Raw genomic sequence first — 72,089 nt, forward strand, 5'->3', positions numbered from 1 at the left:
ATCGTTAAAAGATGGTAAAACCATTCTTTACTCTCTCCTGCTCAATACTTAGGGATGTCAATATTAAGTGGATATCCACTAATCCGCTCCACCCGTAATAAATAAATGGACGAAAACTCGAATTAAATGGATGAGAAGCAGGTGACGGATGAAGCTGATGGTGGATCGGATTGGAAATGGATGATATTTTTTTCATTCGCTAACAATCCACCCACCCGTTTAACATATATTAATTTTTAGTCTAAGAATTTTAATAATAAAATATGAAATGTACAAGAAAATTATATGTAATTTTTGTTGCAAATTAACTTTATATTGTTATTGTTTCCTTTTTAATTAATAAAATTAAAAAAACTATTGTACAAATAACCGAAAGTAAAGTTTATGTGAGTTTTTTTTCAACTTTAATACTCATCCATTAGTCATCCGCTCCACCCGTTTCATCCGCGGATGATAGATGGATGTGGATGGAGCGATTAGAGTAATGGATGGATGCACGTGAAGCTCCACCCGATCCGAATCCGATCCATTGCCATCTCTATCAATAGTTGATGAACTTGAAAATTCTCGATTCTACAACAACTATGATTGAAGGAAATCAACAAAGAAGCGAAAGCTCACTAATATAAAACAAACATCTATCATTTGGGATTAACCACACCCTTAATTTCTATATTTTCCCCTATAGCAATGACCTACCCTAACCTCCCAACCTTGATGACTAATAAGAGCTTTGCATTTGCGGATTATGTGAATAAAAAGGGGAGTTGGTCGATGTAGGCTCAGTCAACATACGAAGCACCACTTCAGAATCTGCTTGAAACAATACATGTCTATGTCTACCATTCCAAGTAATGGCCAGTCCACGCATGATACCCAGAATTTCTACCTTTGTCTTCGAACGAATCCCACAGTTGATGTCAAAAATTTCATGAATTTCTCCTCAATGTCCTCGGATAATGCCACTAGCTCCACAACTTCTGTCTAGATCTGATCAATGGGCGGGTCGGGCTGGGTTCGGGCATAAAAATTTTGCCCATTTCTCGGGTCGGGCCTAGCTTCGGGCCAAATTTTTCATGCTCAAACCCGCCCAAAATGGCCGGGCCGTACGGGTTTTTCGGGCCATTTTCAGGTCGGGCAAAAAAAAAGAACTAAAATAGCATAAAAATGCATTCCCAAGCCCGCCCAACAAAATAAAAAATTCGGACCAGGCCCGACCCGGTTCGGGCCAAAAAACCCGCCCAAAATCGGGTCGGGTCAGGCCAGGCCAGCGGCCCGGGCTTGTTTTGATCAACTCTAGTTCTGTCATCTCATCACATGCTATTTCTCACACAATCAGCGAAGGGGCCCACTACATATTTGCAAAAATATCATTTGAGAAACAAACCCAATATCTCAATTGAGAAATTGTGGCTTACTCTTTTTTTAGTACTCCCACCATTTTTCCATTATTTATAGGCACAATTTTAACCTAAGACCATCTTCAATGGTGAGGCTTATTAGGTTGGATATCATCATTGGATGTAAAAAAAACAACTCATTTTGTATTTCAATACCCAAATTTGAGACTCGTTCTTGGAGATGATCTTGGGTATATGGGAATAGGAGTTTGCGAATTAGAGAGTGTGATTGGGAATTGGTGATTGGGAATCTATTTAAAAAAAAAATTGTTAATCTTTTGTTTAGTTAAAGTATGGAAATAAATTGGGAATAGATAACAAATTTTCCAAAGTAGCCTAATCACCAGTTTTACCACATTTTATTCTTTCTTATCATTAAGGGCAATCTTGTCTTTTTAGTATATTATGAATTCCCAATCCTCTAATACCACCCTTGGTCCCCTACCCAAATAATAAAATCTTGAGAATTTGGGGGTTCGATCCATTTCCAATCTCATACCCCATATTTAATCCCATTTACGCAAAACAAACATGGGATTTCAGATTTTGGTTATATAATTCCCATTCTTACCTATACATTCCCATAATCCCACATCCCAAACACCTCCTAAAAGGTGATCATAGTGCGAGTTAGGCCGGGTTAAGGTTTGGTTCAAAATGCTTATCCAAAACCTATAAAAAAATTGGATTGGGCCGAGTGGGTCTTTTCAACTTAGGTTGGCCAAAAAAAAAATAACTGCAGAGTTAGAAGCTTAGAAGTGCATGTCCAATGCCAGTGAAAAAATAAAAATATACGGGCCAAGCCGATCCCAATCTGATTTTTTACGACAGGTGGTAAAATATAATTTTTTTTTATTTTTTTGGTGGTAAAATAAATCTTTTAAAAGTTTTGGTGGTCAAAAACAATTTCTTTATTTTTATTTTTATTTGTGGTAAAAGTCAAAAATTCTAAAAATAATCTAAAAATGACTATAATGCATGTCTATGTTGATTTTAGGGGTAAAGAATAAACATGCATTATAGTCATTTTTAGATTGTTTTTAGAATTTTTGACTTTTACCACAAAAAAAAATAAATAAATAAATAAATAAAAATAAAGAAATTGTTTTTGACCACCAAAACTTTTAAAAGTTTTATTTTACCACCAAAAAAATAAAAAAAAATATTTTTTACCACCTGTCGTAAAAAATCTAACGGAATTTTTTAAATTCTTTGATTGTTGTGCGCAAAATATGTTCTTCATAGGTTTAGGGGGGCACTTTGGCCCTTTAAGTCCAATTTGAGGTCAGAATTGACAAAAATTGATCGGAAATTCCAAGTTTTGCGAGTTTAAAAATACCTCGAATTGCGTGAAACACATCAAACGAGACATTTTCGATCATTGTTTGTCAATTTTGAACTCAAATTGGATCCAAAGAACCAAAATGCCCCCTAAACGTTAAAAGAACATGTTTTGCACACGAAAATCGAAGAATTTTTTTAACACCGTTAGATTTAACGGTTTTCTAACGATAGGTGGTAAAATACAATATTAAGAATTTTATTTGGCGGTAAAATAAAACTTTTAAAAGTTTTGGTGGTAAAAAACAATTTTTTGATTTTTTGTGTGGTAAAATCCTTAATTTTATTACATAATAATAAAATAGTAACAACGTAATAACTATTGCGTCCTCCATCCCAATTGACACTGCACTTTGAGACTTTTTTCTCACTATTCATATACTAACTTTTTTAGTAACAAATTAAAAACAAATGTATAATTATATTTAAAGTCAAACTAGTTTAGTGTAATGGCATTTCTGCCAAGTAATTCTTCTAAATCGCTAAGTATTAATACATACCCGTGCATTATGAACCAATACACATTATGGCAATTTTGTAAATAATATGAACTTCTTATGAGATACTCCGTATAGTAGTAAAGATACATTAAGTGAATAAATAATACCATTAGATAGTGTAATGGTATGCTTTCAAATAAAAATAAATAAATAAAATATAGTGTAATGGTATTATAATATGATGGTATAAATATGTCATTATATAGCAAATAGATCGAGTTTTGTATGGACTAGGTTAATATCAATGATACTAATGGTATACAAAATATACCAGTAAGACTCCAATGATACTATATATGTTTCCAATGGTACATCAAATATACCATTGAAATTTAAATTTTCACACTTATAAAATGACCAAATTACAACGTGTTGTATAATGCTCATACACCCAGACAATGCGAATCTTCTAAAATAGAGGAAGTTCTAAAACAAATCATTGCTGACATCATTAATAGACACGTGTCAATTCTTAGGATGAATCTTTCACACCTAAGTTGTATGTGACATCATCTTTTTAACCCTTTTTTTAGGTCAGAAGTTCGAAGACTACAAGAATATAACATTTCTTTTTTTTAAGATGAATGAGATCTACAACTACACATTTTACAAATTATGAATTTCTCCATCTATTTTGTTTGTACTATTCATTAGACCTACTTTGACTAATATTTGTGGTTTATACATAAGAATTAATACAACCTCGTTGGTACTTGTTGGCGTGGTAGGGGTATGTAGAATTGACCTGAACTGGAACCCAAACAGAAACACTAGGCCGTACTAGTGGATTTTGATTCGTTCCTCGATCATTAGAAATAAGGGATTGCGGGTTTTTATCCGGTCTAGGTAAAAATCAAAATTTTTCGGTCCGGACTAAAAACCCAGTTCACATATTTTATTTTTTACATATAAAATTAAAGTAATCTTCCAGTGTTTTTTTTTTTTATTTTTTTAGCCCTAGCCACCCCTTCATTTCATACTCTCAAGTCTCTGTAGGGTTTTATAGGTACTACGCAGCGGAAATAACATGAATCATATTCATACAGTACCTAATCCAAGGATCTAATGCATAACACATAAAGCACAAATAATTGTACCTTTGAAGCGTGATTCCACGTGCGATCGAGCAAGAACAAAGGGAGATAAAGAACCCCAAGCGTGATTCCTCTACTTGGTCCACGGGCACAGATTAAGACCTCCACTAATGCTAGTTAGTCGTGACTGAACGCTTCAATCAACCTTCAACGGAGAGGAGAGACATACTAACCAAGAACCACCACACGAGCCACCAAGGGGTGGCCGACCGTACGGACGTGAGGGGAGGAGAGAGATAGCCGTGAGTTAGAGAGAGGATTAGGGTTTTGGGATTGGTTGCCTTGATGTCAAAATTCACTGTGTGTGAATTATGACTGCTTCATACAAACCCTAGGCATGGATCTTATTTATAGATCTCATCTCTAAATAAGAGCCCATGTCAAAAGCCCAAAACCTAATTCCAATCTAACCATGCTAGCCCAATCCAATTCATGATTAGTTAATTGCTCATGAAGCCCATTAATGGGCCTCTTACTTGCTTAACCCAATACCCTTGTTGTGTGACCTCATAGGATCCATTCTATAAGGCTTTGGGCTATTTAACTAACCCAAAGATCAATTATCATATCTAGCACCAGATATTGACGACCCTATAGAATGAACTTATTATCTCCATAATAGTGATCCTTGATATATCTAATAATTGCACTTATCGAAGACATAACTCCTTCAATCTCCCACTTGTCTGAGACAAGTGCGCAATATTCAAATTCCTTAAGTCAATGTGTGTCGATTTGATAATATGATTGCATCTTATGTCGTGATCATATTAATCTACAAATCTTTTCTTGAAATCTGAGTTAGAATTACAAAACAAATGGTTACAATGTAATCCATTTGAGCACGGCCATGCATTTTCTGAATTCTCCCTCTTCAAGGGGCCAAGACACATTCCTAATTAAATAGGTAGACTCAATCCAATCTTATGGCAACCAAAGCTCCCACTCAACTCATGAAGTAACCGGGAAACATCCTTTATAATCTCCAGTTACGGCCAGACGTTTGAATGTACCACAGTTAAAACAATCATTGAATGAGATCAATGTTCCACTCATGTCAAAGGAATCCACTAATATATCCGGAAGCTCTATACTTGAACTTCAAAGTAGGTCTATAGTTCGATCATGCATCATTCATGCATATCCATGTGATTGACCGAGCATCACTACGCTCCTATAGCCCATGAAACTGCGCTATCCAATTAATCTTAACATGCTAGTCCATTATTGGAAATCATTTATGTCCAGTTTAATGATTCCGAACTAGGAACTTAAATAATATATGAATTTAGTTCACCTGTGGGGTTTCATTCAAAAGGTCATCAACCTAGTGAGCCCATCAATTCATAATTATTTTGGACATTTTATTTAATATTGAAACCACGATTAAATAAGATTGAAACTTTGTTTCAATTGATAAACATAATTCTGCAAGCTAATGTATTACTTTTGTAATATGCTTTCTCAAAACATACACAACTAAAATTACATAACTTGCTTCAATCCAAAAACCTTAGTATGACTCTCATACCTTGGTCATGGAAGGGGTTCGGTAAGTAGAGTTCATGAGACATTCTCATAAACATGAATTTTGCAATTTCTAAATCTTATAATCATTTTCATCTCCATACACTAATAATTTTCCTTCGCCCTTTCGCAAGGAACTTAGGAATTTCTAATTTGTATTCCAACGTTACATTGGATTTCGATTGAAATCTATCATCGCTTGTTCTTAAAACACGTGAATCAAATAGACGAGTATAGTCCATGGTATGCATGATGCATCCTTCGCAAATTGCATAAGGATCATCACTCAAAGTCTTAATTTCATCAATCCTTTCTCAAGGTATTGAATCATTAAGCAACGTGCCATGTCACAAGGGATTGAAACTCTTTTCAATATAATGTTGAACCTTATAAGAATCTTATCAATATAAGCTTCTTAACCAAAACTCAAACATCCTTCGAGACCTATCTATATAGATCTTGAATCCCAAATGTACTCATCTACTTCTTCAAGATTTTCATACAAAATGCATTAACCATTACTTGACTATTCAAGCAACAAATAATCGCTCTTTGTACTAGACCAAGAAGACTTCATAGCTCCCACTAAACATCTTGTACACACAAGACCTTTTCTTCATTTTACAAGAACATCAAACAATTTGATTAACTCGCAAAATTAAGAACATTAACTCCCTGATGCTAACTACAATCCATTATGGATCTTCTATGCATCCCTAGGATTATTGGATCTCCAAACTTTTAATTGTATCATATACAAATCTTATTTCATGAACAATTTCAAGAAAGCGTTTAGATATCCATCTACCAAATCTCATAAGGTAGAAATCACTAAAATATCTTTAATAGATCTTTGCAACATGTAAAGGTTTCATCGTAATCATAGTCATACTATGAATTAGTTTAATCCTTTAACAAGTTTTTGCTTTAGTTAGAAAATATTTTTCTTTCTTGTCTGCTTTGCTTACAATGGGTTTCACCCAATATAAGCAAATTATTCAAGTGTCATACACTTGCTTACAGACTTAGAATCTATTTCAGATTTCATGGTTTTAAACCACTTGGAGTCATAACTTGTCAAATCATCTTTATTACTTGCATAATCATGATGTTCCGAAATAAATATTTTAGAACTCTTAGTCATTATGAAATCATATTTCTTTGGCTAAGTTTTACATATGCTAGTCATCATTGTGGGTTTGATGCAACAATTGAAACTCATACAACAACTTTGTTTAGTTTTCAATGAGAAACGACAATAGAGGATGTGCACTTGGAATGTACTACCTTCGACACATGGTTATTAATCCCATTACACTTAATGAGACCACGCGTTGTCATTTGTAACATGAGGTGAATCATGCTCATATTGTTGCTGTTATTCGATAACTTCTCAAATTTCTTCGAGGTTTTCGAAATCACTTTTCTTGAACTCTTTCAAGGCTCTCGAACTTTTCGAGATTCTTATACTCCCACTTGCCTTTTGAGGAGGCATATTTAGCATAGGGTGAACCAACCATGGTTTTGAACCATGTTTGTTTGTTGCTTTTCTCGAACTCTTTTGAGATTTACACTACTCCCATTTGACCTTTTGGAACAATTTCCATAAGGGCACCTACTTGAGCAACAAACATTTTGTGCTAAGTATGGTTGTGTAGTAGTACCCCGTGCTCTATATAGGAATCGAACGTGCATCAAACGGTTTAATAAATGTTTTATTCCTTGCTTTGTAGAAAGATTTAATAAGAACTTTTCTTATCCATATCTCATATGAAGCCTTTGCTACATTTGATTTGACGTATGTAGTTTGTTTAGTTTTGTAGCTTATTTTAAAAGTATATCCCTTGAACAATGGTTGGAAGATAGGTAATTTACATCCATTATCAAAATATATCTTATATAGATTGATAACTTCCTTCGTAAACACTTCACAAGGTTTTCTTCAGAGTTTGTTGTAAAACGATTTCACAACTCTTGGATGTTTATCAATGTCTTGGCTTAAATTCTCATTATTACGATCATATCTCAATACTTTGAATGTGTTGCCAATACATGTCTCGACTTAAATTTTCACAATTACAATCATATTGTAGTGTAATCATTATCTTGTCAAGTTGATACTGAACTTCATATTGAAAATTTTGAACTTTTCAAAATATTCATTTTTATGCTTCAACTGAGCACAAGTAGTGATCATATCACAAATGAAGTTTCATTGTCTGTCTCTAGCCTTTGAACCTTTGGTTTCTTACATTGATATGTATTCGACCTTGAGTTCTCATCATCATTTCTCTAAATGGTGACTTTGTCAAAGTTTCAAATTAGAATGATAATTACATATATCAATGGATTCATAATTCAATGATATTGAAAGTCCATCCCTTTGGATCTTCCGCATGCAATTTTCATTTTCATTCGAATAAATTGACATATTAGAGACAACTTATATATATAGAAATGGTTTAACTATTTCTATCATATAGAACTTTAAACCTATTTAGCAATTCAATACACATTATGACTCAAAGAAGCATAGAATAACATTTATTCCACGTTTTGAATTTTCGATGTTTAGTCATTACTAACATTGAATGGTGTTTTGATATTGACAAGAATGAATAACATTTATTTAATTCTAACCAATTATTAGTGGTGAAATACTGGTTCTACTTGTAAAGTTGCAACTTTTGCTTCCAAACTTGTAGATTCTACTTGTAAAGTAGCAACATTTGCTTCTAAACTTGTAGATTTATTCCTCCTTTAGCTAATTTCTTCCTTTAGTTCAACCAAATTGTGCAATGAGTGATCTAAACAAGACATCATATGTCCAAGAAGTAGCAATATGCTAAATCAATTTCTATAATATAATTCTTGAATTGGAACATTTCCATTCTTTTACCTTCCAACTATATGAGGTAGTTTCTAATCAATTGGAATTGGTCCATTTAATTTGAAACACTTGTTGTTCATAACAACTTTTAGCATGTAAGTAATTCTAGGTTTGAGAAGTAGCAACTTGTTTGCATTTCTTGGCCTATAACTTCTTAATGCAATCCTCATATATTCCTAAACCTTTCCCGTTTGAGCCACTTAGAACATTTCTCTTAGGTTCAAAATGATACTTTGCTTAACTTGTTTAAGCACTTTTCATGATTCTGCTAAGTCTATTGTATCATTATTTATATTTGAGTTTAATCAAGTATTAAACTCTATATAAAGTAGATGAAGAATACTGTTATTTGATCAACTTTTGATCATAGAGATTTCCAATCATTTTCTTATATTCAATCATATTGAATATAAGAGATTTTATTGGACTTGTACACTTGTCTTTTGAGGGATTGTACCTCTCATCTCATTATGTCCCTTGAAACATTTTTCAAAATGAAGATGTGTTGGTATTTTACTCAAATATTTTGAATAAAACCAACCTTAGACATGTGACATGAATTTCTAAAACTTGCCTTTTAGAACAATCTTAGCAAAATTGGAATATAGGTTTGTGGATTATCTTTTAAACCTTTTTGAGAACGTTTCTCAACTTTATTTTCAATCGAGGAGATTATATATAATTATAAAATTAGAACGACATGTTACTTACAAGTAAACGCAAAATTCAATTATGTTTATTAAATTTAAAGTACCATAAGCGAATTAAATTGGTAACTTTAAAACACTCTATTCAATTTAAGTGATCCCAACTTGAATTAAGTGATTCCAAGATCCTTTATTCGTGCAATAATTAACCGGACTGAGGCCCTGCCATCAACCATTACATTTTCAAGGTGAGTAAACTCTTTACTGATTACAACTCTTGTAATTCTTGGTTGAATAATTAACCATCGCATGTTTAATTATTACTCTTAGCTTCAAGGTTCTAAACGCTTTAGGTAACCTTGTTGAATATAACCAATTAAAAGTGTAGTTATGCGGTCCTACCCCCACTTCCCCAAGATATATTATGATGCTCTGCTGAGGCCGACCCATCACAAACGATCAAGGTTTTCGTCGGGTTTTTAATTGGAAAAGCTGCATCAATATTACTGGGATCTAGATTTATTATGTTGTGATTAAATAGTGAACTCTAGCGCATCATCACAAAACATCAATAAAATCTAACATGCATAAAATACTGAATGCATAAATAAGACATAGCATGGCCCCTAATCCTAAGAAAACTAATAAAGTAAATGCTCCCACTTGAACCAACATGGATCGCATCCACCTTGCTCCTTTGGGCCTTCACTTTATGGGCTTCTTGGATTAACTGCAACCTGTAATTCTACTCTATTCTATCTACTACTTAAATAAAATAAAATAAAATTACAAAATATTTTATCGGTACGTAGACCGTACTAAGATTACAAAAATACATCACGATGCGCAGATCGTATTTAGCAATCTACTGGGCCATACTAGTCATTATATAGCAATAAACAACATCATATATTATAAAATTGCCACATAATAAATCACTCATCATGCTTTCCTAAACTACAACATCGAATGTTCACAATTAAGGAAACATGGCATCTAAATATCTCATATTTTAATTAATGTAATTAGATAATATCATATATTATTCATGATCATCAATAAAATATCATATATTCTAAATTAGTCATGAGATAGAATCAAATCTTATTTTAATCCTAAAAGATAAATCATATTTATCCTCAAAGATTATCCTAACAAAGTTAGGAAATTCTATCCTAATTACTAGCCAATCACAATATTTTAAATCAATTATATCCAAAAATAATTATGGGATAATTACATTATTTAAATCAATTATTATCCTTTTGGAATATGCTCAGAATATCCTAACAAATCTTATCCAAAATTAACCACTTTAATTTAGGATAATTACCAATTTAACAACTTAAATATGGATAATATCAAATATAACAACTTTTGAATATTTGATTTTATCCTAAAATAAAAGATTTTATCCAAATAAAACCAATTTTATCTTTTAAAAATAAAAGATCATATTTTCAAAATATTTTAACTTATCCAAAATAAAATTGATTTTATCCCAAAATAATTCATAATTATCTTGAAATAAATTTTCAAAAACTAATTTTTTTTTTTTGAAAAATCGTGACTGCACGGTTGCTGGCCACCGTGGTTGGCTAGCCGGAGCTAGCCACGGTGGCTGGCCGCTTCACAGCAGCCACTGCCGCAAGGCAGCAGCAACCAGCAACAGAGGCAGCCACGGCAGCAGCGTGCAACGCTTGCACAGCTGCTGCCCCAGCCACCAAGACCGCCGCCCTCCCTTCCCCTCCCTCTTGGACCACCGCCTGGTCGGCAGCCGCCGTGGCTGCGCCACCCAGCCGCGGTTGCCGACCTTAAATAATTTTTTTGTGTTTTTAATTTAATTAAAACAACATTTATCATAATTAAATTAAATTAGTCCATAAGATTAAAATTAAATCACATTCAATTTTAAAAATTAGGGTTCATCATAAAATAAATTCCAATTTAATTATAACTTTTAAAATTAAATCTATGATCATACATAAAACATTTTTATGCATAAATCAACCCAATTAAAAATATGAAACATAAAACAAATCGAATTAAATCAAAATCAAGCACAAAAATCATATTTTAGGGCTATAAATTTTGAAATTATTCGAAAATTAGGGTTAGGGTGTTCGAAAAATTCGAACATATTAGGGCATAAATTCGGTCCTCTTTATGGCTATTTGAGCATAATTAAATCGCATTTAATCTATTCCAAAAGTTTAATCACATTAAATATAATAATCGTACCATAATTAAATATTCTCCCTCCTAATTGAATTAAAATTGTGGATTATCAAAGAATTATTGGCAATATGTGTAAATGCAATAGGCTAACTGATACCACTGTAGGGTTTTATAGGTACTACGCAGCGGAAATAACATGAATCATATTCATACAGTACCTAATCCAAGGATCTAATGCATAACACATAAAGCACAAATAATTGTACCTTTGAAGCGTGATTCCACGTGCGATCGAGCAAGAACAAAGGGAGATAAAGAACCCCAAGCGTGATTCCTCTACTTGGTCCACGGGCACAGATTAAGACCTCCACTAATGCTAGTTAGTCGTGACTGAACGCTTCAATCAACCTTCAACGGAGAGGAGAGACATACTAACCAAGAACCACCACACGAGCCACCAAGGGGTGGCCGACCGTACGGACGTGAGGGGAGGAGAGAGATAGCCGTGAGTTAGAGAGAGGATTAGGGTTTTGGGATTGGTTGCCTTGATGTCAAAATTCACTGTGTGTGAATTATGACTGCTTCATACAAACCCTAGGCATGGATCTTATTTATAGATCTCATCTCTAAATAAGAGCCCATGTCAAAAGCCCAAAACCTAATTCCAATCTAACCATGCTAGCCCAATCCAATTCATGATTAGTTAATTGCTCATGAAGCCCATTAATGGGCCTCTTACTTGCTTAACCCAATACCCTTGTTGTGTGACCTCATAGGATCCATTCTATAAGGCTTTGGGCTATTTAACTAACCCAAAGATCAATTATCATATCTAGCACCAGATATTGACGACCCTATAGAATGAACTTATTATCTCCATAATAGTGATCCTTGATATATCTAATAATTGCACTTATCGAAGACATAACTCCTTCAGTCTCAACAACTTATCTATTCCAATCTTCCTCCCTCACTTTCATCTTCCTCTCAAAATTTCAGCTTCCTTACTCTTTCTCTTTCAATCTCTCTCACACATACAGTCACACACCAAGACACCCTCACATTGACAAACAGCATACCATCGGTCACTCCAAGGCCCCATATAGGTCGTTGAACAAGCAGCGAGCCTCCATCTGAACATCGAGTGAACCACTGCACCGAGCAACTAGACGAGCAAGTCACCGTAGCAAACCACCAACTGAAGCAAATGAGCAAATTATTGCTCGGGGTTACTTATCATGCAATTACTTATCACCTCACTATGTGAAAATTTTCTCATTAAAAAAATTATGACAAAAAGTAACAACCTTAGGCGTTAATACACACTAGCTAGTTAGAACCCTAAAACAGGTATGAGATTTCACTTGACTTAGATTAGGACAAAAGGATTGGATAAAAAAGTTAAACCTAAACACTTAAGACATGACTCCTAAACTAGGCAAATTATTATTATCATTTTGGTAATAAATCTGGGTTGACCTTAACTTGTAATTAAAGGAGGACTCCCAAGATTTGACTTTACTAAGTAGGATGATTTGGAAAGAAAAAATAAAAATATGGACGCGTAAACACATAATCATACAACATGACGGATATGAAGTTCTAACCTAAGACTGGAATATATATTCGAAACTATGGTTAGGCTAAGGGTGGTAAAAAAAAAAAAAAAAGGTCCATGGTTAAGAGGTTAATGCATAGTAAGGCCTCTCATTTTAAGTGCATTCATGTACGAACATCATCGTGCGCCTTGTGCCATGTGCCCATGAGGACAAGTCACTGCCATGGTTGGGTGGGTTTAGTACTAGGACGAACCATTGTTGTTCCTAGAGCATTGAGTTGGTGTATGTAGTCTAAAACCCAAGAGTTAGCTATGAGCGACACAATTAGCTTATTTCAATCATCACAAATTAGGTAAAACACGCCAATTGTGGATGCAAAGATACTTACGTCATAATATCAGTTAAATCGCAAAGTGTATGTCTAAAATCTTTTATTTTTCATCCACTCGTCTTAACTAACCACCATTCACTCAATTGATGGCTAATTAAGAACCCTTCCCAGTGGAGTAGCCAAATGTTATACATCGATGAATTGACCTACTTTAGCATATGTGAATATCCTTAGCAATGCAAAGAAAATTGTGAATTTGACATATTGCGCTAAGGGCAAAACGATAAAGGAAAAGTAGTGAGCCACCAACACGTCTTTAAAAGAGCTTGTAATCCGTCAATGGATTAATATTCAAATGAGACAAGCCAAATGTAACCGCGAATAAGCCATCAAATTACAAGGTATCTAATCCGATCATCTATAATTATCTTATTAAGTGTGAGATTCATCAAATACAGGTCTTATATAGCACCTAATTAATAAGGTGATCAAGATATGTTATTACTTATGCAATAATAAACAACCATCAAAGCAACACTAACAATCAAATCCAAGTAAAAAAAATTTGGGTGAGTCGGACTCACGGTGAGTCCAATACATTTGACATTAATAATCTAACATACTCATCATGTCATATACTACCTCCATTTATTTTTAGTTGACATGTATTCCTTTTTAGGAAGTTTTTTTTAGTTGACACGTTTCCTTTTGGGGTAACTTTTTTACCTTGCATTTATACACTTGCTTTTTCATTCTCTCTCACTTTCTCTCCTCTCCTTAATATATGTGCCTAAATAAAACGCGTCAACTAAATAGAAACGGAGGAAGTATTAGATTACTATTGTCAGATCTTAGATTATTAATGTTAAATATTAGATTATTAATGTCAAATATTAGATTATTGATGTCATAATATTAAATTCTTATGTTACATATTAGATTATTAATGTCACATATTAGATTATTAATGTCAGACATATTGGACTCACGGTGAGTTCGGTCTCACGCAAAACGTTTCCATCAAAGTATACAAAAAGAATATAACTAAATATACAAAATTAAACAAATAACGATTATGTAGTTGTTGTTATTGAAATTATTTTTGTCAGGCCTTACTTCACCTTATTTTTATTGAATTAAAATTATTTTTATTACAATGAATTATTTCTAGTCCTTTTTTTTAAAAAAAAATGAAGAGAACATGACTTTAGCTTAATTTTTTACTCATTTTAATTAGTTAAATCTGTTCAGATCAAATCATATCAGATCTGTTCAGATTAAACCATATCAAATCAATTCAGCCAAAATAAGGTGAACCCCAAAATAAAGTGAACTAAACAAGGTCTTATTCCAAGAGAACCATAATCGTAATTAAGTTACTTGTGTGGATTAATCAAAGACCTAATACTCCCTCCGTCCCAAAAAGAACGACCCATTTGACCAAAACTTTGTCTCAAAAAGAATGACCCATTTGCATTAAAACACCCACCAATTTGCTACAATATTTGTGCAAAATTAGCTTCCCCATATAAAAATTTGATTTTCCATGTTATTTTATTAATTTCTCTATCTATTTTTTTACAAACCCCATGTAAATTTATCTTTCCAATATACTTCTACTTCTTTTTACTTAACTTTCTTAATACCTGCATAATCAACCTAAATGGATCTTTCTTTTTGAGACGAAGGGAGTACCAAACAATTTACCAACTATTCATCTAACCCATACCCATTTCTCCTCAATTTTCTCTCTCTTCTCCTTCTACTTCGACAGAAACAAAGTGTCCCCATTAATAAACCCCCATCAAATTCTGTACTCTATAAGTCTATTTACACTCTCCCATCCAGTTAGTTAGAGAGCACTTCGTTTTCATCGAAACCCATTCTCTTTAATCACCCATTGCTTGTTTTTCTCTCTCCTCATTCCTCCATCCTTCACATTGGCTTCTAGGTAATCGACATTGTTTTATTTCTGTATTTTTTTTTATTTTTTTTTATTGAGATCTTGCTTTCATGTTTGCCTTTTAGGGTAGTGTGATGAAGTAAACGGATAAAGTTAGAATCTTGTTTGTATTTACATTGGATAAATACCATTTTCATGGTTATTTAATAATGCTTGATTGAATATTTATCATTTTGAAGTTCGAAATTTTCTGGGTTTTTCTGGGATTGGTTTAGAAGCTGGTTTATTTTAGTTTCAATTGAAATTGTCTTGAATTGAAGGGTATTGCTTAATTTCAATTACAGTAAAATTTGAATTAACCCTGGTATTGAATTCTAAGAAATTCATTTGTTTGATTGGTAAGCAGATTATTAATTGGTTTTACTAGAGCAAGTAGATTGAAAATGGCAGCTTCAACAGCATTAGGGTTGCAAATGGCTGCAGTAAAGCCATGTGTGTCTTCCCCTCGCCCTATCTTTGGTGCCGGTGCTGCATTTTGCAATGCTGATTTGAGACGAGCATCGTGGGCTAAGCTCACAAGTGCTTGTCATATATCATCTGTACAGCCTTTCCAGCGCAGTTTCTCGTCTTCCGCCTCGAAATCTGGCAAGGGTGTCATCAAGGCGATGGCGGAATCTAGTGACAAGCCTCTAGGAGGATTGCCTATTGACTTAAAAGGTCGAATTTCAGTACATTATGCTTTACATGATATTATTACAGTCTGTGTTTTGTTGATGCTCTTGTCATTGTCAAAGGGAATAATGTCATCCTAGAGCTAGTCTAACCGTCATAGACACAGGCTTCTAGAATTTTTTATATCCATATATGACATTTATGATGCAACATGATATCCATGGAATCGAATTAACAAGAAATCAATAGTCTAGGAAGCTCAATTCTTATCCTTAAGTTGTTTTATTATTGAATTTATAATAGTTTGGTTCAATTAGAAATTTTGAAACATTTATTTTCCAATTCTTTAGCTGCTTAGGTAATTGTATGCTGCATCTCTTGTGGAAGAGAGATACTGAAGTATCGAACATGTATTGACTATGGAGTGTAGGAATGGATGGGTCATCTAGATAAACAAGACAGTGAGATGAATAAACTCCTCTTTAGTTTGAAGTGCATTGGAGTTCCCTCTTTATTTCTAGTGATTTGTTTGTTATGTTTGAGGTCTAGTGAGTTTATTTGTTATGAGATGACTAATCAAATTTCTGCAACGTATGCAGGCTGAATTAAGTATTAAGCATGTTTTTGGGCTGTTAAACATATGCGTGGGCATGGGAGGGCTTTAATTATGAGGCAGAAGCTGCCAAGTACAAAGTTGTAGAGTATACGAAAATTAGCCATCTCAAGTCTTATTTGCTTTTGTTGCTATGTGCTATTGGCCTATTGCCTTGTTTTCTCTTGCACCTTTTTAAATATTTTGTAAATGCAGTGTATGTGATACTGCAGATGAATATAGATATAGTTTGTCTTGTTCATAGCCAAGATTTTGCTTTAGTTTGAAGAGATAATTAACTATAAATACAATGGTTGAATTTAGTAATTAAACAAAGACTAATTTTCAGGTAAGAGGGCATTTATCGCTGGTGTAGCTGATGATAATGGATATGGTTGGGCAATTGCAAAGTCTCTGGCTGCTGCTGGTGCTGAGATTCTTGTTGGAACTTGGGTCCCTGTGAGTAATTACTCATTAGAGTCTTTTACCTGCAGTTGCTCCACCTTATTGAATAAAAGCTTGATGTTTACTTGTATAAATCTCTGACTTAGTTTTCTTTGTTGTTGTGTCTTTTTGGTGTTCTTACAGGCACTGAACATTTTTGAAACAAGTCTAAGACGTGGAAAATTTGATGAATCTCGAGTGTAAGAGTCTCTGTTTGCTTGATCCTTTTTGTAAGACTTACACTTGCATTGGCCTTAGTGTTCATTTGGTGTTTTAGGTTGCCTGATGGTTCATTGATGGAGATCACCAAAGTATATCCTCTAGATGCAGTTTTTGACAGTCCAGAAGATGTCCCTGAAGATGTAATGGACTATCAATTACTATTCTCTTTATTTAAATTGGATTTGTTGTTTATTACACTCTCTGTCAAAGTTAATAGGCCACTTTCTATTATTTTCTTTTTAAATTACAAAATTTGAATTTACCTCTTTTGTTTTTGAGGATATTCTTAACAAAGAATGACTACACTGGTATGGTGAAGATATTAAGTTTTAAATAATGAAGGATACTTGTGAAATTATAACTCAATAGATATATGATGATGGACTAGGGATGTCAGCAGTTTGAGTTTATAACCATGAGGCAATATCTAATTCTCTTAATGATTGGCTCACTGCAGATCAAAGCAAACAAGCGGTATGCAGGGTCTAGCAGTTGGACTGTGAAGGTATAAATATCTTCTGTTAATTTTGGAATGCATGGTTAACATTTGAATTACTGTCTCAAATTACTCCTTTTTCTGATTTTATATTTTAATGGGTGCCACAACTACTGTATTCATTGCTATTATTTTGAATGCGAGAAAGTATGCTATATTGAATTTTTTTCATGGCTTGTAGGAAGTTGTTGAAACAGTAAAGCAAGATTTTGGTAGCATTGACATCCTCGTGCATTCGCTTGCCAATGGACCTGAGGTCATGAGTTGTTGAGTTTTTAAGTTTGATACGAAGTATTAGTGTTGCCAACTATTTTCTAATTGATCTAGTAACAACTTATCTATAGGTCACTAAACCTCTTTTAGAAACATCAAGGTATGGATATCTGGCTGCAATTTCTGCCTCAAGTTACTCCTATGTTTCGCTGCTCAAACATTTCCTTCCTATAATGAACCCAGGTATCTATCTTTGTGGAATTTTGAGTTTTATTTTTTATTTTTTATTTTTTATTTTTTTTAATTTTTAATTTTTTTTTTTTTTTAATTTTTTTTTTCCCCTACTGTATGAGGTAGTTTTAATTTTATTGTATAATCTTTTGCTTGCAGGTGGTTCTTCTCTGTCACTCACATACATTGCTTCTGAGAGGATAATTCCCGGGTAAGTAACCTTCTCAGTGCTATTATTCTAATTGAATTTCTGAATTATATTGCCATTATCCCTTAGAACCTGTTTTCTTATTTCTTGCGCAGCTATGGTGGAGGTATGAGTTCAGCAAAAGCTGCATTAGAGAGTGACACAAAGGTAAGCTTGTATATCTGTTTGTTTTCTAGAGGGGAAGGGACAGTCTATGGTCACTTCGTTGATGTAATTACTAGCCTTTTTCATCCTGGCATTACTGATATCCGTTGGTTGGCTTAGGTAATGGCATTTGAAGCAGGGAGGAAACACAGGATTAGAGTGAACACAATATCAGCTGGTAAGCTTCCCTGAATTTCCATCGAGACTGCTCACTATAGCTACCAGCTATCTATGTACCACTCATGACCAACAAAAACACCAAATTTTCCTGTTCTAATGCTTGTGTTTGACTGAGAGGAAAATCATATTCCAAGAAATCTAGTTTCCTACTTTCCTCGGCTTGATTTGGTAAAGTAGCGAAAATTATTTGTATAGATTGGATATGTTTTCTCAAGGGTGGAAAAGATTTTCCTCAATGACGGAATTTTACATTTCCTCAAATGTTAATTCTCTCTTTGCAACTCCTCTGCTCCCCTGCATTTCCCTTCCTTCTTCTCTCTAATTTATCTAGTTAAAAACCAAACAAAGGGTGTGAATCTGATATCTACTGAGATTTACTTATCCGTTAAAACTAAATTTCTGTAATCAAACGTTGTATATGACAACATATTGTGAGGTAAATGCTTAGCAGCTTTAATGCCTAACTAATCATCTTATGTCTTATCTCTAGGTCCACTTCGGAGTCGTGCTGCAAAGGCTATTGGATTTATCGATATGATGATCGACTATTCTATAGCTAATGCTCCATTGCAAAAAGAACTATCTGCAGGTAAAAATATAATATGAAATGTCTAGGGTTTTAAAATTCTCTTCAATCTATACACCGTTTTATTAACAAGCTTGTAAATAATGTGTGCAGAGGAAGTTGGAAACACTGCTGCTTTCTTGGCATCACCTTTGGCATCTGCTATTACAGGGGCTGTAGTCTATGTAGACAATGGTCTAAATGCGATGGGAGTGGGCGTAGATAGTCCTATTTTCGAGAATCTTGACATTCCAAAAGACCAACTTTGAAATGATTGTTAGCTAACACCCCCATTTTGTGTTATGATTATCGTGATCTTGATTCAGTAGTTTCAAAGTTTGTGTGTTGAGGATTGGTAATCGGAGTAGGATGCTTATTGTATCGTTCTTCATATCCTTGTACTAGGCCTCTTTAGCTCCTAAATTATGACCTCTTGTTGCTTGCTGGGGTAGTTCCTATTATATTATCATCAATTGAGAATTTGATCACATAAATGCCATCACATTGATGTACCCATTGAATCTCTTGAGGCATGAATTACTATCCTGTTCTCCAATTATTTCAATTTTAATACGGAGTAATCAATAGTTCTAAAGCAAATTAACGCGATCAACACAAAATGGTATGCCATGTTGATAATTACCATAGGATCACTCGAAGAGGTTTGCTTAGTTAGTAAGTGCAACCCGTTTTTCTTCGATACTGAAGTAGTATTTGGTAAGTAATTAGCTACTTAGTACTTACCAATGGACTTCTTTATTTGGTGCCCAATTGGATTACTAAGCATATGTTATTGTAAATTTGTAATATAACAATATAAAGGAAAAATGATCTAAAATAATCCCAAATTTTGCTCCGTTCTTCCAAAAAAATATTCCACCTTTGGATTATACAGAAATCAGAATAATCCTACTAACCCCTTCTTCCCATATCAACCCCAACAGGTCACCAAGCCAACCCATTGTCTTGCCTACGTGGCATTTCATTATTGGTAATAGAAAAAAAAATTTAAAGAAACTTTTTTGTCCAGAAAAACCTTTTAAAAATTTCTTGATCACATGAATCCTGTTTATAACTCTCTACCGGTTTCCTCCAAAAAAAAAAAAAAAAAAAATTATGTTTATAACCTCTAATACACTTAATTAACCTCTAATTTCTCTTATTTCTTCTACTTAGTCTCTAACTCTCACTTAACTATTTTATAATCAAATTAATTTATAATTTTTTTTAAAAAAAAACAAAAACCATCATCTATACTATATATTAAAAGGCGTTCCTAAAAACGTTGATGTGTCACGTAGTCCCTTTTTTGTTGCGCCACATCATCTTTTCAATATATTGTGATGCCACATCATCACTCAAACAACAACATATCACCCAAGCAACCAACATTATTGAATTTTAAAACATAAGGATAAAGAGGATCGAACCCTTAACCTCGTATAACGACAATAGCCATTTCACCATCTTAGCCAATTATCAAGTATGTAATTAATATGTAAAAAAAATTATATAAATGCAAACAACAAGGTTCAATTAAGAAAAAATATACTCCCTCCGTCCGTAAATTACATTCCTCCTTTCTATTTTTGGTATTCCAAAATTACATTCATCCTTTCTATTTTTGGTAAGTTTTTTTAGTAAATCAACTCTCTTTTTTTGTTTTATATTTAATGCTTTCTCACTCATCCTTACCTAATCTCACTCATAATCCTTGTGCCAAATTACAATGAATATAATTGGTTAAAAATTTTCAATTAGGAGCATGTGATTGGTCCCTTTTTTTGCAAAGGATTAATGACAATATGTAAAAAAAATTATATAAATGCAAACAACAAGGTTCAATTAAGAAAAAATATACTCCCTCCGTCCGTAAATTACATTCCTCCTTTCTATTTTTGGTATTCCAAAATTACATTCCTCCTTTCTATTTTTGGTAAGTTTTTTTAGTAAATCAACTCTCTTTTTTTGTTTTATATTTAATGCTTTCTCACTCATCCTTACCTAATCTCACTCATAATCCTTGTGCCAAATTACAATGAATATAATTGGTTAAAAATTTTCAATTAGGAGCATGTGATTGGTCCCTTTTTTTGCAAAGGATTAATGACATGTCATGAGTAATTACTAATCTATCTTTGTACTTCCCATAGCATTATCTAATCATTGTTATTTGTCTTACTCATTCCTCCTTAATTCCCGTGTAAATTTCCAAAGAGGAATGTAATTTAGGAACGGAGGGAGTACTAAAAAAAAATACTCCGTACTCAATTTTAGTTTGACCATGAACTACAATTTTAAAAAGATTTAAAAAAAATTATCGATTGCACGTCTACAACAGTAGCAACCCGGGGCAACGCTCGGGCTACTCACTAGTTTAATATATTATAATGATGAATAACCCTCTAACCCTCACTTAACTATTTAATATTTTTTGACGAGATGTAAAATAAAGATGTTAAGTTTAAGTTGTTGTATTTAATTTGGATCCTTTAAAAATAAGAGTAAAAAATTGTTTAAACAAGTTCTTCAGCCATACGTCATTTAATATTATTCTTGTGAGAGGTTCACATATTGAATGATTAACATTGATAAGATATCATGATTAATGTACTAATTTAAAGAAAATAATTGTTACTCTTATATTCAATTAATTTAAGGTTTTATGCAAAATAAAAATGAAGATTATTAGTAAATCGTGTTTCCTATGAGTGCTATACTAATTATTATTAATCAAACAATGCTCCACTGATGAACTAAACAAGTCTTAAGTAACCCCTATAACCTTAACAAAGTAACAGTATAACACTAACCGGATAACCCTATAAAACTAACCGTATTACCGTGTGACTAGCCACGGTTAAGCATTAGTCTAGATTCAATAAACCCTCTTACGTCCAATTTTCCCCCTTCGGAACTTTTTCACCAGTAAGCTGCGTCCGTCGCTGCACCCCTCCCTCTCTCTCACCTCCATTGAAACGTACTCTGAATCATCCGTTGAAGCGGCTTGAGAGCTCTCTCTTCCATTGAAGCACCTTCTGAGGTAATACTTTTTCTTAAATTTTCGAAATGTTCAAATATCAATTCCTAAATCTAAGGGTTTAGTTCCTCACTTTCGTTAATTTAATTCTCAGTTTACTCAATTTAGGGTTCTTTAAAGTGGATTATTGGACTATTGGTTATAATTTATTCTCTGAAAGATCGTTTGTTGCTACAATTTTGCTAATCACATTCTTAAGCTTTGAAGGTGCTAAAATCACTGGTTGCCTCAATTGCTTTCGTTGCTAACTCTATCGCATTCAAAATTTTCTATACTTAACCAGGGTTTCCGCCGACAAATCGAACTCCATTGAGTAGAAGCTGGTGGTATAAATTCAATACAACAACATAACTCAACCCAATGCCTAGGTAATGTATTTGTTGTTCTTCAAATATGGATTGCAATTATTTCGAAAGGTTATTATTTAGGTATTTTTGTTTTAAATTTATCCTAAATTTGTTTTTGAATTTTTGACAGGTATTATTGTGATTACTGCGACACTTACTTGACACATGATTCTGTAAGTATTTGTTTTATCAAATCTATCGCGCTTCAAAGTTTGATTATGTGTTTGTTACTTTATTGTGTTGTTTTGATATAAATAATTAACATCTATAATCCTATGGTTTTTTATTTTTTGTCTTGCTTTTCTTGAATATTGATTTATGCTGATTATTTTTTATTTTTGATTCTACTCCGTTATTATTGGATTTCAATGTGAGTGTGGTAAAAAATGTATAGGAGTTGGCTAGAATAGTTATTTGGCATTTCACTTGTATAATTTGATTTCTGTGTTTGTTCCACATTAAAGATTAGGGGGTGTTTGGTATAAACATCAAATAAAACGGAAAGAATTCAAATAAGTAGGAAAAAGGGTAATGATAAATGTTACCTTTATTATATGTTTGGTATTCTAGTGAAATGGAAATAATTTGAGTAGATTGTAATTGAGTAAGGAAACATATTATTTCTACTAGTTTGTTAAGGGTAACAAATTGGGGGATTATGTTATCCTTCGGAAACGGTATTTGTTACTTTTAACCCATACTAAACAACTAGAAATGGAAACACTTTATTGAATCCATTTCCTACTTCTAAAATTGCTGTACCAAACGCCCCCTTAGAGTGATGATTTTATTTCAGTTTTTGGAAGAAGAAATGTGAGAGAGACATATTCATTTGTTGGCTTAGAACATGGGAAAATTTATGTATCACCCTCATGTTTTTAGACGATTCATCTGCCTATACAAGTCTTTCCTAATTATTCTGGATTTCATTTGCCTTGTTTGTTTGACTGACATACTGTCTTTGCTCTCAGCCATCCGTCAGGAAGCAACATAATGCAGGTTATAAGCATAAGGTAAGCTAGCTTTGCCTCAATAGGCAATGAAAAGAATTATATTTCAAAATTTGATTCAGTTTGTACGAAATTCTGAAATGACTAACCTATGCTTTTGATCACTTCCGGCAAATTATTTCTGATGGTTATTTGCATTCGATTTCAGGCAAATGTACGGATATACTATCAACAATTTGAGGAGCAACAAACACAAAGTTTGATTGATCAGAGAATCAAGGAGCATCTTAGTGGCCAAGGTGCTTTTCAAATTGGTGCTGCCTATGCAGCCTGGAGACCTGGTGTTAGACCTCCTATTCTTCCTGCACCATTGCCGATTCCAGGTTCCCTTCCCCCTAATACTCAAATGGCTCCAGGGATCAGGCTACCTGTTTTTCCTAGACCTCCTGGTTTCCCGGGTAAGTTGATGCTTTCAATCTTTACTGTTTTCTTATGTGATCAATTATTTATCTTATGGAAATTTACAGATCCTTTAACATTCAGTTGAATCGCATGTTTCCTAATAAATTCTGACTGTAAGATCATCACAGGAGCTTAGTGAAAACATAACTAAATAACCAATTAATTGATCACCGTATGATGCGTTAGGATTCAAATGGAACTATACCACTGATGAGATATCAGGATATGTAGGTCAGTAGCTGGACGATCGAACAATGTAAAAAAAAAAAGCGACATGAAAGTTGCACCTGTTTAGTAAGCAAGGATCTGAATAAGTGAAGAACTATATATACATTTGAAGAGGGAAAGGATCCTGTGTGCTTTCCTAGATTAGGAATAGGCTTTCTTTCCTCTTGATTATTATTCCTATGAGAGGCATATTTTTACCAGAAAATGTTCCGTTTATTTATACAACATAATGACATACTATTTTCTTGAGCTAGGGCTCAACGGTATTTAGAATATTTCTATGAAGATTCTCTTATTGCTATCTTGTGGTCAACTGGTTACTATGACCTTTTTGATTGACCGGGAATTTCAGATTGGTTTCAGCTTTCAAGTTGAATGCTAAATGTTGTAGAACTTCTAGTTAACTAGGTTGTGTCGAAATTTGGCAAATACATTGAACATATGTGCATGGCTTCATGGGTAGTGACTCACTAAGTCCCGTATTGTAGGTCAGTTTTACACACTCATAAACTTAATAATGCACTGACCTTGGTCTTTTAGAAAGAAACAATCCAAAATGACTGGGAGAGGAAAGGTTTCTTTTCTTTGAGGACAGTTGTTGGAACCAATTTTGTGCGGGTGGGGCTTAGGACTCAAAGGATTAGTGGTGGCTTCAAATTACAGTGTAAGGGTTTGAATCCCTTATTGAGGACAGTCCCTTATTCATGAACTGTACGTTGTTTAAACCCTAGAAACTCAGATTGAATAGGGTATTGTTCAAGGAGGAGATAAAGTGAAGAGAGGGGGTTGGGGGGGGGGGGGGGGAAGGTGTCCGTGTTGCTTTTTCATAGAGATGGAAGTTTTTTTTCCCTCCTTTTGTGTTCTTCAAGTGCATAATCAGTAATTTTATCCAACAAAATGCTTCCTTTACTTGAATGGAGGGAATGCTACGAGGAGATAGATTGAGAGAATTGGATTGAGGGACCGATGTGATGAGGTGATTGATAGAGTGAAATACATAGAGGGACCCATTTGATGAGAGGCTTGACTGAGTTAAATACATAGAGGGACCCATGTGATGAGGAGAGAGATAAAGAAACCCATTAGCATTAGAGTAATGTTGACATTACTTTGCAACCTCCTAGAAAGTGAAGTGTTGCAATAATTTAAGAACAAAGGAAATATTTGTTAACATTCAATGTGCAATGGCACTTCTGACTCAAGTGCTGTTAAATTGACGACAATGGACTTTTAAATCAATGGTATTGTTTTGAGCCTTGCCTAATCAGGGTTTGGAAGCATAACTTCTGATGACAATGGACTTTTAAATCAATGGTACATTTTAAGTTGTTTGTTCCAACTTGCAGTTTGTTTAGGTGCCAATTTAATCAGGTGCATGAGCTATTTTGCCCAAATTGACAGTACTAAACATGTAGTCTTCACCTTCTGTTTGTAGATGGTAGAGTAAATGCAATGAATGGAACAGAAATCAAAGCGAACTTTGAGATCTAGAGTTTGAGAAATGAGCCCTACTTATCTTTATTGAAAGTGAAATATGTCAAATATATTGCTCAAAAATGTCAGATCTTTTGTTAAGGATGTGAATTTGAATAGAATGTCTGGGTTTTTTTTTTTTTTGTCATTAGTGTGGTCGGCCTTGAGAAATTAGTTGTCTGCTCCAGTGATGGTGGAGTGGCTTTGATTTATCGTTGGAGAAAATTATAAATGTGCCTGTTTATCTATTACTGTATCATATTTCCTTGGAATTATTCCCAATTATAAATTTTGTGAACTGAGTTCATACCTGTGACCAATTATGATCCAAAAAAGGATACCCAATAGATCACCCAAAAATTATATAATTACCCACCTGCAAACTGCAATCCTGTTCCAAGTGCTGAAGCGATCTGCAGAAGAGGTAATACTGGTCAATCCTTTTCCTATTGAACAAATGATCATGGACGATAGTTTGTGGAAATTGTATTGGGATTAGAGAGGACAGGGAGACCTTGTGCTGGTTCAGACTGAAACTATACATGATTAACACAGATATTTTAGTTTTTTGGTGATATACTGATGTGCTGTATTTCTTGACTAATACTATAGAATTGGCTTTGTGTTCTCAAGTATGTTGCTTCTGCAGCAGATCTTACATTCTTACCTGAAGTAATGTATATTCTTGGTTTTGCATTTAATTTGTTGCATCATTTATTAAAGATGAGCATAAGTGTGATTGCATTACAGGGGGGTATTTATTTTTTGTTTTGCTATTTTCTGTCTCATTACTGTACAGTAAGCTCTTTTTTTTTTTTTTTTTTTTTTTTTTTTTTTTTTTTTTTTTTTTCCGCGAATTAACAGCTCCAAATTGTTCACAGTTTATGGGGCACCTCCAGGACAAGTTGTGGGACAACCAGGTGCTCCTGGTGCACCAGTGCAAGCAAATGGTCCACCTGGGCCACCTCCTTTGAATACCTCAACATCAGTACCAGGAGCAACACCTCCTGTTACTAATGGTGGTGCTCCAACTGCATCACAGCCTGGGTTCCAGGGTGCTCCTGCTGGCGGGAGCTTTGGAGGGACAAATATGCCTGCTGTCTCTAGCTTTCCTTCTGCTGGTGGAAATGTTTCTTATCCGGCAACTTCAGGTGCTGACGGATTCACTTATGGTCAAGCCCCAAACAACAATCTTCAATCTAACTGAAATGGTATGTCTGGAAATAATGCTAATTTGCGTAATATACTTTGTATTGGTTAGATTTTTTTTTTTCTTTTTCACATGAAGCTTGCTATTTTCTTAGATTGTCTCATCGAATAATAGAGTACTCTGTATAATAACAAGTGACAGTTTTGAAGGTTGATTTCAAATCCTGTACAAACTGCTTGGAGGCTACACCCTACTCCAAAGTTTGATAATTTGAGAAAACATTTGTGTTTATGTTATATCATTTCAGTCTCTATATTTGAATAAGTACATCTGAAAGGCGTTTCAGAACCATTATAATTTTAAATGCCTTGGTGATGCAGGACATTGGATTCAGCATGAGATGCATTTATACCTCAAGGTTGTAGATGCCGGGCTCCTGTGTGTTTTTTTTGTTTTGAACTATTTAACAATATGGAGTTAGGGAGCACTGATGTATTACTTGTACTTGTTAACATGAGGATGTGTGGAGGAACTGGAAGGATATTGTAGTATAGCTTTGTCTTCTAATCAATTTTACAGTGACATGTAAAACATATGGAGGGCAATTAATATGTTTTGGTCCTTTCTACCATATTGCTGTGCTAGTGTGCTTCTATATATGTGAATTGTCAAGGCGTGATCATCTAATACAACACCTTTTATATGCACCCGGGTGCACATAGAGGTAGGTGCACATAAGGATAAATATTTTAAGACTTTAAAATGAGTAAAAATAAAAATATTAAATGAGCAAAAAATACCCTCGGGTGCAACTTATACTTGGGTGTATATAAATTTCTTACATCTAAAATTTACCATTTTCACATTTGTAGCTTGTTACATAACAATTATTAGAAGTATTAGAGACCACAGGAGGGCCATGCACACAAGACAAATTATATTTCACATCTCTTGCCTTTTAATTTCATCGATTTTTTTTTGCTACAAAGCAATTTAAAAGACTACTTTTCTTTGTAGCCCTAAGTGCTATGTACAAGTATAACGTTTTCCTTCTTTTTATAGTAAATTTAGTACTTTGATAAAAAAAAAAAAAAAAAAAAAAAAAAAAAAAAAAAAAAAAAAAAGCCAAGATGACATCCATAACCCTGAGTATAACCGTGAGAGATGGCCTAACAGCATGTTATTACCGTGGATATGAGTTTAGTCTGATTTATTTGATTGAACAATGAAACTTTGATAATGGCTGCTGCAAACTCTTTTCCAACAAATCAAATTTGCAATGTTCCACAAACAATAAATTGAATCCAAGTACATAGTGCTGTCAAATTTCAAACCGAAACCGTTTAAATGCCCGAAACCGACCGACCCAAATGAGAACCGAACCGATTAAAAACCGATTTTTTTAAAACCGAAAACCGACCCGAACCGTATTTTAGTAAACCCAAAACCGAATCGACCCGAATAATGTTAAACCGTATAAGAACCGAACCCGTTAACAAACCGAACCAAATATAAACCGAACTGAAAGAAAACCAAACCGAAAAAGAACCGAACCGTATCTAACCCGAAACCGGTTCCAACCCGAAACCGTTTAAACTGGCAAAAAAACCGCTTACACCGAACCGTTAGCAAACTGCTTGTAATCCCCCGTATTTTTAAATATTTTATAAATGAAAATTTATTTTATTTATAATATTTATTTGTTATTTTTCATAATTTAATTTCAAAAGTTTCAAATTATTAATCTGGGTCGAAAATTATTTGAACAAATTATTTTATGCACCTTTATTCTACAATTTATGTCCAATCACACAAGCCTAACCCATTTGTTTACTTAATCGACCCATTATTTTTATGAGGCCCAATCTTTCTTTTTACCCTACAATAATTCTCTCCTATAAATATCCCATGAATCTCCAAAAATTTTCCACACAAAAAGGTTAGTCTTATTTTCATCCTCCTTTGTTTCATTATTTTGCTTAATGTTAATTTAATTGTTTTGGGTTTTGATTTTAGTATAAAGATTATATTTTTAGTATCAAATTATATTTTAATGGTATAAAGATTATAAATTTCAGATTATATTTATGTTATAAATTTCATATTTTATGAATTATAAACCTAGGGTTTCAATTTATTGAAAATCATGATTTTAGGGTTTTTATGAACAATTGATTTAGGGCTTTTATAGTAATGATGTTTTGAAATTTTGGTGATTATAACTACTGATTAGTTTAACTTAATTCCAGATTATTTTGAACACATAGATTCGTGTTTTAATTTTTAGATTTTCGTTCGTTAATATTAATCCCGTTTTAATCCCGATCAGATTCTGAACTCATCCGATTTTGATGAAAAAGTAGTGTTTTCCATGTGGAAACAACGTTTTAAGAAAGAATCACTACCTTTGGTAGTGAGGACCACCCTCTCGTGGCCAAATTCAGCCTCTAAATATGATTTTCGGGCAGTTTTTGATTTTAACGAAGTTTTTTTATACTTAAAATATTATCCTTGAGTTTGATTAATAAAATTAATTATGTTTAAAGTTAATTAAGCATAAATATATGTTTTTACTGAAGTTTTAAGTGTTGAAAATAGTTTCTAAGTACTACTTTTGATGTTTTATAAAGAGGGTCTAATCACCCATTAAAAAGGGAGATTTTTAGGGGTTTTTATATAATTTTCATATTTTTATTAGACTTTGAACTTGCTGTAATTTCATGTATAAGAGTGTATTTTAAGGTTTTTATGAAGAAAAATTTAAAGAACTATATATAAGCTTTTAATTTTAACTAAAGGGAAGGTTTTAAAGTGTTGTTTGATTTGGATTTTGAAGGTTTTAAAGTAAGTTAGTATTGCTGTAAATTTGATGATTGGGTATTGATTGAGATGTTATTATTTGGCTTAGGAGAGGAGTTTATTGAAGGTGATTTCTAGTTAGTAAAGTGGCATACTAATTCGTTTGCTCAAGGTACGTACAAGTTACAAAACCTTTCTTTTAGGTGCATGTTTAAGGACGACGGATCGAGAACTTAGTATCATGTATAGGGATGACTAAGTTAAATTGTTTGATTATACATTGTGAATTTCGTATGACGTGCACTATTTTATATTGCAAGTATTATTTGTGCTCTGATTATGCAAGGTGCGCTTAGAGGCAAAGGTATATGATTGGTGTAATGATTAATTTATTACTCATTCATGATTATGCAAGCAGGATGAGTAAAGGAAGAATTTAAGTCTTCTAAGACGAGGTTGAGGTTTTGGGGTGCCTTATGCACTCAAGGTGTTTATACACCGAGGTAGTAAAGGAATAAATAATAAATGTTGCTTGCCACTAATAAATCAAGAATTGAAATTGAAAAGTTGTTTTTGATTGAATTGATATTGGATTGATTGTATTGTTATGCATATGAGTCATCACCAAGTCTAAACCTGTAAATCACGTAAAGTGCAAGATGGATGGGCAATAAAACTCTGGATTGGTGCACTTCTGGAGTAATGACAATCAGGGGTTGGGGTACATGGGGTATTAGCCGTGTACTTTTCTCGAGGCCGTCTGATCTACGAGTCTCTTATTTCAAATATTTTTCAAAACTAGGAGTTAGGTGAGATCTCATACTAACTACGGTCACGGAGTCGCGCCCGTGGTCGTTGGATGTTTATTGATGTTTCCGAAAGGAGGCATGGGGTTTTTCTTTTATTGATGTTCCAAATGGAGCATGGGTTGGACAACCTTGTCTATTGCGTAATCCAATGAATAAAAATAATGATTTACCTATTATTAATTAATGGAGTCTTAGTAATATAAATAGTTGAGTCGTGTGTTGAGTCTATAATTTAATGATGCATGATGATTGATTATTAGTAGCATGTTATGGATTTCTTAATTTATTTTGCAGCTTGTATGTACTCAGCTTTGCTGATTGCGTGCTTTGTGTGTCTTTCTTTGGTCATGGCCTTCGCCTTTCAATGACCCTGTGACGATCCAATTTTTACACTTGTAATATTGGGGAGCAGAATTACCACAGGTTCTTACACATGCAGCATTCATCAGGGTTGTGGGATCTTGAGTAGAGAGTTGGTTGTTTGCATTTTATTTCTTTTGCAAGTTTGAATTTATATTAATTCGATTTTATTCGACACTATTTCTTTTGGGTTTGAATTTATTTGAACATTGAATTTAATCACTTACTACTTTTATTGGGTTTTGAATAAGGGCCTTAATGGTTCCAAGTTGTATGACTTAATTTGGTTTCATTCGTTGGTTTTGAAACTTATTTATAACTGATTTAGTTTTTCCGCTGCTATTTTCTGATAAAGCCTTAACGTTTGAACACGTGGCGGTAGCACGCCAGTAATTCTCTTGAATATTGTTCAGGGTCCTCACAGGTTTAAAGAGAGAATTATTGGGGTGTTACACTGCTACCCATTTGCACCGATCCATTTAAAAACCAAACTGTTTGTAAACCGAACTGGTTATAAACCGAACCGTTTATGAACCAAACCGCTTTTAAATCGAACCGTTTACAAACTTTTTTATATAATTAAATGGATTTTTTTTGACGGGAATATAATTAAATGGATTAAATATTAGAAATCTTAGAATATTTTTTTTAAAATAGCAAGGCAAATCATTCATTAAGGATAATCAGTGTTCACAAACAAGAGCAAAACAAGCAGACTCAGGCCCTGCCTCAAACTATTAGCAACACTACTGCCTCTAGTCATGGATATAAATTATTAAATAAGAAGCATATAATAACCTAATTGTAAACACAATAATACATTAATACACTAACTCTTATAATCTACTTCGTAATAAACTAGTAAGATCAGTATGACTAAACTTGAAACAGAACATAATATGTATTTATAAAATCAATGAGAATTTGTTTAGAATATGATGCCTAAATAGTAAATATGAAATGATTCGCGACTTTATATAAAACTTGTGAACACAAAAGGTTAGCAAGTACTATCAAATTTCAAACCAAAACCATTTAACTGCCCGAATCCAAACAACTCGATAAACAATTTATTTTTTGAAACCGAAAACCGACCCGAACCGTAATTTAGTAAACTTGAAATGGAACCGATATGAATAACGTTAAAGTGGTTAAACCATCGAAGAACCGAATCAGTTATAAACTGAACTGAAAAAGAACCGAACCAGTTAAAGACTGAACCGAAAAAGAACCGAACCAGTTATAAACTGAACCAAAAAAGAACCGAACTATTTCTAACCCGAAACTGTTTGAACCGGGATAAAAACCGTTTACACCGCACCATTAACAAACCGCAACCCGTCTGCACCGAACCGTTTACTACCCGGACTGTTTACAACCCGAACCGAATTAAAACCGCTTAAGAATAAACCGAAACCGAATCGAACCGATAACTATTTAAACCGAACCAAAACTGACCCGTGAGACAATTAAACCGATTCCAAACCGACCCGATTGAATACCGAACCGATTTCAAACCGAACCGAAACCGAACTGTCAAACCGTTTTCACAGTGCTACAAGTACACAATTAATCCCATCACAGGGGAAGTTACTACACTCAAACAGTGTAAGTTTACTGCAATTTTAAAAGACAACTTTGAAAAATTAAATAAAAAGGGTCGGATGTAGCCAAGCTTAGAGAAGAACTTTAATAAATTTTGGCCTAGTAGATAACAATGGTTGTTTCTTGCCTAGTATTTTGATCAAGATTGGTGTAATTTGTATGCATAAATCTTGATACTTATGAACTTTGGCTTCTACAGAGGAGCAAAAACATTTTTTGAAGTATTTAAAATGAACATATATAGGTCCCATTCTTTTGACCTGAAATTTGCTGAACTTAAATTCGTTGCGTAGAATTGAATTGAAATTTGCTGAAGTGAAATTTGCTGAGCTGAATTGAAATTTAGAAATAAAATATTAAATGTCACGATACTATTAATATTAATATTAAATGTGTGTTGTGCTGTCGGTTGGGTTCTATCACGACGCCGTGCTCTGCTTGTTCAAGGGTTTTTACTGGAGATATTTTCGGTGATCACGCGGCGCCTTGTGCTGGTATGTGGGTATTAAACATTGGCATAATGTTGTTTGAGATACTCTTGTTGATGTTTGTTATCGATATGAGATTTCAGCTAGATTGGAGGTTGGCATTGAGTTGTCTGGAGGGAATGACGAGGCCCTTAGACCTGCAGATCTGTTACTTTATTCTTAGGATTGTGGTCGTGATGTTTGTGTTGACTTGACAGGGCCATTGACTTGACAGGGCCATCTCCTTTAACACAGTCTAGGTTAACTGACTTTGTTCCTGGACGGGTTGTAGCTGATGCGGCTCATCGAAAGCGGGTTAAGTACGAATCTAGTTGTCAGGCAATTGGATATGACATCCTCCCTTTCTCTATCTCTTCACTTAGGGAATTAGAAAAGGAGGCGGTTGCATTGCTAAAGCAAATCTAAATGTTCTCAAAGATTCAAGGCATTGGGGCACATGCTGCTGCTCATATCTTCACTAGGATAAAATTTGCTATAGCTCGAGGACTGGGGGCCCAGATTGTATCTCATCTTTCCACTAATTTTTTATAGGTTGTATGACATTATATGTTTTTGAGATATAATAATAATAATAATAATAATAATAATAATAATAATAATAATAATAATAATATCTTTTAAAAAAATATAATAATAGCTGAATTAAAGTGAAACACCTTGAAATGAATTAAGCTAAAACAATATGAGTTAAAATGAATCAATTTTTTTTGCCTAAAAGTTCAAAAGAGGCTAACGCCTCCTACAATACTTATATAGGAGTGAGGATTGCTTAATGCTTAGTAGTGCCCCTCCCGATTCCACGAGATCAACTTTACTTATGGCTTGTTCTTTTCAGCTTACTTTTAGTTCAATTCAATTCAATTCAATTCAGCGGTTCAGTTAAACTCCTAATTTTCTTCTTAAGTAAACAATTCATTTCATTTCAGTTCAATTTAGCTTTAATCAATTATGTTCAATTTAGCTTTTTCACTTCAGTTCAGCTCATCAGACCCTTAGTTATTTTTAGTAACTACAAGTAAATTAAAAATTCTCGTAAAAAAAAAAAAAGAGTAAATTTAAAGGTACTCCGTAAAACGTTTATTTTGTTCTGAATTTTTTTGATTTTTTCTCGTGTATAATAAGGTGCGCCGCTGCCTGCAGCTTTCCCTCTCTTTCTCCTCCATTGAAGCACACTCTGTTATTCTCCATTGAAGCGGCTTCTGAGCTTTCTCTCCACCATTGAAGCACCTTCTGAGGCAAGCTACTTTCATTTTAATCATCGAATATCAATTTCATAATCAATGGTTTTCAGTATACTCAATTTAGGGTTCATATTATCGAACTATTGTTTATAATCACTTGATAAATTTAACATTTGTTAATTAAGTCAAATTTGATTGCTAAACGTGTTGCAGTGTTCCGCCCATATACAGAAATGCCGCGAACAACCACAATCGAATGCCCAGGTTGCCCACCATTAAGAGCCCTAACTTTCGACGTACTTGGCCTCGTTAAAGGTACTAACTTTAATCTGAATTCACGCTTATTATTATCATACAATTTATTCAGTTCATGGGTGTTTTTGTATTTTTGTTTTTGTTGAATAATTTGCTTACAAAATTGTCCGCCATTGTTGTTCAGTAATTGCAGCTCGGAGTAAGCAAGACGGAGTTCCTAAGGTTGTAGAGAGGTGGGGTGACCCTGATTCCTCTAAGGCTATCCTCGCCGCTTCTATCAATGACCGAAAATCCAATCCTGTATGAGTTTTCAATTCTATGTTTGTTTATGTTTTTGCTTATTTTCTTACTTTTTTGTGTGTGTGATTTTGTTAAGTTAATGTATTGTGATGAGATTGTTGTATTTGGGTTTTGTACTGTGTTTGCTTAAGTCTGAAATATTGTGTTATTGCCTGAGAACATCTTCTTGATGCTCTCGAGGGCTGTATATGTGTTTCATTGGCTATAATTCTTGATGAAATGGAGTTTTAGACTCATGGCATGTTTGGGATTGTAGTTGAACTATCTCTGTCCGGGTTTAGAGTGTGTTCTATTCAGTTAGTTATATAAGTGGAAATAACGTGAACATGAAGAGGCCATCGCTGTTAGAGTATGAGTTCAAATTACATAATAAGTTTGACAATTAACTTTGGATGCATTAAGCTGTATCCTAGGGGTGTGGCATGTCATATACTTTCTTTTCTGGTTAAACATGCTCGCATGTCTTAATTTCATAGGAAAAGTTTTTGGTTATGTACTTTTCTAAATATTGTTATTGATTGCTGCAGTTGCTAGCAGTTGCCAGGAAAAATGGTGCAGTAAGTTGCTTGCTTCCCATGTCAACACCAATGTAAATGGTATCATGTGTATTTTGTTTTAAGCTCAAAGTTTTTTGCTGCGTTTTCTACACGGTGTTGTACTATTCAGATTGAAGTTTTGAGTCCGGTTACTGGAGAGTTGTGTTTTTCAATCTCTGATGATGGTGGTGACAATCCTCCATTAGATGACCCGATCGCTGGATTGCATTTATTTAAACAGAAGATGGTAGAGTCACAGTCAAGGTAGGTCATTTTAACTCTCTTTGTATGGGAGAAATAGGATCAGGAAATTAAAGTTTCTTTTTTGGTTTTTATATTTTGACCTCTGAGTTAGTACAGAACACAATTGGGGGGGGGGGGGGTCTTTAATTCTTTATGGTGGTATTAAATTAATCTCCATATGTTTTATGTGTAACTAGGTCGTGCACGTTGCTTTCTTGTACAACTAAAGGGAAAGCAAGCTTGAGGAGAATTGAAGATTTTGATTCACACACTGGTTCTGTTTCTTCAGCTACTCCCGAAACGTGGAGTGTGTGCAGTTCTGGTGAGATTTTCTGCTCCAAAGTACATGCTGATGAAGGCTACTCTGCGTTTGGAGGGTAAGCCTTGTGTTTTCAGAATTACCTTGCTCAAAAATTCAATATCTAAGATCTTTTCTGTTTTATTTTATTTAAATAATGTTGATATATTGTTGAATGATATGCTTTAATTTCTGTTAATATGATTCTTTTTAGGAATGGCGTTGAAATTAACATGTGGGACCTGGAGAAGACTAGTAAGATTTGGAGTGCAAAATCTGTAAGCTAAATAATTTTACTGATTAATTCCTTCCTGATCTGCAATTTGACCTTGTTGTTTTTCACTTTTGTCAAGCAGACAAAAATTCTCAGTATTGTTGTTATGCTTTTGCAGCCCCGAGCAAATAACCTTGGAATTTTCACGCCAACTTGCTTCACATCTTTGACCTTCCTAAGCAATGATGATCATCGCAAGGTTGTGGCTGGTACCAAAAACCACCAGGTAATAGTCAGCTGATGGAGATTCTTGTTGTCGATTGTTTGGAGGCAAATGTGGTACTTTTGAGACCATGTTTTGATTTATTAACTACCTTAGATACGGGAGATCCTTATATAGCCAGTTTCCTATGATTGGCGGGGGAGGGGGTATGTGGAATTTACTATGTTTTTTATTTCCCTGACTTAGACACGTTTGAGCACATTTGTAGTTACCTAAGCTATAGATTGCTGTTGACATATGATGTATGTTTAATCTGCACTATTTCTGCAAAAAGGTTTTCTTTTTGCTGATTTTGGGTCTGAAATGTCTCAACTTCTGTTACTCTGGGTAAAGATGCATGAGCAATGGTGCATATCCTTTCCTAAGATCAGTCTGGGTGCATATTTGAGCAGATGGAGAGTAGCGTTAGTGATTCCCATCTAGAAATGGAATAACGTTTTCTTAGACTCACCACACGAAATGGGTGAAACTGTCTCTGCTTGTCTGAGTGTCTTTATCATTTAAACTGTTTGTTCCCTGTGGAGACTACCTATTTAGTTGGGGACCTTCCAGAACGTGACCCATTAAATCTCTGGGCATATTCAGGAATTGGCAAATCAAATTCACTTATCTTAGCCTTTTTTCAGAAGTTGATCTAACTGTTAAATGTCCCTTTTTAAGATGGTTATTCAACTCAATAAGATATTTGCCTCTGGTTGCCTTACATGATAGAATTATTTTTTTTTTCTTTAAACATGTTTTTGATGTTTAGAAAAATAATACGGAGTATTAGATAACAAACTAACCCAGTTTTTTGAATTTTTAACTGATTAATTGTTATAAACCCCCATCTGCCTTGGCTCACGACGAAGTTAAATAAGGTGTATCTGTTAGACCGCTTCATTAGAAAGACTAGACATTCCCTTTATCTGTTTCAACAGAAAGTACAAATAGCCATTAAAACATTGAATTCTTTCTCTTCATCTTCTTTGTCATATATCCGAGAGCTGTTATTTTTAATCCGTGACTAAAGAGATACAATTATATTTTGAAGATTTTAGGGAAGTATAATAGCAAGTTTACCTTATACTTGCATTTTTTTTGTTTTACCGAGTTTTAATGTATGCTTACCTTTGTCTGGATAGGTTCGCCTCTACGATACATCAGCCCAGAGAAGGCCTGTGTTGTCAATTGATTTCAGGGAGACACCTATTAAATCAGTTGCAGAAGATTTAGATGGACATACTATATATGTAGGAAATGGTTCTGGTGATTTGGGTTCATTTGACATTCGTACAGGTAGTGAATTTGAACATCTTGAAATACAATTATCTTGGTCTTTTTGGCCTAACATATTTGCATGCCAGTGTTTGTATATCTGGATAAGTAGATTATATGGCTATTGTACATAGCTTTGAATTTCTTTGATTTAGGGCGTGTTCTATTCAACTGATTTTCACTTGTCTGAACATATCAGAAGTTATCTTATCTGAACTTATTAAAACTTATTTTAGTTGTAATTTGAAGTTGGGCAACCCTTTTTAGAACTTATTTTTCCTGAACTAAACTTATCTAAACCTGAAATAAGTGAAAATAAGTTGAACAGAAGACCCTTAGTCAATCACGTCACTAGTGTTTTGTCCTTAAGAAACTTCACTAATGTTTGTTTATCTCTTTGTAAGTGCATATTTGAGCTTTTACTCCAATTTGAAAGTGCTTATGTTTCTTCGTGATGCTTATACATAGTTGAGTCTGGGCTAAGTTGGCAAAATCTAATGCAAAATTGCCAATCCTGAATAACACATTATTAATTTTATTTTATATCGAAAAGGGTATTATGATATAAATAATCTATATCACATAAACCAAAGCACCCAAGCAGTCTTATATAGCATTAGTTTAACATTTATTTTGCTGTCTAGAAAGAGTTGGGGTTTAAAAAATTGTTGAATTGCCTTGGCGCCTTGGCTTAAATTTAAACCATTAAGTACAGAGAATTAAGAATGCAACTTGATGTAATTCTTTAGGATAAGCGCATTGCTGGAAATGGCTGAGTGGGTTCCTATTTCCTACATTTTTTAATGTAACAGATGTGCATGATTTGAAAGCATGGATCTGCCCTTTCTCCATTTCTCTTGGTTTTTATATTATGCTTCCTTTCTTCTTTTTGTGTGCTCACTTTAAAGCTGACACATGCTTCTCAATCGTTGAAGGGTTTTCATTTAACTAGCTTAATTGTGAAGTGTTAATTTATTTTATTTAAAGGGAGTGCTAGAAGATCCAATAGATAGTGTTAACTGTTAAGTGCTCATTTGGTTTGAGAAAAATGTGACAAGAAGATAGTGGAAGAGTTCTAGAGTGTGCAAAAGTTAGTGTTCACTGGAGGCAGATTTATAAAGTTCTGGATTTCAATTGGGTGTAGATTGTTAAATAAACAGCCTTACTTTATTAAGTTGCACTGCAATCTGTTATTGGATCTTTCTTGTGACGATGAGAGGGGCCTTGTCTTAGAGAAGTGAAGGTAATGCCTGGCCAAAAACTACTTAACTTTACCATTCCCCCAGAATTCTTGATCTGCATGCACCTTGGGAGGGTAATGCCACAATTTGAGTTACGTAAACTTGGCAACTGCCGAGTTAATGGACAAACATGTTTTAGCTGTTTGTGGCTCAACTTTCGTGAGCACTCAAATCAGCCTTGAGCTGGTTTTTGGGTGGAAAAAGTTAAAGCATGATCACGTGCACATTGAAGTGCTTGTGAACTTGTGCCTGGGTATTTGTTTAGGCATTTTGAAGCACTCAGAGAAAGCTGTGAGCATGTTCTCATTCATATGGCTTATCACGAGGAGGTTGTAGTGCTTTTACTCAACGTATATGGGCAATTAAGGGTCTGTTGTCATTATTGAAATACATTTGAGTTAATTCCCTTTCCAGTCTTGGATTGCCTGCCACTTGCTCTGGTGATAGACAACCAACTGGCTCACCTTAAATGATTGATTGTATACAGATTTTTGTCCCTTTTGGTAGATTTGTAGGACATGTCAATGGCCCAACTTATTCTAATTTTTATTTATACCTTTATGAGCACAGAGTAACTGAGCAACAATGCTGAGACTTGTTGAACTAAATTCCTACATGATTCTTTTGCTGATAAAGGGGAACAAACTTAGTTTGATGCTGTTGTAGAGATGATATTTGCTTTTTAACTCTTTTGAAGCTGGTAATTGAGCCTGGGTATAGTGGTTAAGAGAAGATGGGAGCAGAAAATGGGATGGTTCTGATATGAGTTGTATCCCAACTTCTGATGTGGATTAGACATTGAGCGGAAGGGGTTCTGGTGATAGTGTGATGCGCAGCTTCTATATAAATAAGCTTCAAGCGAAAACAAAGGCATCTTCTTAAGAGAAGGGGGGTGGGGGGGTTCAGGGTGGAACAGTTTCCCAATATAGGTTTTTATATACATATACATATACATATACATATATATATATATATATATATATATATGAAGACCAAAAACAACACTCATCCTTTACTGCTCCATCCACGATACAGCATACTTGATAGTTAACAGGACAAGAAGCCTTGCTCACTTTCATCACAGCATGGATACATTTACCGATTCCTTGGATGAAATAGAGTTTGTTTTCAAAAGCTCTGTTCTCAGACCCTCAAGTTTTATACACTGTTGCAGTTATCTAAGCACTTTTAATGCTCCAAAACTTCTTGTCCTTCAAACCTTTCCCAAAATATACTCTAGCAAGTAGCAATGTCATTTACATACCCTTCTAACCTTTAGCCAGCCACAAACTTCTGGGATATGTAATTCATCAAATCACGTTAAAATGCTAGTAATCTGGATCGTAGAGATACATGATGGGAAAAGAATATCATTTCTGAGCTTTATGTATTGAAGTTTCTCCTTAACATTCTGTCTTCTTGCTTTGTTCGGGGTCCCTTTTACATAGTTCTTATTCTAGGGCAAAAAGTGAAGTGTAAATAATAGTCAATTAAGCTACTTGTATATGATTTTCCTTTAACTTTTTTCATTATTGTTTTGAATCTATGACTTCAAATGTTTGATGCTGATGTAAATTTCTTACTACAATGAAATTTGGTCAGTGTAACAGGCTTTCATTGGAGACTAAACTGTTTTTATTTATTTATTTATGTTGAATTGTGACAGGGAAGTTACTGGGATGCTTCTTGGGAAAGTGTTCTGGTAGTATTCGTTCCATAACCAGGCACCCTGAGCACTCTATCATAGCATCATGTGGTAATTACTTAATGATTTATTTTTGTTCAATTAATTGATCAACTTATGTCTTATCTAGCTATATATTTTTTATCACTAATAATTTTCTTTTAGATGTGAAAGAGGTGGGGTTAACTTTTTTTTATATTCATGTATATATAACAAAAAAATTAGCTGAAAGCGAACGATGAGTTGCCTCTTCATTTCGGATCTAAGATTACCTTTGATTTCTGTTTGTAGAACTTTTCTTAAATTTAATACTTTCCTTTCTGAATCAGGGTTGGACAGTTATGTGCGCTTTTGGGATATTAAATCTAGGCAGCTTCTTTCTGCGGTAAGTACTTTGTTGCCAATTTAACGATTGTATTTAGGAGCTTTTGTGACTAATTTCACGCATTACAGGTTATCAACTCTGTATGATGTTTCTAACTATTGCTCCCAGTGGGATCATTCAATGTTCTTCATATTCCAATCTGATTTCCCTGAATCCATGCATACATGTTGATGATTCCCTACAATAATGCAAGATATGTGATGTATGTTTTTGAGGGAAATTTGGGGAATTATGCTCAAAGTATAACTGTTGATGTCCTTGCTCAAAAGATTTGTACAAGTATTTACTTTCACAACGGCTGCTTTTTAGCTACTCAAGCAGTCTTGCATTAAAGATTCTCTATTATTGAAGTTAAATGGTTTCTTCATCTTGTGTAGCCTATATATTTAAGGACACTATGAAATTGTTGTTCATTCATGTGATTTCTGGGGAATTATTTGTGTAAAAACAAATTGGCTGGGGGCCCTCTGAATGTAACTTGATTTGGTTCTTCTGAAAGGACTGTGCTATTTGCTGAAGATGCTTCTTGTTTTAGATCAACTGTAACTTGAGCAGTTGTGATAACCAATTTTTGCGTACTTTGTGTCTCTGTGGAGTGTATTATTTTGTACTTATAGTCTTATATAGGCAGATATTTAACATTGATATGTGGTCAATTAAATGCAACATCAGAATAGTCTTGTCTTCCACTTTTACTGTAGTAGAGTGTAAATACTCCCTTTGTTTTTAATTACTTGCTTCATTTCTCCTGGGCATGTATGCTGATGCTAATCTTTCATCAATAATATCTTTAATTAACAATAAGTATAAATTCTAACAATTTAAATTTAATTATCTATTCATTGAGACGTTCCAACAAGTACCTACAAGACTATTTTATTTTCTTATTTATAAATCACAAACGTTAGTCAAAGTAGGACAAACTGAGCAAAAAGTAGAAATGGAGCAAGTATTTAAAAATGGAGGGAGTAGTTCATACGCGGATTGATAAGGTGGTTGTTGGATTGATTTGTGACTGAAAAAGTATGATAATCTTATCATGGTGGTCAAAATTTTCCTGTTATAAACTGTAGTTCAATTTGAGCATTAAAACTAATATAATTGCACCTTAAATGTTCAAATGGCTTCTTAATATTTGTGGTGATGATGTGAAGAAGACTAGTATGTTTGTTTATCAAGTTCATAAATGGATTCATAAGCTGGTGCTTGTTCTTGCATATTTTGCAATTCTCGCTGCCTCTTATGAAAATAATTATGTAGCAAACATTACACAAGTATTCTCACCAGAGTGTTTATCTTTCAAGAAAGCGTAAATATATCAGTTACAATTATGATTGCGTCTAGCTATGCTGTTGTTTTTCTGTACTATACTACACATCATGTCCTAGTAATTTGTGAAATGGAGAAAGTACTTATCTAGTACCTTTACTGGGTTGATTGTTTGCGATGATTCTTTTTTCATGTTTAAACTTTTAACCATCGCCAACTTCTATATTTTCCACATATCTGAAACATTGTTTTTCCTCTGTAATGCTGGTACAGGTGTTTTTAAAGCAACATCTGACAAATGTGGTATTTGATTCAAATTTTTCCGATGAAGGTTAGTTCATTTTGTCAATGCCGCCTTTTGATGCCTCTCAATATGAATTATTATTTATTATTGAAATCTTCATGAACTTGAGGAGAAACTCGTAACATGAATGTGATATGATTATTTTACAGTGCTATTGTTATTTTTGTTACTACCTTAAATTCTTCTATGGGAGGAAAATATACATTGATTTCAACATTTAAATAAAGAAAATGTTACAAGGTTACGTTCTCTATTTTTCCATATATAATTATTACGTCTTTCTTACCTGTTGTACTTCTATTCTTTGACCTTTAATTGAATTAATTCTGCACGGATATCAATTAATTATTTAATGGTCATACACTCATTACATGAGCTTTTCATTGCAACTTTGACTCAGTATCCACTTAAACCAGTTATATATGAGCCATTGCATTTTTTTCTCCCTTTGCTATGAATCCTTGAACCGTCTTATAGTTGTCAGAGCCAGTGTTCTCATAAGTCATGAACCAGTCCCAGTCCCAGTCCCAGTCCCAGTCCCAGTCCAAATTCCCTGGACCCGTTGGAGGAGAGATCTATTCTAGGTTTTATTGCAGAATTGTACATGTGTACAAATCTAGATATTGAGATAGTAATATTGATTCACATAAGGATATGTAAATTATTCCATTTCTTGCATTGCTGTTGCCTCTAAAAAATTTCGTTTAATCCTATTTTCAATATATTGGTGAACCGATTAGTAATGAAGTGAAAGGATTATTTTATGTGCAATTATGGTCTATTTGATATGACAATAAAGAGGAAAAAGGCTTCTAAAGAAAACCTCTTGGCAAAGTTTATGGTACATTGGTAATACAATTTCAAGTTTGTGAATCTCATAAATGTCATCTCTAGTCCACGACACATTTGAAGGTTTTGGTATGCTTCGTGAAATTCAAGAAGAAAAACACAATTATTCCTGAGCAAAGTTGAAATACTGATATTCACATGATTTCTCTCACAAATTTACATGCATATTCATCTGTAACTGTAGTGTCTTGTTTATTAATTTATTTATTTTGTGTGAAAGAACTTAATCATGCAGCCCCTCATCCTTTTGCTTATCTGATGAAACAGTTTCCTTTCCTCCTGATAATTGGATATCCTTTTTGAGTAATTAGTAGTTTGTATTTGTTGAATTAAACTAGTATTGATTCATGGAATGATCAATATTTGGACAGAAATGACAATCGCTACAGAACCGCACAAAGATGAGATTCAAGTTAGTAGTGAGGAGCAGTTTCAAAATGAAGAAGATGCACTGCCAGTAAAGAGGAAAAAAGCTTCTAAAGAAAAAAGTGAGGCCAAGAAGAAAAAATCCAAGAAAGTGAAGAAAGTTAAGGATGATGTTCATGTTGAAGAGTAACATCGTGGTCCCTGGAAAGATTTATCCTGAGATTTCATACTTTCCAGGTGCATCCTTTTTTGCTAGATTACAAATTTTAAGATGTAAGGGTTTTTGTTGTAGTATTTATTTTTTTGTTTTATTTATATATTATATTTTTTTGGTTAAAGAAAGAACAACTAATGTAAAATGACACCTTCTATTAATGAGAGAGATGATAATACACTTTTATTAGTCCAATTCAGGTACAATTTGTAATTTGTGTTTTATAACAGTACAGGTGTAATTTGGAGTTTTCTTATTACTGAGGATTTCTAAGTGGGGAATTAAAACACCTAGAAGTATAGGCCAAACTAGATGAATTAATTTTAATCCGAAGAAAAAGAGTTTAAATATAGTGGTCTAGTACATCAAAATGAAAACTGTTATATTTTTTTTATTTGTAAAATTTTCAATTTTTTTTTTCAAAAAACGCTCCCCTATTTTAGATAATTGGCACATTTTATGCCGGGCAAAGTTTGGTGGAGTTGGCGGGGAATTCAACTTGTGACTTTGAGGTCATGAGTTCGAGCCCCGCTAATTACAAATTGCTTGGGAGTAGGAGGATTCCCTTACTTTGCCCCTCTACTTTCAAGCGGTGACCTGTGGAGCTTGGGTGGCTAATCCTATAACATGTAATGGTTTAGTAGGGTTCTTTATCTTACGTTGACAAAAAAAAAATTGGCAGACTTTATATGATACGTAGTTTAAGAAAATAGTACGGATTATATAGGAATTAGATTATCTTGTTTGGTATTGTTTACTGTTTTTTAAAATCAAAAAACCAAAAATTGGAAAAAAGGCGTTTTCAAATTTTAATTGCTAGTTTTCAAAATTATAACGATTTAAAAAATTTAGACTACTTTTTTGATTTATTCTATGACATATATAATATTATTTTGAAAAAGAAATAACAAATAAAATAGAAAATCACACTCCGGACAAACGAATCCTATAAACATTTTTTGTTTATTTGTTATAAATGGATGTTTGCTGGATAAATGTTATTACATTAATACCCTTAGCCTTACGATATAAAACGACAACACTACCCTAAGATAAACATTAAACTTGAATTTTCTCCTTTTATCCCCTCTCACCCGCATCCCCCCCGAAAAGTTATTACATACACCCAGGTGCAGCGTGCACCCGACTAACCCAAACTTAGTTTTTATAGCTCTTCACTTAATGATTAAATTAAAATACTCATGTGTGGCTAGGTGCACCATGCATCCGGGTGTATATAACAATATCTCATCAATTTCTTTCTTTGTTTACAATTTTGCAGATGAATAAACTCAAATTTCTAATATTTCTATTTCACATATTTAGTCTCTTTTTTTTTTTTTTTTTTTTTGAAACACTTCACATATTTAGTCTTGACAAAGAGATTTTCATGATATTCTGAAAATATTTCCACTCCTCTTAATTAGGCTCTGTTTACTTCACCTTTAAACAATAATACTCAGTAAATAGTTTCTGTACAGTAAAAAAAATTTATACAGTAAAAAAATTTTCACTTCGGTAAAAATCTGTAACTTAATAGAAAAATTTAATAGAGAATGAGAAAAAACAATTTGAGGTTAGCAAAAATAATTCCAGTTCTATAAAAATAATATAAGCTCAGTTAAAATAATTTTAATTCAACGTAGATAAAGTGAATTGAATAGGACCTCTAGTTTCTTCCCAAATAAACTCCTTTCCCTCTCTTAAAAAATCCATCAACTATATTGAATAAGAAAATTAATATATATACATAAAGGGAGTTTTTGTTTGTATAGAGCCATGTAGGATGCATTTATTATCCTAAATTAATTTTTAACCAAAAGTAAATGCATTTATTATCCTAAATTATTAATAAAAACATTTATATTTTTCATAATGAATTAAAAAGACTGAAAACAAATTCATATTATATTGTATATTACACATACAAATGTATGTGTTTACATAGATAGATTTTTCGAATTTTGATATTTTATATCCCATATTAAATAATTTAATTTAAATTGATTAATATTTTATTTTAAAAGTCGTAATTTTTTTTTTTTTGGTTACAAAAATCAAGCGGGGTTAATTAATTCAGTTGCCTTGAACTTAGCTCCACCCTTGGATGAAAGGAGAGGAACAGTGTATGATATGTCATGATATTTTAAACCTTTAGTTTCTTTAAATTAGGTTGCTTGTGTGAAGAGGATTTGTCTGTAGCCCAAGTATATTGTGCTGATTATGGGTTTAAATTAAATTAAGTGGCAATAAAACATGTGAGATATGCAGCTTAATAGCTCACAACGTGTTAATTGGAGAGAACGAATTAGTAGGGCAATCGAGCGAGGCTTAGGATCCACCTCCTCCACCTTAGACTGAGCATTTCTAGTAATTTACATTTTGTGATAGTGTGTATGAGTTTAACCTTTGGCATGTCTTGGCTATACCACTTTACTATAAGTACTTATTAGGCTGAAATTGAATTGGCTATACCACATACTTTACTATAAGTACTTATTTGGGTGAATTTGAAGCTTATGAATTGAACTTTATCGTAATTGTCTTTATCGTAAATGAAATTATTATCCTAAACGAACTATTAATAAAAACAGTTATTAAACTTTCATAATGACTTAAAAATCCTAAAAACAAATTCATTTTATATTATATATTATTTATTGCACATATATACACATACAAATATGTGTATTTTACATTAATAGATTTTTCGAATTTAGATATCGTATTTCCCATATTAAATTATTGAATTTAAATTAATTAGTATCTTTTGTATTAATTTTTTTTTTCTTTTTTTTTTTTAATTACAAAGATCAAGTTGATTGCCTTGCACTTAACTCCGCCTTTGGATGAAAGGGGGAATTAGTGTAAGATATGTGAAGATGGGTTAGACCTGAATTTGGTTTTAATTGAATTGGGTTGCTTGTGTAAAGAGGATTTGTCTATAGTTAATGCACATTGTGCTGATTATTGGTTCAAATTAAATTGAGTGGCAATACAACATGTGAGATATGCGGCTTAATAGCTCGCAACGTGTTTATTAGAGAAAACGAATTAGTAGGGCAATCGAGCGACGCTCAAGATCACTTCCTTTACGTCATAATTTTTTACATTTTGTGAAAGTGTGTATGAGTTTAACCTTGGTCATGTCTTGGTTATACCACTTTACTATAAGTACTTATTAGGGTGAAATTGAAGCTTATGAATTGAACTTTTATCTTAATTGTCTTGTCTCAATTTTTTCCAAAAGTAAATGAATTTATTATCCTAAATTATTAATAAAAACATTTATATAAACTTTTATAATGACTTAAAAATCCGAAAAATAAATTCATATAACATTATATATTATATATTGCACATATTATACAGATACAAATATATGTGTTTTACATTAATAGATTTTTTGAATTTTGATAGTGTATATCCCATATTAAATAACTCAATTTAAATTAATTTGTATCATTTTTGATAAAAATTGTTGTAATTTTTTTTTTTACAAAAGTTAAGTGGTGTCAATTAACTCCGTTGCCTTACACTTAACTCCGTCCTAGGATGAAAGGGGGAAACAATGTAGGATATGTCAAGATGGGTTAGACCCTGAATTTGGTTTTCTTGAATTGGGTCACTTGTGTAAAGAGGATTTGTCTATAACCCATGTACATTGTGCTGATTATTGGTTCTAATTAAGAGGCAATACAACATGTGAGATATGCGGCTCAATAGCTCGCAACGTGTTTATAGGAGAAAACGAATCAGTAGGGCAATTGAGGAAAGATCAAGATCCACCTCCTCCGCCTTAGATTGAGCATTTCTAGCAAAGCCATAATTTTTTACATTTTGAGCAAGTCAAGGAATTCAAGAAGGATACGAGCAAGCCACTTCCAACTGCTGCCGAAGACGAAAAGCAAAAGCTTATTGCTGATCCCCTTGCTGGCATTGCGCCTTCTCTTAACCACTACCTTGAGGTTGCTATCGATGCTCTAAAAAACATTCAAAAAATTGTTAACCAAAGGCCTAAAGTCTAGAATTCTCGCTTCTCCCATCGTTTGAGTTATAGCATGATACGCTTGAATTGTTTGTTTGTGTAGCAATAAAATTGTCTTCCATGCATGTGTTTTCATTGCTATATCTTAGGTTTTCAATTATTTCCAGTCCATGAAGGCATTTATGTAATGTTTAATTGTTTATTATTTATTCAGTTCTTTTTATGTTTTATTTCCCTTTTATGAAATTCTCATGTTTAATTAGTATTGTATATGTTTCCTAATTAATTTATTCATGATTTCTCTCTGTCTCTCTCAATTATTGTGTGATTCGCTCTAAATCTCTAATTCGCTTTTCATCATACTGAATAAAGCTTGTTCAAAAGAAATTTTAATACGGATCGGAGTACTAATAACCAATTGTTAGAGCATCTACATTGGTTGAGTAGCTTACAAGTTTTCTCTCCAATTTTAACTCGTCTACATCATATTTCACTAACTTGAGTCACTATTAAGAGTCACTCATTTACTTTTTTCACAATGGTGAGCTAGCTTGCTACAATTAAAATAATTGTTTTATGTTAATAATTTTGGGCAAAAAAATTAAATGAAAATACAAAAAAAGTGCCACTTGTCATCTTCTTGTTTGTCACTGGGCTTGTATGCCAAGGCGGTTGGTGACTTGGAAGAGGGAGGAGCCTCATTCCAGGAATCACCTTTCAGTCTTTCACAATGGTGAACTACCTTTAAATAAGAGATAGTATTGTGGGGAGGGTATTGAGTCACCCATTGTGGGTGCTCTTAGACCGCGCACTTTAGTACTTGATCCCCTAAGCTATAAAAATGCTCAAGTGCAGAAAATTTCTCAGCGTATACCTACTAGAGAGGTTTTGATGACTAGCAAACTTTGATTACATGCAACATTTTAGATATGTTTTAGATATGTTTTCAATACCAAATAAATAGGTAAGAATACCAACTTCAATAGTACCAAAATACCAATCAAGGTGTTCACAAAATTGTTATTCCCATACTAAATTGATTGGTATTAAGCTATGTCAATTTTGATCTTGTTTGGTATTTAGCCGTAGATTTGGTATCAATGCCAAGTTGCTAAATTTAGTAATCAAGTATATCTAGAGAATCATAGGACTTTTAGGGCGTGCAAGAAACCTGAATTTAAGTAATATTATCGTATACCTAATAACAATAATAAATTTATTTGGTCCAAAGAGACTACGGTTTGACTAGTTAAAAGACTCAAATAAATACTAAGCAAGTAACAAAAGTAATTGTGAGAATTAATAACTAATGGGATAAATAAAGCGATTAAATCTAATAATATTATAAATCAAATGCTAAAAACATCCAAGATCAAGAATCACCGCGAATACAATTAATGCAATAATCGTTCGACCCCTAACATATAATTCAATTGATTAATGAGGAGAAGTAATCCCTGAATAGTACCAATGGTCTCTCCTGAGTTATCAATGGCTTCCCTAATCACAATCAAGCCTACTTCCGTGGAACATGTAGATTAAAGACTTTGAGCACATTACTCTAACTTCGTAATCATCCATTTAACTACTCCCGTGATGAACTTTAAACCCTTAATTGATTTATTCAAACTCGTCAAAACCCAACTCCCGTTGCGATTAAAACAATAATGGATTAATAACAATACTAATTATCTCTTATCTAGTATTGGCAAGAGCACAATCAATTAAGCATATCAATTGCAATTATCATTAGAGAATTTAAAAAATTAAATCAAGCATTATTAATCATACTCGGGTTCCGAGATCTTGGAATAAGGAAACTACTCACACATATGAATGAAAACAATAAAAAGAATTAAAGAAAACATAATTAATAATAAAAGGAATTAAAGAGAATAAGAAAATACCAAATCTTGAATTACGAGAGGTAAACGAAGAATCTTGAATTACAATAAAAATAAAGTCTAGAGAGAAAACTAGGGTTCTAAGATGATAGATAATGAAAGTATAATGCTAAAGGGTATTTATAATAAAGCCAAAAGATAGGATAGAATAAGGAAAGAAATCGGATTAAAACCGACCTAATTCGTCCAGGCAAGGGCGTGTCAAACAGGACATGTCCGTGCCTAAAGTAAGAAACATTGGTTCTTCAATTTCCAGTAAGACATGGGCATGTCAAATTCTGACATGGGCGTGTCTCGCTGGAATGGAAATCATAGTAGCAATGACACTCGTAGAGACACGGGCGTGTCCCACCTTGGCATGGGCGTGTCTCGCTGGGCCAACTCTACTCGACGAGGCATGGGCATGCCTCAATTCCGAGGCATGCCTCATGTAAAACATCAAATCTAACTTCCTGCCTCTTCAAAACACATTGACATGCCCATGTGCTGTGTGACATGGGCATGTCTGGCTGGGATTTGGCTTCTTCTCGCTTCAACATCCAACATTGGCCTTCAAAGTGAATTGCAAGCTATGATCAAAATCCGTAACTTCATAAAACCTTCATATAGCCTCGTTAAATACTGAAATACATCTAAAACAACGAATCTACCCATAAAAGCATCTTATGATCACAACCAAACCAAATAAAAGCCAAAATAAGCTATGAAGAACTAATCTAGACTTAAAAACTACTTAGGACTCTAAAAACATGTACTATACACGACTTATCAGTGAACAAGACAAGAACAAACAAACAATAGATGTACAAGAAACTTCAGGAGAAGACTATTGAGGAATTACAATCTTTAATTGTATGATATAGAAGAAGACCCTGGCGATTTAAACAAAATTATGAAAATAATTTCAAAAAACGGGGTTGCTTCTAATAACAAAATAGAAGGAAATAATTATGTTTCTTTAGAAGAGGATATACTACGTATATTTATATATATATATCAACAAATGTGATCAATAAATTAAAATTTGACTATTTAGAATTTTCACCTACAGATTTTATTTTATTTATTTATTTATTTTTTGGTAAATAAGATTTTTTATTGCACCAAAAATGGAAAACACTCAAGTTTCCCAAGAATACAAACTACATAGGCTGACACAGCCTATAACAACCTCTACAGATTTAGGTATTAAGGAGAAGGGACCAGAGTTGTACACGACCAAGACCAGTTCGTGAAAACTACCTTGTTTAGTGTCAAGGTCATGCCAAAACAAGTGCCTAAACAAGAAGAAGTAGCTCTAGCTTGAACCTTTAAGCAAAATTGGTTATAAGTTCAAATTTGATGAAGTTAGAGATATACAAGATGTTCCAAACCAATGAAAAAAAGGTATGAGTATGTAGTGTACATAACTTAAATATTTAATGGACACTGAAAATTTCTTAAATTACATTGAGAATAGTTTCTGGCTGTGTAGAGACTGGTAGTGATGATATATCACATTAAGAGTTACCGAGTCCCTACTAGAATGTTTAGACTACCGTGTCAATATAATATCTATTTATTTGTGGGTATCATAACCCCTTTAAAGACAAATGAGAAGCCGATAGGTAGCCCAATTATAAGTTGACATGTTGCATCTTGCTCAACTAATAAGGCCATATATGAGCATGACACGTGGCCTAAGAGAGACATCAAACAATGAAGAGCTCAAATCCCATTAAAGGAAGATATCTAACATAAAGCATACCTTAACACACGTGTTAACCACGTATAGAGCAACTGATCTTCCTAAGTTATGAAACCATAGGAGCATGATCTCCCACATATTATAAATATCCTATAATACTATGATGGGAAGAAAACTTCACAATTACAATAGGCACAATGCCCAAAATATGCTCTCTGTTCTCTTTACTTTCTCTCTTTAAGTTCCGCTGCGGATCTCTGATAAATCGGGGATTCGTATTCTGCAGGTGTTTAGGCCGTACGAGTGTTGCATTCCAGATCTGTGTGTCGAGGGAATTCATACCCCCTCTTCAGATTATCCCAAAAATCACTAAAACATTACCTAAGTCAGAATTAATTGGAACCAGAGTGGATCTTAATGAGGAACGAATGGAATACCAAAGAAAATTAAGTAATTTATCCATCCGTTATATGAAATATATGTTGAAAAATACATTATGGAATTCGAGGCATATTGTTATAAAATTGGTGAAAATGAGACAAATCTTGGAATGTTTTAAGATAAAATATCAAGTCCTCTTAATGGGAAATTAGGGAAAAAATATCAAGAATTGAAAGAAAAATACATAGCTAGGGATACTCTAGGTAACAAATTAAAAGGCTTTTCAAGAAATTAATTGAAAAGAAGTAGAAGTCATAGGAACTCAGCAAATAAAGAGACAATTTTTCATTTGTTGGGACTTCCCATATGACCGTGGATGTGAAAGAAAAGTTATAACACAAAGAGAAGTTATTTATAAGAAAAATAAATTTGATAGTTTGAGATGAAGACGCCTATAGGAAGAAATATTATAAGCATAAGTATAGAAAGCGCAGTTGATTTTTCTGGAAAAATAGCATAATGTCCTAAGATAAAGAGAACATGCAAGTTTTGGTCTTGTGGAGAATTATGATATGCTAATGAATGTAAGAAAGCCTTAGGTATTTGGGATTTCATAGAAATACCAAAAGATGAAAAAAAAAATTCCTGAAACTAATAAAGCTTAGTTAGGCTATATCCAAATGGGCAGATGTTCAGGCTTAAGAATTGCTTTGTGTAATAACAAATAAAATATTGTAGGCTAAAGATAATGAAAATAGTAATGAAGAACAAGAAGATATCAAAATAAATAACATGATGGAGGAAGAAATATGACCAAATTCTGAATTAGATGATGAAGATAATAAAAAGCAAAATGACTGTAGGTCAACTAGAGAGAGCTAGATATTCAATTGAAGAAAAAGATCTAGATCAAATGAACAAAGAAAGCTAAAGATAAATATATAAAACTCATTTCCTTAGATCTAGGATTAAGTATGTATGTGAGTTGTGGCGGATCTTCTAAGGGGCAAGGCTGGGCTTGGCCCCCCTAGATTTTGATCCAAAATTTATTATCTTCTTAGGCTACTTTAATTATAATTAGCGTCTTCACAAGCAAATAAAAATACTTGCGTTTCTAAATAGTTAATGGCATTTTTCATCTTTCTTTAATTATGGCAATGTTAGTTGTTAGAGATTTCATACTTAATAATGCAACTTTTATATCGTTAATTTTTTTTAGTTATACTTTAACGTATACACCATATATAAGTCATGCTAAATATAATGTTTTCATACAAATCAAAATTTGAATTTGTTTTTTTTTTTTTGGTCGGTTGACGGGTCGCTTTATAATACCTATCCAACATGTTATGATAACATTTATATATTAGTAAAAATAATGTCATGATAATACATGAATCACGATCGTGGATATAGTTAAGGAAAAATTGAACTTTAATTCGATTGACTCCCAAAAAAAAAAGTTGTCAAGATCCGCTGTATGTGAGGAAATGAAGGAAATATAGTGATTGAGGATTGCGAAAGGAAAGCAGCAGTAATCAATCTTTATCATTAATTGGAAAAGCATCAAAAGTCGTAAAGAAATTAAAAAAGGAAAAATTTGGATAAGTTGTATTGGTGCAGTGCAAATATATACAACTCCTTACAAGACTTTAGCAATGATGTTAAATGTTCTTCTTTGTTAAGATATTAGACATAAAAGAGTTCTATATATGATCTATAAGTTAGTAGTATCACATACAATTTAAATCAAGAGACTGTAAGTTATATATGATCAAAATTTCTAGTAACATATGAAAAACAAGTTTCATAATAATATATGTCATTAAATCGGTATTAATATAGTATTTCATAATATAAACATTTTGATTTTATATACTAATATTTAGTTATATAATTTAAGGTCAAATTAAAGCGTTGAAATTTGTGTCAAGTTTGACTATGTCAGTTATTTTGAGATGAAGGGAGTACACTAGTTTTTTTAATTTTCATATAATACATACAATATTTCATTGTCGTAAGAGCAAGAAAACTTTGCATTAAAAATTTTAAAAGAAAGTTTTACATTGATATTTTATTGGACTTATATTTGGTCAAACCCTTTAGAATTTAGATAGATGGTCAAATCCTTTTTTATAAGAGTTTGACCACAAACAAGTCCAATAATATTTCATCGTAAACCCAACTAACAATACATGGAGTAATATGTACATATATACTAGTCACCGTTCAACTCTTTCTTCGATGTGGGACAAATTCACATGCATTTAAGGAGTATTTTAACACGCTAATATATATTTACCTGTTTAGTAAGATTTACTTACTGCAATTAATGTTGTGAAGAAGATTCTAGGCATGCTTGCTAATGGATTTCAATGTATCTATTAAAAGGCGTTCATAAAAGTGTGTATGTGCCATGTGTATCATTTCTTACATCGGTATAGCGCCGCATCATCATTCAAGAACCTTTAGGTTCATGCCACAACATCATCCAATGATCATAATTTAAAATGCATGCTAGAAGATTTGAACCCCAAAACTCATTGAATGGAAACTACATGTATCACCATTTTAGCTAGAATTGATTCATGCTCTATTAATCCATATTTTTATATAAATACATATATGTATTAGAATGTAGATTAAATTATTGTTGTCATTGTGTTATAATTTACCCACGTTAAAAAATTTGTAAGTCTTTTAATTAAAGCGTCTAATATAAATGATACTACCTCCGTTTTTAAATACTTGCTCCAATTCTATTTTTTGCACTATTCATTTATCTTACTTTGACTAATGGTTGTAATTTATATATAAGAAAAAATATAGTGTTGTGGGTACTTGTTGGAATCGTCTCAATGAATAGATTATTAACTTTCAATTGATAGAATTTATACTTATTGATAATTAAAGATATTATTGATCAAATATTAGCATCGGCACATGTGTCCAAGAGAAATGGAGCAAGTATTTAAAAACGGAGGGAGTAGATTTAAATATTTGGCAATTGCTGCTTTAAATGACATATAATTATAATAACCCTGTAATGTTTAATTGCAGTATATGGTTAATAAGGGAAGTATTAAAAATTTAACTTTTATAAGAGTTTGACCACAAACCAACCGAGGATAGATGAAGTACATTAGAATAATATGTTTGTCATCTTCAACCTAAAAAAAAAATACAAAAAATCTCTCGCCTCTCCTCTCCTCTTTTATCCTCCTCTCTTCTAGGGTTTCTTCAAAACCTTGGCCGTTTAGGCCGGAAATAGTCTAATTTCTTCGGAAATTAGACTATTTTCGACCCTTTTCCCTTAATTTTATTTAGTTTTGCTATTTAGGTTTCAATAAATCTACACAAGTAGTGTAGATATTCGTCCGTCTCCCTATGGTGGAGTCTTTAGTTTTTGTTAGTTTAGTTGTTTGTTTATGTTCGTTTAGGGTTTGTTTGTGTGTTAGGGGTTATCAAAAAGGTAATATCTTTTGTCCTATTGTCAGTTCTTTGGTAAAGATTTGTTCGGGATCGCAACGGTTGTCAAGTTTTCAAATGTGTTCAGGCGAATCAGATGAGAATCATCCTTACGCATACAACATATCGTTAGACTGTCTCTCCGAAAAGGTTATATATTCCAGCGATATGTGCTAGAGATGTACCACAGTGCAAGATCTTTTCAACGATTGTAGCTTTGATGAAGGAAACCCTAATTTGATTCAATTTTATGTATTTGTTAATTTAGATTTCATTTGTAGATGGCGTATGACTTTTTATTAATGAATTGATTTGTTTCAAAAAAAAAAAAACTCTTTCTTCAACGTGAGACAAAATTCATATTATATAACTAATATAAAAAATTGAATATTTTAGCCAGCCCACACGACACTTGACATTCCAACTATTCGCGAAGTGTTGCGCCACGTAGGCAACAAGTAAACTTTAATATGACACGTAGGATTTATCTAAATATATAATTGTAAAATAGGATAAAAAAGTTAAATAGATTCGATAGGATAAATAAATTATTTTAGAGTTTTATTTTCAATAATATTTGGATAAAATTTTGGTTTAGAGTTTTATTTTCAATTAAAAAATAATATTCTTATACAGATGGCGGATCCAAAGACGTACAAAAGGAAAAAGTAAAAAATCAAATAGACTTGTGATTATATATACCCATTCTCTTAACTCTTAACATGCATGCAACCAGTCTTTCCTAGATATTCAGAGAAAATGAAAAGAGACCACAGTTTTAGAAGACCATTCTTTTTGGTTGTACATTATTAATATCCATTAACGGACAAGAAGTTCAAGTGATTATTAATCCATGTGTAGAAAATTCAAATAACATATACAATATATTTTAAATAAATTAAATGTTTTATTTTAAAAATCGATAAACAACTCGGGCTTCACACGGGACACCAAACTATTGTGAATTTATCTTAGATAGATGGATAGAAATTTAATGGACGAGTAGATATTTAATTAATGATTAAGATTTCCCTCAAAAAAAGAAATAAAAAATAAATAATAAATAATAAATAATTAAGCCAGTTTATATTCATGTTTTTTTGGTGAAATGATTACTTTTAATAAAACAAAATTACTTTTATTGAAATAAAACTATTTCTATTAAATTGAAATTATTTTTATTGGTTAAAAATTATTTATATTGATTTTTTTTATTGCATTTGTTATTTGAAATTATAACTTTACATGAAGGATACGTTACTATGTTAACTATCCAGTGTATGTTTTTTTTGGTGTTTAGAGAGCCATAAAGGTGGATGATGAGAAACAATCTCATGATCTCTAAAATCAGGAAGAAAGCTCTCACAACTTGAGCTACTCCTTACTCTCACCCTCCAATATATGTGATAGCAAAGTGAAATGGTGATGATGAGTACACACTTAGTAGTAAGCTAACAACTATAATGTTCGTTATTAACTTCAAAATGACTTAAAAGGTGATTTGGTAAGTGTAACACTTATTAAAACACGGAGGGTATGTATCTTTAGGTAGAAAAATATTTCTTAAAGATAACAATTTTTTAGTTAAAAATAAATAAGAATTATAAAGGTAATAGATTAGTCTTTGCCTCACAAAAAATATCAAAAAAAAAAAAACTAAAAAAAAATTAAAAGTAATAGATAAGTCTTGATTGTTTGGCAGATTTTAAGATGGGTTTTAACCTCTTAACATGGAGAAACTGAGGGGGATATTTATACAAACTGGGGGTTAGGACTTAGGAAGCCCAAAGTCCTAGACTATACAACAATCGATCGTACGTATGACGTGTGCATAAAACATGTAGGTAGCACGAAACACCTGAGAAAAGTGTGATCCGCAATTGTGCATAGCTAGATGCGCAGGGCACACCTCAATCAAGCTCCAAAGTCTCTTCTTGGGCGTGTCTTTAAAGCAAAGTACTACCTTAATAATGATTTTTTGGACTCCTCACTTGGTTTGGCAGGGAGCTTTTCATGGTGAAGTATATGGTCGTCTAAAGCACTTGTCAAGGAAGGCACTATATGGAAGGTGGGTAATGGTCGGACCATAAATCTTTGGGGGGATCCTTGGATCGCTGACTCTAAGGGGCGATTTCTTTCCAGCACGGTTTCAGCAAACTTGCAATGGGTGAGTGACATTATTGATGAAGATAAAGGAGAGTGGCACCTTGACGTAATTGAAAGTAATTTCAATGAGAGGGATAGGCGTAACATCCTTGCCATATCGATTAGTGAATCCGGGCAAGTGGGTGAGTTGTGCTGGGCTTTCTCACAGACAGGGGACTACACCGTTAAATCATTATATATGCTTGGAAAGGAGTGGATTTCGACAATTTCCATCAAGCATGGGTGGAAATTTGGAAAGCCGACGTGACCTCTAAGGTGAAACACTTCTTCTGGCGCCTCTGTTCAGGTACTCTCCCCACTCGATCTCTCCTTCTTCACAGACACATGATTGAAGATGCATGTTGTCCGTGGTGTGGGGCTGTTATGGAAACTGCTGAGCACGCCCTTGTGGGATGTCTGAGAGTTAGAGAGCTATGGTCAAATTGTAATTGTGACCAAATGGTGGACTGGAGTGCTACTTTAACACTCTGCGATCTAGTGGTCAACTGGAAGTCACTGGACAGTAAGGTGAAGCAAAGGGGCATGTTTCTTGCTTGGTGCATTTGGGGGGAAAGAAATCACAAGATTTTTGAGAACAAGATTACACCAAATGAAATTCTCACCCACGGGTACTCGGGTATGTGAAGGAGCTGAGTTCAATAAGTATGCTACCCATATCTATAAAGCTGTGACTCCCTTTCCCATTAGCAGTCCAAACAAATGGCTAGCACCCCCGAGTGGCTTTGTCAAGATTAATACGGATGCTTCTCTAATAGACGAAGGTTGGGTTGGCTTGGGTATTGTTGCTAGAAATAATGAAGGGAAAGTTCTATGGGCTGCCACAATAAGATCGAGAGCATTTTGGGCCCCTGAGATCGATGAAGCTAAGGGGATTCTTCAAGCTCTGAAGCTGGGCATTAGGTATGGCTGCAGTGATATAATTTTGGAGTCCGATTTCAAGATTATCATTGATCGTCCGTCAAAGGGACGTGTTTTACGACCATCTCAACCAAAAGCTTAAACTGATGGTTGAGGACCAGGAATATGTTTTATACTCTATCACCCCCCCTCACATGAAAAGCCCTTTGGGCTTGAAATGTGGATGCAGCTCAGGCCCACCCATACCTGCTACGAATTAATTCCACTTTGAAGGAGGGGTGGATGAGATTCGAACCCGTGACCTCTATGTCACGTTGGCTCTGATACCATGTTTTACGACCATCTCAACCAAAAGCTTAAACTGATGGTTGAGGCCCAGGAATATGTTTTATACTCTATCAGGACGGAGCAAGGCACTCGTCTGATCTTGACACAGTTTAGGGAGATATTTTTTCATGTGTACGAAATTTAATTCTGTTATTTGGTCTCATGTAAGATAGGATGGCTAGTGTTGCCCATTTCTTAGCTAAGCTTATTCCTTTTGGGGTGGAACAAGTTTGGGAAAACTCTTGCCCAAATGATGTTACCTCCTATGTACTCATGGACTCATTGTCTCTTTGATTAATATAAGCTTGCATGTTTTCAACAAAAAAAAAAAAAAAAAAGATGCGTAGGGCACACTTAATTAGTTGTCATCCCTCTCTTTGCTCAAAGACGAAGGCTTTTTCTTAACTCTAAAGTATTAAGGGTTTCAATAGGTTCGAAGAGATATTCTAAGAGTTTAGAATAGACCATGTTAGCATGAGGGCTGGTTATATACATACATATATATATATATATATATATATATATATATATATATATATATATATATATATATATAATGGTCCGATCCACAACAAGCTAGTCATAAGCTTGACACGGCTCAAGAGGCACTTGATTAAATGGACCATAGATTGTACATAGGCTTCATTAACAAAAATTGGCATGAACCTAAAGCATAAACATGACAAGTCAACATGTATCTCAACCCACTTGTTCTTAACCTATACACCAAATCTTGATTAAATGGACCATAGATTGTACATAGGCTTCATTAACAAAAATTGGCATGAACCTAAAGCATAAACATGACAAGTCAACATGTATCTCAACCCACTTGTTCTTGACCTATACACCAAATTTATAATTTATATATAGTTTATAAAATAATATATATATATATATATATATATATATATATATATATATATATATATATATATATATATATATATATATATATATATATATATATATATATATATATATATATATATATATATATATATATATATATATATATATATATATATATATATATATATCATAGCTTGTGAAATAGAGAGTCAAATTTTGATTTCTATAGAAGCCCTCACTTTATAGAAATCTAATAAACATGATTTGATTGATATATGGTTGAAAATATAGTCCTCTTCTATAAGGTTTTGTATCTAATTATGAAATTAGATTATAGTGATATATTGTTTCTTAGTTTTCACCTAAAAAGTCGAATATAACACTTATAAGTTATAAGCTAAGGTTTGCTAACGAAATCAAATAAGATATTTATATGGTGTCTTAAGATTGGTTCCTCAAGTTTGATTTCGGGTCTGTGCGCATTTACTGAATTGAGCTGAACTAAACTGAACTGATTATTGGAGCTGAACTGAACAGAACTGATTGGAGCTGAGCTGAATTGAACTGAACTGAGCTGAAATGAATATTTTATATATGAGAGAGAGTAATTAGGAGTTGAACTGAACTGAACTGATGGGAGCTGAACTGAACTAAACTGATTGGAGCTGAACTGAACTGAAATTAAGTACATGTGAACATGCCCTTCCTAAAGAAACCTTATAAGAAAGATATGTAAATCACTTATAATTTCTTAAACAAACCTTACAAGAGAGATAGCCAGATTTTTAGGTGAAAACTACGAAACCATATATAACTATAAATCCAAATTCTTAGATACAAACCTTATAAAAGAGGAATCAATTACTTAGGTGAAAAATAAGAAACCATATGTCAATCAAATCATATTTTTTAAATTTCTTTAAATATATGTACAAATGTACAATTAATCCGAATAATTTGATAGAAATTCATAATTTATATCACAAAAATAAAGATCTAAGAAATTAGAGTTGCAAAGTTTTAGATTAAAGGAAGAAGAGGTTTAGGGGGGAGAGAGAGAGAGAGAGAGAGAGAGAGAGAGAGAGAGAGAGAGAGAGAGAGAGAGAGAGAGAGAGAGAAACAACTTATGGAAGGAAATAAAACCCAGGGAAGCTAATGTCTTAAACCTAGACACGTGGCCTATTTGTAGCGGGCCTTATTTGCCGGTTTCAATTAAATGATTTTTTGTATCGGTCAAAATTTTGCCCGTTACATATACTTATTATTGTATTGGTCAAAGTTTTGCCCGTTACAAATAACTATTATTTGTATCGATCATCAATATTGCCCGTTACAAATAGTCTTTTGCAACGAATTTAAAAATAACCGTTACAAATGACCCGTTATAAATGAAGTTTTTTCCACTAGTGGTATAAAATAAACCTCTAAATTATCTTCCTAGAATTTCTTCTAAAGTATGCTAATATATTAAAATAATGGAGAAAGTATCTATGATGAGTTTCTTCCCCTAAATGTGCAAATTAATGGATATTTATAGGGAGATTAACCTAGCCACGTGGCCAGCATGTCATGCAAATGGCAGGTGTCCGCGTGTCAAAATTAGTTAGCCACATGGTTGATCTTTGAGGTTGTAAAATACGTGCCGATATGGTCATCGCTAAATTTAAAGAACCCAATTATAAAATGGAAAATTTCACATTTACTACCAGGGAAAGCAGCATGTTTCACATTTGCTACCCCTTAAAAATTTTATTTTATTATACTACCACTCAAACACACAAACTTTCATAATAACTACCACCTGGGTTTTGCCGTTACTGTTTCTGTCAAGTGGGGTCCACTCCAACGGCTACTCCTCAATTACCCCCATTTAAATGCGATTGTTCTTGGTTGACTTCATTGTAATGCTGGTGGTTTCAATTGGAGCAAATTAAATCACAAAATCATCAAATTAAAACTCAAATTTCTTAAAACAACTAAGTGCGAATTCAGTGAGTGTGGGTAATTGGTGATTGTTTGGCTAAAGTAGGCGGAAATTGCGAAGCTCGAAAAGGTGAGTTCTCTTAATAAATCGAACAATTTCAGCAAGTTTTATTCAATTATTTGTGTAATTAGCAAGGTTATTAGTATGTAGGAATGTTTATTTGGATGTAATTGAATGGAGGTGTTTGTTAATTGCATTAATTTTCTGGAAAACGAATTAGGGTTCTTTAGTGTAATCTAAATTTGGGGGTTTTTTGTTGGGTGTGAAAATCATGAAATTGAAAGTGTTGGTGGGTGATTAAAGTATGAAAAGTTGTAATGCATCGTGGTTTTTGTGTATTTGCAGTGAATAATGGCAGCTTTGGTTAGGTGTTCACCTTCAAAATACAAGAAGTGTGATTGTGGCATACCAATGGCTAGGCTAACTTCATGGACTAAAGAGAATCCAGGGAGGAAGTTTTTGACATGCAAGTTCTATGATCCCAAAACTGAGACTAACGGCTGCAAGAGCTTTGAGTGGGTGGATGAAGATGATGGGACAGATTGGCAAAGGGATGTGATTAATCAATTGATCCTCGACAAAAAACTCATGAAGGGTGAGATAAGCTCACTGAAAACTGAAGTGGAGGATCTCACTGGGCAGAGGAGGTGCCTCCTCAATGAGATTGACAACCTCAAGCTGAAGTGTAGAGCTCTTAATGGTGACAGGAAGAGGTACAACAATGAAGGGAAGCAGAGCAGTAACTGGTTTGGGTGTGTAGCTGTAGGTGTTGTGTTTTGTTTTGTTTTGATGATGCTAGGGCTGTTAGTTGTGGTTAAAGTAGCTTAGGTTAGTGTAGGGGGTAAGTTAGTAGGTGTTTGTTTGTATTTCAAGAAGCTTGATGTTGTATGCTAGTAGTTAAGTCTGCTGTAATGAAGTAGACATTATGCATATGTAACAATTTCAAGCATGAATGAAAAGTGGACAATTTATGTCTAATTAAACAAGTGTTTTGATCATTGTAAATTCAGTCACAGGAATTGTTTGACAGGAACTTAGATTTAAAAAAAAAAAAACAAGTCTTTACAAACCAAGTTGTTACAGAACCTTAAATTCAAACATTTTCAAAATAGAATTCAATGAAACCAAAGTCAAGGTTTTACAAAAGTCAGCTAGACATCTTTTTCAAACACATGGCTTCTTTCCCTTAGCCTTGGACCTTGTTGTGGTTGTTGATGCCTGAGTATTTTGGCTGCAAGTTACAGGCTGTGAGCTTTGACCTTGCTGGGAACTTTGAGCTTGCTTCTTCTGCTGCTCTTGGGGGAATTTCTTGTTACCAATGTTGTTTGGTCCTGCAGTTGCCCATTTCTGTAAATGGTGACAACACACACAAACACATAAGCCAAAAAAATGACAGACTTCACTATTTGACAACAGTAAGTTACAGGACATGTAGCTTACATTTGCAGCAGCCCTCTGAGCTTTCTTTCTCCTATGTTCTTGCAGCCATGGGGTGTTGAGGACTGGCTTGGTTGACAGCACTGGCTCAGACTCTTTTGGGGCTTCAGCTTTTGGTGCAGCTTTACAACTTTTGGCATAATGACCAAAGGTGCCACAGTTTCTGCATCTTTTTTGAAACTTAGGGCCCTTTGGTTGTTGCTGCCTGAGGCTCCTTCTCCCTTCTCCAGCTTCCTTTTTTTTGATTTTGGCCTCCCTGGCATGACTCTTACTGCAGGTGGGAGTGGTTGTCTCATGTCAATCTTCTCCCAATGCTTGGGGCCTGGCATAGGGTTGATTGCATGTTGATATGCTTGAATGTATGTTGCCCTACTGTAGTATGTATCAACATAGTCATCTGGATCCACCCTTTTGTCAAGAATACAAGCATATGCATGTACACATGGTATCCCTGTCAACTGCCAGTGATAACAAGTACATGACTTCATTTTGAGGTCAACCACCACTTTATCCCCATTCAAGTCAACCTCATAGCTGTCCCCCCTTGACAACTGGACAATACAGTACCTGGCAGCCCTCTCAATCCTCCCAAAAACCTTGGACACATAAGGCATGTTCTTCCCTTCCATTTTTTGAACTGCCTCCCACTTCTCACAATTCCTTTTCATCATGTAGCATCTCATCCACTCCATCTGAGTGAGTATGGGTTTGTCTCTTGCATCTTTTATAATTGCATTGAAAGTCTCACAAAGATTATTTAGGAGCATGTTAGACTTACACCAATCTGAAAATGCATGTCTTGACTAGTGTGATGGGTTGATATTAGCTAAGTACTCATATGCATCTTCTAACAGGAACTTAATAGACTCCATTGCAACCTCAAAGTCAAACTACAGCAATACACATGGTCTAACATAAGTGAATTATTCACACTGGCTGCAATTAAAAAACACACACACCCCAATACCAGAACACACACACTACAAAAATGGGTGAGTTTTGAAGACACACACACACACAGTGTAGACATAATACAAACCAGAACATACCTACTGCAGCAATAATTTGACCAGGACAGAACACCAGACAAAATGAACCAAACTAAATAACAGAATACATATGCTTACCATAAAAGAACAGAACACATATGCTTACCATAAAAGAACAGAACACATATCATCACTAATGCTAAGCATGAATGAACAGAAGAACTAAGAAGATTAATGAAAAGAACACATATCATCACCAAATCAGAAAATGCTTACCAGAGTTGTTGCCCTTGCTGCATTCCAAAATAGTTCCTTGAAGGTGGATCCAGTGAATTGCAGCTTAAAATTAGCCCAAATATGCCTGACACAAAATCTCTTCTCAGCATTTGAGACTAATTCTTCAAAGGCTTCTAGAAATCCCTACATTTTTAAGTCAAACACACATAATAATTAGGAATATAATAATTGAAGCATACTTATAAAGATTGCAAATAAAGGAAGTAGTCAGATAAGGTCAAACCTTTTGTCTATCACTCATGAAGGTTAGACCCAACCCTTCACTGCAATCTCCAAGATCCTTTTGCAGACACTGTATGAACCATGCCCAAGTCTCCTTGTTCTCTACCTCTACTGTTGCCTAGGAAAATGGGAAAATTTGGTTATTCCCATCCTTCCCAACTGCCACAAGGATTTGACCAGGGTAGGCCCCTTTCAAATGACACCCATCCAAGCCTATGAGAGGCCTGCAACCTCTATTAAAACCCCACTTCAATGCTGCCAAACATATGTACATCCTCAAAAAAATAGGAGGTTCTGGTCTATCTGCTCCTTCTATCACAACATAAACCCCACTCTCTGGATTGTACTTCAGCACTGCCTTGCCATAATCCCAAACCCTTGCATATTGCTCTGCTGAAGAGCCATAAATCATGAACTTTGCCCTGGCTCTTGCTAGCCAAGCCAATGAATATCCAATATGAATACCCAAATCACTCAAAACCCTTGCTCTAAAGGTCTTAATTTTCCATGTGGGATTGCTCCTCCACTCCTCAACATACCTTTCAGCCAAATATTCTGCTGAAATCATTGCATTCACCCTAGTTCTCATACACTTATGCTCTAACCTCGATTCCCTGATTTGCCAAGCACAGTTGTTAAAAATTCTTCTTGTAGACACCTTGAACTCACATCTCTTCACTTCATCACCACAGTTGCATTGTGGCAAGCAACTTCTCTTTGAATTCCAAACACAGTTGCATCTTTTTCTACAGAATATGGTGATCCTTTTACCACCATTATGCAGGTAATAAAACTCATACCTGTTTTCTACAGCATGGGTTCTTAGTGCCCTTCTTAGCACATTGCTGTTGCTAAAACACTGCCTTTCTAGCAGAACCACTGGCTTCTTAAAGTCAGTGTCTTCCCTAAACCATGGGCAGGACTCTTCTTCCTCATCTGACCCATGTGCACTCCTTAGTTCATCTGAATCACTTCCCTCAACCTGCAGCTCTAGATTTTTACACCCAATGTCCTGTCCAAGCTGCAGTTCCTTCTGCTCTCTCACCTGAATTTCTTTCTTGGAACTTTCCCCAACTTTCACAATCTGCAAAGACTTCTGAACCTCACCTAACAAGCTCTTTCTTGTCTGGACATGCCACTTGTCTTCTTCCTCATTAGTAGTTTCCAACTCCTCTTCCCCTGCCTTCCAATCAATATCCAACTCACTTTGCTCTGAAGATGATGACCCAGATTCTGATCCAGAATCTGCCTCTTTGAACAACCTTTTTGTGCACTTTTTCCTCAACTTCCTCTTCTCTTCAACCTTCCCTCCTTCACTTGCCTCAGCAGCTACACCCTTGCCCTTCTCTTTAACAGCTACTTCCTTCTCCTTAACACCACTCTCACCCTCCCCCTTTCCACAAACCTTAAGTAACCTAGGGCTTCTCCTACACACAGGTTGAATTGCTTTCCTAGGTTGTAGTTTAGATCTAGGATCAGAAACTAAAGGAAGCTTACTCTCAGCTGTAACTGCCTTACTCTCACCTATATGTGGCTTAAATTCAGCAGGCTTTAACTTCCTAGGGCTCCTCCTAGTTACTTGGGCTTTCACTTTTGTTGGGGTGTTTGTAGATGCTGGCTTAGCTTGTAAATTAGTGAGCTTTCTTGTTTGAGATGGTAAGGGCTGAGATTGGTGTGAATGAGAAGGCTGGGATCCATTATCATTTGGATTTGGGTCACTTGGATAAGAATTGGGTGGGTGGGATCCAGATGCAGTTGGGTTGGAAGGGGATGGGTTTGACACACAAAACTCACTGGAACATTATTCTTCCAATAAACAAACCCACCTTCATACACCAAATATGGCCTCCCCCTTCTATGCTTTTCAAAAAACCCTCCAAATAACCTAAGCTTAATGTCAATTGTTTCCTCACCATCCATATTTATCTACAAATAAAGCAAGTAAAAATTCATATAAATTCAATTAAAAAACCAACCATTACACAGCATAAACTGACAATTCTCAATAGTCAGAGCATAAAACACACATGCACACCCAAATATGTTTATTTAATTGCACAATTAGTGAATTTTTTAAGTTAAGCGCAATAATCTAGGGTTTACTAACAAATCAATTTTTTCAAAATTGCCCACATTAACAGCACTAAATTGCAAATTCACCACCATTGCAGCTTTGTTGGACCACTAAAAGTACAAAAAAGAGTTCTTACCTGTCAATTGCAGTCACAAAATTCTCCAAGCTTCCACTTCAGCAATGAAGATGACGAAGCTTCCAGTTGGACCTCCTCCTTCAATCAGCTGCTTACACGCAATCTTACCCTAGATCTGAGGATAAGTTAGAGAGAGAAAGAAATTGACCAAGTGAAAGAGAGAGAAAGAAGAATCGAAAAAAATAAGGGAATTTTTTTTTTTTTCAACTATGGTCAATTATGGAGGTTGAGAAAAATTAATGGGGGAAGAGAGAGAATGGGAGGAAGGAGTTACGGGGAGAGAGAGGGAGTTAGATAGAGTTAGTTAAGTCAGTGGGACCCACTTAACGATTCTTTGACAGAATCTGTTAAGTGGTAGTTATTATGAAAGTTTGTGTGTTTGAGTGGTAGTATAATAAAATAAAATTTTTAAGGGGTAGCAAATGTGAAACATGCTGCTTTCCCTGGTAGTAAATGTGAAATTTTCCTTATAAAATTAAAGGTTAAGGATGATTAATCCAAAGTGACTCATGAAATTACTTTTCTGTCGTTTTTAAGCTTTGTTTTTGTCTTTCAAGATCAACACAATTCAAGGAGATTATATCAAGGTGAATTACCAAATTTCATCCTTGTTAGAAAAAGAATGGACCTTGAGAAGATTAGAAGAACATGGAGAGATTATTATATACACTCAGGTGCACCGTACATCTATGAGAATTTTGTTCTCATTTTGATGATTATTTTTCATTTAATCATTAAATGAAAAGCAAAAACTAATCTTGGGTTAGTTCGGTGTACGATGCACGCACCTGGGTGCATAAAACAAATTCCAAAGAACATGTATCAGAGCATCTGGTCGCTATAATCAACTAATCAAGGTGGTGCTATCTACAAAGTGGCTCCAACATTCATGATCGAGTAAACTTAAACAATTTTTTAATTTATTTTGGCTTAATTGTATACTTCCTAATTCCTATGTTCTTTTTTTTTGACCTGTTTCTTTTATCACGCTTGTCAATGCAAAACTTTTAGCGATCAATAATTTTAATTCTCCATAAGTAAAAATTATAAAAGTTGTATATTATGAATTATGATAGTACTTATTGAGACGAATTCAGAAGATCCCACAAGAATATATTTTTTTCTTACATATCATTCACAAAATACGGTCAAAGGAGGGGGTGATAAATATTGTAAAAATTAAAGCGGATCAAGTAAAAAAGAACGGAGAAAGCATATTGTTTTGTTTATAAGAGCAAGTGTTGTTCATATCTAGCTTTGTTTTTGTAAAGGTCTTAACAGGCCTAGTATTTCTTATTGTATCAGCATAAACTCGTACAATCTATGCAATTTAATCCTGCTTTGTCAAAAAAAAAAAAAAAAAAAAAGTGTAGCAAATTAATACCTTTAACTTAACAAATGTTAAGCCATAAAAAGATTAAGCTTATTTTTATTACATTAACCAAATCAAAATAGTTTCGTGAACAATATTTTTATTATTATGACTCCAAGCCTTTTTTTTTTTTTTTTTTTTTTTTTTTTTTTTTTTTTTTGGTGACGGAAAAGAACAATTTCATTAATAGTTTCGCACTTGAAATAATCAAATCATAGTAGTAGGATTTTGGCAACTATCTCAACCAGGGAACTACTAGTTTGAATTTATATGCCATTGAATAAACCAAGCAAACCATATAGCAGATAACTTGGGATATCTCTTGCAATCATCAAAATAATCAACAAAGTTGAGACCAAAGCGAACATCATAACCTCTTCCCACTTCCATGTTATCCATCAATGACCACACCACATAGCCCTTTACGTTTGCTCCCTCCCTATTTTCAGTACAACAAATAACATTCAAGATTCAATATTAGGAAAAAAACTTGCGTGGACAAAATTTACAATAATATTCATATGCACGCAAGTGACTGTATTTGAACATAATAATGACTCTAATTTTAACATAATGTTGAGGTCATGAACAACCGGGCCACATGTGATCATTCTCTTGTCCCACAATAAGAAGACTAAAGGGGGAGTGCAGTGGTAATGATATCCCACATTGAAAGATTTCAAGAGTTACCAGTCTTACCACCACAATATAAAGCTAAGGGGCTACCCCTCTCATTGACATATTGTTGAGCAATTAGGTTTTGATGATTATAAACTAATGATGATTATCTATCTAACGTGTATGTTAAGTTGTGCATAGAAAGAGCAAGTTATGTTTGGAACAGGATACAAGGAACCTGAGCAATGACAAGTATATATACAAGGAACTTGAGCAATATAGGATAAGCAATAGAGGAACAAGAACAATGATAAGTGTTACGGTTGTTAAGCATGATGATGGCTAAGGAACCATGAAGGTAACTATGTAAATAGGTGTTTACATATGTTAGCTTCACGAGGTAAGTATCCTATACATATATATGTCATGTATGTGTAGAAGTCTTTTAATTTAGTTTAGTTTTCTTTACTGTTTTTATAAATGAAAAAACTAACCTTCTGAGTTGCTTTGTTATCCTCAGAAGTTTGCTCAGTTTGTCATCATTAAAAGGGGAAACTTGTTGACCCTTATGAGGTTTTGATGATGATGTTAAGAATTGAGCAAACTTCCATTTAATAAGGATTTTCTAGTGTTGTGATGTTTGCAGGTTCAGTAAGCGTTGAGGGCTGAAGTAGGAACTGAAACAGAGGAACTTTAGAAGATCCATGAGGATACAAGTAAAGTTAGAAGAAGAGTTCCAGAAATGGAACTTCCCGAAGTTTCTCAACAGGAACTTCAAACGGGTGTAACGACCTGGTTCTGGTGTAATGCTGGGGCAAACCCTAAGATCCAGAATATATCAAGACTACAGGATTCCAGAACAAGAGTTTCAGAGAAGCAACATGAAGACAGAGAAATAGAAGTATATTGCTCTAGGATTCATGTAAGTATGTTCGACATAAAAGTCGGTCTGGAACAAGTCTATATAGAACCTAGGTGAACTCCAAACAGTCAATGAAATTAGAGTAACTGACTTGTCAGGAACTCGGAGACTGTCAGAGTTCAGGAACCTAATAGGAACTTAAGTGTGCACGTTGTTAAAAGTCGGTTTTAATGATATATATATTTACCTTATATATGCATATCTTTTAGGGATTTGGTTTTACTGAATAAAGATATTTATCTTCTAATAAATCCCTTTTGGAAAAAGATAAATTTTGTTTAAAAAGTATTTTTAAACTAAAAGATAAGATTGGAATTAAATCTGATTTTATGTTAAGTTTATCTTATTATTATTGACAGATTTTATTCTTAACAAAAAGATATATTTTCGGAAAACTTGTTTTTAGAAAATATCTTTTAAACTTATCTTTTCAGAAAATCTATCTTTTTCAAGATGAAATGAATAATTCGAGTGTACTATAAATATGCTCATATGTATTCATTCAAAGTTGAGGCTGACGAAGTGTAGTGGTCGTGCTTAATGGTTTTAGCCTTCACCACGAAGCTAAGTCAGTTCTCCTGGTCAAAGTTCCTATCAGGTTTTGGTTACAGTATGTCCAGTGAGTTCCAGACAGGTCTCGAGTGTTCAACATATTAGTTTTATCTCTTTATTCATAGATATGTATTTAGGGATATTCAATGAGATCTTGTAATGGGAAAAAGGGTTTTTGAGTGTTTTGTATTTTGGGGTGAGATTGTGAATTCTCTTAAATTCACACAAGTGATGAGTTTGAAATCTCGTAAAATTCGAGTGGTAGTTAGTCACCCCGAGTGTGTCTTGGGTTGCAAGTGGGAAAAAGGAACCTGAGTGTGTCTTAGGTCGAGAAAGGAACCTGAGTGTGTCTTGGGTCGAAAAAGGTGCCTGAGTTTGTCTTAGGTCTGATAGGATAGGTTCCTGTCAATCAGCAAGTGTCTTAAGAGGAACTTGCGAAGCAAAGGTCTGTGTAATAGGTTGTACTAGGAGAGTTGCCTATTATAGTGGAATTTGTTTATAAGTCCCAATAGGGCCGAGGTTTTACTTCCAGTTAGACACTGGATGGTTTCCTCGTAAAACTTGCTGTGTGCTTTAAGTTCCTTTACGCTTTAATTGTTTATTTCCGCTTAAGTTCAGCGATTGGAACCTACTACCATTCACCCCCCCTCTTGTAGTAGTTCATCTAAACTAATAATTGGTATCAGAGCTGGTGCTCTTGATAAACCGGGCAACCCCGAGGAGCAAGTTCCAGGCTAGGATGGATATCTACAAGGAATGCAACGAATGGAACTCAACCCTAGAACGTACCCAGTACCACGCGAAGACCAAAGTCTGCTTGTGAAGCAGAAGTGATTCAAAGATGAACATCTTTGAGGTAAGTGTCTCGTCTTTGAAGTCTTGATTATATGCATGATATTATGTGTAAAAGTTTCTTGCAGTATTTCTAGTTAAATTTTGGATTTTGTTTTGGAAGTTTGTAAATCAATTTTGTGTAACCTCAAATCTGATTTATAGTGTGAAAAGTATTTGTCAGATTTACAAATTGATTTATTTTTAAAGAATCGGGTTACTAGAAATAGTTCAAGGAACGTATTGTGTAGAATTATGCATATTTGGTCTCTTGGAACCTGGATTACTGCTGTATGGAAACTTAATTCTTTGGGCAAGGTAATGAACGTATATTTTGAATATTTGCCAAAGAATGACCTTATCATGTGTATGTGTTATTCTGAATATTTATTATGTAGACACATGATTTTTATTGTTAGTAAAGATAGTTGATTTAACCGTAGTTGTTTTAATTATGGATTATTGACGTCAATTACTAACATGAAGGTACCCAATATATATTGGGTAACCAAAGCCAAAAGATGACTGATTTTGCAGGCTATATGAGTGGAGACAACTTATTAATAACGATGATCTTTGGTTGTTTGTATATAAGGAATTATGTGCAAGTTCCTTTCACTAGAAAGCCTTTATAAGAGGTTTATAGTAGGTGAAGCGACAATATGGATAAGTGTGTAAGTCACCTATACATCTCTCTGTAAATATTGGTCATGTGCTTTTGGTATGTATTAATCCTTCACAAATTCCTATTGAAATTCAATTCCCTATTCTTATGAAGGTTATTTGTGAATGGATGAAAAGAGAAGTTGTTTTTATGTTTATAATGTATATCATGACAAACTAACTTCTCTTCTAGTTTTGTGCAAGTTATTAATGATTGTTTTGTAGGTTTGTCCATTGAGACAAATTGGTGCATAAAAGTTTGTTCCATTAGGAGCTCAGTGCTTAAATTGGTTGGAACTTGGTGAACTTGAAATGATAGAACGAATTAGGGATACAGGAACAACAAAGCTTCTATATCCAGGTGCTATAGGAGATAGCGTATACGTTCCTGTAAAGATTCTGGTTCAAGTTCCAGTTAAGTTCTTATTATTCAA

At 33.8% G+C, this 72,089-nt stretch overlaps 4 protein-coding genes across 5 annotated transcripts; all 4 read left to right on the plus strand.

Moving 5' to 3' along the window:
• Positions 1-15,229: 15,229 nt before the first annotated feature.
• On the plus strand, positions 15,230-19,908 carry LOC145597716 (enoyl-[acyl-carrier-protein] reductase [NADH] 1, chloroplastic-like). The gene is made up of 13 exons (XM_081653955.1): positions 15,230-15,418; positions 15,777-16,087; positions 16,984-17,093; positions 17,223-17,278; positions 17,356-17,440; positions 17,758-17,805; positions 17,978-18,052; positions 18,141-18,252; positions 18,400-18,451; positions 18,544-18,595; positions 18,713-18,770; positions 19,263-19,361; positions 19,452-19,908. Exons 2-13 carry the CDS (start codon positions 15,814-15,816, stop codon positions 19,604-19,606), a joined length of 1,176 nt encoding a protein of 391 aa, XP_081510081.1. The 5' UTR covers positions 15,230-15,418; positions 15,777-15,813; the 3' UTR covers positions 19,607-19,908.
• Positions 19,909-22,209: 2,301 nt separating this feature from the next.
• Positions 22,210-27,618, plus strand: LOC145598712 (U1 small nuclear ribonucleoprotein C-like). The gene is made up of 7 exons (XM_081655095.1): positions 22,210-22,380; positions 22,661-22,745; positions 22,855-22,897; positions 23,696-23,737; positions 23,883-24,132; positions 26,719-27,048; positions 27,368-27,618. The coding sequence occupies exons 2-6, from the start codon at positions 22,738-22,740 to the stop codon at positions 27,042-27,044; spliced, it is 669 nt and encodes a 222-aa protein (XP_081511221.1). The 5' UTR covers positions 22,210-22,380; positions 22,661-22,737; the 3' UTR covers positions 27,045-27,048; positions 27,368-27,618.
• Positions 27,619-34,148: 6,530 nt separating this feature from the next.
• On the plus strand, positions 34,149-44,147 carry LOC145598662 (ribosome biogenesis protein NSA1-like). 2 transcript variants are annotated; one of them, XM_081655045.1, is made up of 13 exons: positions 34,149-34,283; positions 34,461-34,544; positions 34,669-34,784; positions 35,312-35,341; positions 35,451-35,584; positions 35,761-35,940; positions 36,076-36,139; positions 36,254-36,361; positions 37,483-37,636; positions 40,523-40,612; positions 40,870-40,925; positions 42,468-42,525; positions 43,719-44,147. In XM_081655045.1, the coding sequence occupies exons 2-13, from the start codon at positions 34,463-34,465 to the stop codon at positions 43,901-43,903; spliced, it is 1,257 nt and encodes a 418-aa protein (XP_081511171.1). In that variant the 5' UTR covers positions 34,149-34,283; positions 34,461-34,462; the 3' UTR covers positions 43,904-44,147. The 2 variants fall into 2 exon arrangements, with proteins under 2 accessions (XP_081511171.1, XP_081511170.1); XM_081655044.1 differs by having other exon boundaries at positions 34,155-34,283; positions 34,443-34,544; positions 43,719-44,146.
• A 13,698-nt stretch (positions 44,148-57,845) lies between these two features.
• LOC145596974 (uncharacterized) lies at positions 57,846-58,521 on the plus strand. Its single transcript, XM_081653162.1, has 2 exons — positions 57,846-58,129; positions 58,212-58,521. Exons 1-2 carry the CDS (start codon positions 57,846-57,848, stop codon positions 58,519-58,521), a joined length of 594 nt encoding a protein of 197 aa, XP_081509288.1.
• Positions 58,522-72,089: the final 13,568 nt, after the last annotated feature.

Source organism: Chenopodium album, chromosome 20 (genome assembly GCF_948465745.1).
Source record: "Chenopodium album chromosome 20, dcCheAlbu1.1, whole genome shotgun sequence".
NCBI classification, from domain to species: Eukaryota; Viridiplantae; Streptophyta; class Magnoliopsida; order Caryophyllales; family Amaranthaceae; genus Chenopodium; species Chenopodium album.

Coding starts and splice junctions, on each gene's coding strand:
- LOC145597716 (XM_081653955.1), top strand. CDS start 15,814: ATGGCAGCTTCAACAGCATTAGGGTTGCAAATGGCTGCAGTAAAGCCA. Junction 16,088..16,983: donor ATTGCCTATTGACTTAAAAG/GTCGAATTTCAG, acceptor ACTAATTTTCAG/GTAAGAGGGCATTTATCGCT. Junction 18,452..18,543: donor TCTGAGAGGATAATTCCCGG/GTAAGTAACCTT, acceptor TTTCTTGCGCAG/CTATGGTGGAGGTATGAGTT.
- LOC145598712 (XM_081655095.1), top strand. Junction 22,898..23,695: donor CTTACTTGACACATGATTCT/GTAAGTATTTGT, acceptor CTTTGCTCTCAG/CCATCCGTCAGGAAGCAACA. Junction 23,738..23,882: donor ATGCAGGTTATAAGCATAAG/GTAAGCTAGCTT, acceptor ATTCGATTTCAG/GCAAATGTACGGATATACTA.
- LOC145598662 (XM_081655045.1), top strand. CDS start 34,463: ATGCCGCGAACAACCACAATCGAATGCCCAGGTTGCCCACCATTAAGA. Junction 35,342..35,450: donor TTGCCAGGAAAAATGGTGCA/GTAAGTTGCTTG, acceptor TGTACTATTCAG/ATTGAAGTTTTGAGTCCGGT. Junction 36,362..37,482: donor CTGGTACCAAAAACCACCAG/GTAATAGTCAGC, acceptor TTGTCTGGATAG/GTTCGCCTCTACGATACATC.
- LOC145596974 (XM_081653162.1), top strand. CDS start 57,846: ATGATTGAAGATGCATGTTGTCCGTGGTGTGGGGCTGTTATGGAAACT. Junction 58,130..58,211: donor AATGAAATTCTCACCCACGG/GTACTCGGGTAT, acceptor TCCCATTAGCAG/TCCAAACAAATGGCTAGCAC.